The 62,614-nt window shown below is 36.5% G+C and overlaps 2 protein-coding genes across 2 annotated transcripts; both read right to left on the reverse strand.

The window, feature by feature from the left end:
• Positions 1-24,214: 24,214 nt before the first annotated feature.
• LOC114311036 (uncharacterized) lies at positions 24,215-27,248 on the reverse strand. The gene is made up of 3 exons (XM_028257121.2): positions 26,889-27,248; positions 25,342-25,452; positions 24,215-24,770 (listed from the first exon to the last, which is right to left on the reverse strand). The coding sequence occupies exons 1-3, from the start codon at positions 27,003-27,005 to the stop codon at positions 24,534-24,536; spliced, it is 465 nt and encodes a 154-aa protein (XP_028112922.2). The 5' UTR covers positions 27,006-27,248; the 3' UTR covers positions 24,215-24,533.
• An 18,036-nt stretch (positions 27,249-45,284) lies between these two features.
• Positions 45,285-48,437, reverse strand: LOC114311035 (bax inhibitor 1). The gene is made up of 6 exons (XM_028257120.2): positions 48,167-48,437; positions 47,409-47,552; positions 47,235-47,326; positions 46,601-46,787; positions 46,323-46,478; positions 45,285-45,538 (listed from the first exon to the last, which is right to left on the reverse strand). Exons 1-6 carry the CDS (start codon positions 48,281-48,283, stop codon positions 45,488-45,490), a joined length of 747 nt encoding a protein of 248 aa, XP_028112921.1. The 5' UTR covers positions 48,284-48,437; the 3' UTR covers positions 45,285-45,487.
• Between the last annotated feature and the right edge of the window lie 14,177 nt (positions 48,438-62,614).

The following is a 62,614-nucleotide window of genomic DNA, read 5'->3' on the forward strand; positions in this document are numbered from 1 at the left end:
CCCATATACTTCCTATCTTCCTTCTTATTCCTTTCGTTAGATTGAAATTGCACTTGGGAATGGGAGACTACTGACATCGGTGGGCCTACAAAAGGTTTGGCCCACTACTTAGAACCTAATTCACGGGACAAGTACTAAAGCCCAACACGCTTGAGAACCCAGTGTTGAACCAGGAATCAATAGCATCTAAACACTTGTCAAACAGGGAACCAACCACGTAAGTGGATAAAGATTCTGCAGAGTTATTGCACCACACATCAGCCATTAATGAGGCTCCTACAGCATTAAATGCGACAACCCCTTCACGTCGGAACATGCAGCCTCACCGTGAACGATGCAAGCTAGAGTATAGACTTTCGGCCAACACGACAGGTCGGAGTGGACAAGGAAGTGATGGACAAAGGATATAAAGAGGCTTTCGAGACATATTAAATGTTAAGTTCTTCATTCTTCATCTCTCTCTCTATACAGTCAATCTCCTCTTTTCTAACTTGATCGTCGGAGGGTCAGCTGGGGGACTCCCATTCCTCGTTGGACCTTTTTGAACGCAGCACCAGCGAGCTCCGAGATAGGTGAAAGGTGTTGGAAGCGTGGGTCGGCCTGACTCACCCTACCTTGGATCAGCAACATTATCATTATTAATTCTCACAGGCCTATTGAACAATAAGTCTACTTATTAGGACCTACATGTAAGTCTCCCAAAATAATATTATAATCATTAAACTCAATATAGGTGTAGTAAAATACTTTTTTTTATTGAGTTTAATGACTAAAATATTATTTTTTGAGTCAATTTTTACTTAAAGAAATAGGCAGATGGTTTAGACTATAAAAAATAAAAAATTCAAATTGATAAAATTAAACATTAAAATTTATGTTTTTACAAGGGTCAAATACCGAATTTTTTATATAATTTTTCCAACAAATAATTATTATTGTGAGTTCGTGAAATAAAGAATGTGATGAGTTTTGAAAGAATATATTTTTTCATTAGATGGAAGAGAAAATATTCTTTTGAGAGAAACTGCTTTAGGGCATACTAATAGAGCAACCGAATTAAATTTTAGGCCAAGTTTGGCTACTGCCAAAAAAGTGCACTTATTTCATCTTTTTATCTTTTTTGGGTCACATCAATCAACATCTCCTCTCTATTTTTTCTACACATAATACAAAAAAAGTCAAAAAGTGCACTTATTTAGTCTTCCCAAACTAGGCCTTAGTATAATTACATGATTTTGTGATCTATCTAGGCATAAGAATTTTCAAAATGAGTTTCAACAAAGTTTGAAAAAAAAAAAAAAACCTAAAAATTTTACAATGTTTGGGAAGATGGGTTGGGGCTAAAATAGTCATATAAGACAAAATATGTTATTTTAACTCAATAAGATAAAATATCACATTCAACCCATAATCATTACATTTTTCTCTCACAAAAAATCTAAAAAAATAAAAAAAACCTAAAAATCTTTTCAAATAAAATTTTTTAACTCCAAATTAAAATAATTTAAAAATTAAAAAGTCAAAATGTTTACTTATTTTCCAAACGAAGGCAATGTTGAAAACAATTGGGCAACTTGGGGTGGCCCCCAAAGTTGAATTAGACTGAGCTAGTCCTTAAATATGTGCTTTAACTACCAATAACTTCAACTTTTAAATGCTTTTTCAATTGTCATAGGCTTTCAATGACTTTGCTTTTCATGACTCTATGGCTTATTCCTGAAATGACTTTGCTTTCAAACGCTTCCCTACATTTCAGTTACAAAGTTCAAACATTCAAAAAAAAAAAAAAAAAAAAAAAAAAAAACTACCAAAAAAATAATGAAAAAGATAAAAACATAAAAACATAAAAGATTAACGCCATTGATTTATGTAATAAAAAGTAGTGTGCTATACAAAGAATTTAATTTCTTTCAATTTTATTTTCTCTAAATCTTAAAAATGGAAGAGAAAAGCGAAAAGAAAAATATTAACTAATTTATATTTTATTTATATTTCTCTTTTATATTTTTTGGGAATAAATTACACTTTACACCTCTATATTTTGTACCAAATCTCACTTTGACCTCTACACATGAAATCAAAACAGTTAATCACCTACACTTCTGGTCAAATCTCACTTTTGTTTCTACACATGACATTTTGAAAGTCAATCCCCTGTACTTTAGTTCAAATCTCACTTTTGGTTCCTATTCATTTTTAAATCTTTAATAAAATCTAGTCATGTGACAAAAATGTAACTACGAAATGAGAGTAAGAGAGAAAAATCATCAATGTTTCCCACCAATACACTTGATCCTACGTGATAAGCATATAGAGTTATTTAATACAATATATATATATGTTTTTATATTAAAAATTGAGACGAATATGTAAGAAAATAGAGTTTCTGAAATACAAAGAAAAAAATACGACAAAGAAATCAAAGAGGAAGTAATATGAATAGACAGAAGATTATGTTATCATAAAAAACAAAGTTTCGTTATTCTAATTTATACAAAATCATAGTTTACCTTTTTAATCGTTCACAATATCGTTTTGTTTTAACCTAATACAGTCATAATTTTATATAAATTTTGAGACAAACTGTGTATTGGTGAAAAATTTAGATGATTTTCCTCTCTTATCCTTATGTCGTAGTTACATTCTTGTTACATGATTAGATTCCGTTAAAGGTCTAAACAATTGAATAACAGAAAAGGAATATTAACACTTGTGTAGGGATCAAAGTAAGATTTGACCAAAAGTACAGGGGTTGATTGTTATAATTTCATGTGTAGGGACCAAAGTGAGATTTGACCAAAAGTATAGGGGATTGACTGTTATGATTTCATGTATATGGGGTCAAAGTGGAATTTGATGCAAAGTGTAATTTACCCTTTCTTTTGCTTCCACTCATTCTTTATCAAGCACAAGATCCAAACATAACCTTCAGCATAATATAAACTAACATATCACATGTGCTATGTATGAGATAAAATAATATATTATTTAAAAAAATATGATAATTATATTTAATTTTTTATATTATGTAAAATAAAAGTTAAGTAGAAGCTACCCAATTGGAATTTTCTTAATTGTTTAAAATTAAGAAAATAAAAAAAAATAGTATGAGATATTGATCATAAGGCTTTTCATTAAAAATCTCATTTTACTTATATAAATGGGAGTATAAGATTCACTATATGTAAGTGAAATAATTCACTTTTTTCTTCTTTTCTCGATGTGTGATTATAAAATAAAAGTTAAATGAAAGTTAGCCAATGAGGATTTTCTTAATTTTTTAGAAGTTAACAAATGTTTGGGCAGGAAGTTTATTTCGAATCAAACAATCTTAGTTGTTTAATATTTTATTGGGTTAATCTTTAATTTATTTTGAATCAAACAAATTTAACCAATATATTTTGATAAAACTGCTAAAATCGCAGTTAAACCAGCGAATCAGTCAAACCGAAAACAGTTCACCCTATCGGCTAGGTCAAAGGACCAACCAACTTATACAAAAATTAATTAATTAAAACTTTTAAATTTTATTTTAATTTTAAAATTTGAATTGTATTGAACTGAAACATACACAACACTACAATATTAAATGGGAGCATAAGATTTATATAGTGAAACAACTCATTTTTTTCTCCTTTTCTTGATGTGAAATTATAAAATAAAAGTTAACAGTTATTTGGACGGAAAGTTCATTTTTAATCAAACAATCTCAGTCGTTCAAACAAATCTAAATAATATATTTTAATAAAACAACTAAAACCATGATGCATTTGCTTTAAATTAATCGCCAAATATATATTTTTTTCCAGGAAAACTACAAAATTAATACAATTTATCATCAGGATTTTATTAATGTATGTCTGAAAACAAGTTTTAAAATGGATTTAAAAATTAAATATTATTTATCACATATATTTTTATGCAAAATATACAAGTTCTTAAATTTTTTAACTTGTGAACACACACATTATTAAAATAAAACTCTTATAATAATTGTATCAAATTAAAACCAAACAGTGTTTGCACATGTGGATAAGGTCAAAGTGATAAAAGACATCTGTGATCTAACCACCCAATAGACCTAAATGGGGGTGTGACATCACCACCAATAAAGACTGCTGTTATTTATATTTTGGATTTGAGTTCTCACATTTGAGAGAACGTTTAAACTTAGCAGGTTGATTTTGAAATTAGTTTTGGTAATTTAAATTACTTATTTTTTAATATTTATTGAGTAAAATATTTATATAAAAAATTTAAATGATTTGATATTAATAGCTATATATTTGAATTATATTTGTTTAAAAAAAATAAACGATAAATATAATTTTAAGAATAACCATTCATTTTTTATAATAGAAAATTAATTCAAACATATAGTTACTAATATTCGATCATTTTAATTTTTTTGCATAAATATTCTATTCAATGAGTCTTAAAAAGTAACGGTTCAAATTATCTAAATGAGATATGTGCTTTACGAGTCCCTCAAGTTCTCTGATGTTTAATCCTATTTACAAATCTTCCCGAGTAATACAAAAATTATAACTGATTCTATAATTTTTATATAATTAGCCGTGTTATTTTGAAATATAAATTTTATAACACTTAGCCCTCGTACTGTTAGTCATCCGTTGGTCAATTAAATTAAAAATAATATATCATCATTTATTATATTAAAATGTCTACTTTACCCTTTATTATCGTTATATCCAGCTATTACATGCATTCAAACACAAGTCATTGAGAGAATAAGGGCAATCAAAAAAATTAATTAGGTAAAAAGGAAGATAATTATGTCATTTAACATAATACTTAAATACAAAATATGTAAGAATAATATAGTGATTTCATTATTTATTAATACTGATAATGTTCTAATTTTTTTATTAATTAAAAAAAAAAGTGAGTGTAATTTACTATATATAAAATGAATGTGCTCGAATAAAAAAATAATAATAATAATAAATGAATGTGGGATTATAAAGAGAAAACCAAACACAACCAAAAGAGATGGTAGGCTCTAAGTCAGGATTGCAACTGATGAGAGATATGTTTTTGATGGGACCAAAGAATATGCCGATGAAGGATTGGAAAACCCTTAAAAAATAAAAGGACCTAGCTCCTAAAGTCTCTTCACATTAACATCACTGATCTAATTGTAATGTATACTTTGGATATCCTAGAAGGAAGTGAGGATGATACTGCATGGACTACGTAGCAATGGTTGCTGGTGGCATAATGGGCCTATTCGGGACCTATGTTAATAATCCGAACCGTTCACATTTTAGAATATATCAAGTAGAATATGTTTATAAAAAATCAAGTTAATCGGATATTGTTTCCACAATGATATATATGTATATTGCTGGTTTTTTAAACTTTATTACTCTTCATGTATGTGAAGTTCCATACCACCATTGTGATAGGTTGATGTGGGATTTTTCATAAATTAAAGTTTATAAAAAGAGATAGATGAGATTGACAAATGACATGTATTAGGGTAAGTTTAAAGAGGGTGTGTTAGGGAAATTAATAATGGAAAGAAGTCAAGTAATAAAGGGCTCTCTTTTAGGGATTTGGAGGTCATGACAAGGGCTTTTAAAATTACTTTTTTGTTTTAAAAGATATGATTAGTGATATAGGACCAATTTGATCTTTATTTTTGAATGATCTGTTGACAAATTCTATAATATGAATAATTCATATCATTAAAAGTAAGCATGTCACAAATCTCACCGAAGAGCACAGTAGATTGTTGTGTTTTAAGGCATAATAGTGATTCTAATATCGTCTTTTAAATATGAACAAATGTTTGCTATTTTAAACTTTTGTCAATGGTGTTTTAAAAGTACTAGTTAACCAATATAATTGCAAACAATAATCATTCAGAGCACTAATTTTGGTGTTCTAATAGAGCACTAATGGCATGGCAATGAGAAAAAAAAAAAAAATCAAGACCTAAACATCACATCATAGTGGGTGGGACCCACTGCCAGCTCATTAGAGCTAGTTTTAGAGCTCAAGAATTAGAGCTCTAAAGCATTTTTCAATTTTTAAAACAATCATTTAAATGTGTTAAAGAGCAATATGTGGAAAATTTTTGCATTAGAGAAAATGCGTTTTCCAAAACAAAAATTGCTCATTCTAAGGACACCCATAAACAACCCTTAAACTATTGCATTTTGATATTTACCTATTAAATAGAGCAAATTGAAGGATTGGCATCAACAAATTTTATACTCCTATGTTCTAAAAAAAACAAAACAGAAATAGACATGTACAAGTTGCTTGGTGAATTTTTTTGCCTTTGCACAAAGAGAGACCTAATTTGCCTTTACAACTGCTGATTTTCCTTTCTCTTTTACATTCTTTTTACATTTCTCTTCTTCCATGTCTTACTCCTCTTTTCTTTTCTTTTCTTTTATTTATTCATTCTTTCTTCTCTAATAAGGGGCAACGTTGCCTGTCACAAAGGGCTAAGGCTAGATTAAACTTTACAATATGATTATAAAAAAAAAATTAAAAATAGTTTAGTAAAATCTGAGAATATATATGCAGGGAGGTTATTTTTTTGTAATATAACTCAAAAGTAATAATATGGGTATTATCAGACCTAGTCAAAAGCATATTTACAAATTGAAATTAGGATGCATAGCCCCTATGTTCTATTATGACGGTATTTTCTAGATCAAAAGATTGTATCTATATATAAAAATCTAAAGCCAAGAAGCAATTAAATAGTGATCTCATGATGATCAGATCATCCTTTGAAATACTTAAATAATTAGGTAATGTATAGGTTAGTCAAATCAATCCAAAGAACAGGTATGTGGTGTTCCTTAGTTTGATGAATTTTGATGGAGTCTATGCATTGGACTTTGTCTCCAAATGTAATTCAAAAGTGATGCATAATAATTTCATCCATTGGCTCCTTCGCTTTGTCACAAGTGCCATGGGTCCTTATTAGTTGTTGTTCCAATATGAATTATATGCTTATATGAAAATATAATAATAGTTCCTAAGTTATTATTCTTTCTTCTCTTTGCGTTCTTATTTTGAACATGTCTCTCATCTTTATTAGTGTTTCATCATTTTCTCACAATGCCATATACTTTTTCAATAAATATAAAAAAAATTACCACATTTTTTCTAAAATTATAGTAATTACTTTTTACATAATTCATACTTGGATATCTAGTGTCACCATTTTTTTTTTCTTTCTATAATTAATTTGTGAAATGTTACCTCCCCAATAATTTTGTAAATGCTTTGACATGCACATCATTTTTGCAAGGATAAGACAACTTTTATTATTTCTCTATTCAATGTCAAGGAGCTTAGCACTAAAGTTTCAACCACACAACACAAAAAATAAAACGGAAAATAACCAATAAATCCTATTTTTCTTTTAAAATTATTAATGAGTGCTATCAAGTTTCAATATGAACAATTAAATCTTATTTCTGATAATAGGTTTCCAAAAGATTCATTACTTCATAATGGCGTATCTTATCCCAATTTTACCCTTCCTATTTAATATGAACAACACCTTTTATAAATAATTTTAACTTAATTAAAATTTAAAATTTTAATAGTAAAAATTATTAATCTTATACTTATAATTTTGTATATGAAAAATCATTTAATTTGAACAATTAAAAATAATTTAATTATAAAATTTCTAATAAATTAAAATTATTTATGAAATTTTTTGTTCATATTTTAATGAAAAAGATAAAATGAAAATAAACTATACCATTATGAACAATTGAATTTTTTTATGTATAACAATTTATAAAATAAAGAAAAGATTTGTTTGTTATTATTGAAATTTGATATAACTTAATAATAATTTTCAAAACAAAATAGATTTTTTTGGGATAATTTTTCATTGTGATTTATGATTTTTTTTAATACAATATCATAATTTTTGCAATTAATTTTTTTTTTTATTTTACTTGGATTAAAAATATTTTCATATTAAATGAGGGATAAAATTGAGATAACATCTACCATTATGAAGCAATGAACTTTTTAAAAATATGTTACAGTATAAAAAGTATGACTTAATTATTCATATTGAAAGTTTATATTGTTGGAAATGGTGAAAAAATTTTGGGTAAAACCAGAATTTTTTCTCAAGTTTGGTCTATTTTTTAGGTGGACCCCGAGCATCGATTTACTCGGGTCAAAGTGGTAACGCGCTCTATGCCGCGTTGTGATTCACGTGGTATATTTGGTTGCTCAAAACCATTACCGAGTGAATGGGAAATTGAAGCCAAAGTGTGCTCCATGGAAATGGAGTTATGGTGGAAATTCCTTAAAGTTGTAAATTGGCTTGTCCCACATTGATTTGGTGGGAAGTTTTGAAAGGGTTTATAAGGCTTAGGGTGAGATACTTGGGGTGTGCCCCAAGGGGTATCCAAGTGTTTTAGAGAGAGAGGTTATGGGCTAGACCCATTGGACCCAAAAATCACCACACACACGCGCGCGTCGCCGTTCGTCCGGGCGGGCTGGGTTGGGCTTCTAATCTTTTTGGGCAAAAAACATTTGAATTTAATTTTATTTTTTATTAAAATAAAATCCAGAATTCAAATTAAACTGGTTTGGATTTATTGTTCATCCAAACAGGGCCCTTCCCGTTTTCAAACAGAATTAAACTGTTTTGGATTTATTGCTCATCCAAACAGAGCCCTTCCCGTTTTCAAACAGAATTAAACTGTTTTGGATTTATTGCTCATTCAAACAGAGCCCTTCCCATTTCTATCTGTTTGAATAAACAGATTCAAATCTGTTTAAATTTGAATCTAATAGGTTTCATACCTGTTCAATTCAAAACCAAAAGCCACCTTTACATCTATAAATAGACTAGCCTCCCATTTGAATTTTACTAAAATTTTCGTACTCCATCCTCTGCAAATTATATTCTTCATCTTGCTGCATTTTATTTCCGAAAGAAAGAGTGTAAACACTTAGTGTGTTCGTAAGGCAAACAATTTGTAGTGCTGCTATTGTTTGTGGTAAGATCATTTCATCCTGGGAGATAGACATCTAAATTCTGAAAGCACCGTGGAGAGGACGAATCTGTCTTAAGGACACAGTGTTAAACACTGGACTTGATCGGAAAAGTTATTCAAATAAATTAACCAAGTAAGTTGTTTAATTTTATTCTGTTTTTATTATGTTTATTTAATCAGATTTTATTTTTGTTTTTGTAACAAAATAAAATCTGTGGTTTTATTTATTTATTTTTATTTCGAGTTTGATTTTTATAATCAAACAAATTCTCTCCTTTTCTTTATTTCTTTATATTCTTGTTGTTGTTTTGTACACAACAGAATTTAATCTTTTTAAATACAGTGAAGATTGTCCAACAATCTTAAGACAGATTCCTTTTTGGGTATCTTCATTGTATTTAATTTTCTGCGTTTTCAAATTAATATTCTGGTTGGAAAAACAAATAGTGATTTATGCTATTTGACAGATAGTAGTAATATACTGTCTCTTTTCTTTGACAACAACTAGTAGTACGATACTGGTGTCATTAACAATTCAGAATATTATTTGGTATTACAGAAAATTCTTGTGATATTTTATTTTTCTAGTTTTAGTAACAAGGAAAATAAAATTATTTTGTTGTTATAATTTATTTTCTGGTTTTAGTAACTAGAAAATTAATTTGTGTTTTAATTTTTTTCTGATTTTTGTAATCAGAGATTATGGCTACTACAACTGAAATTGCATCTGGCAGTGGTACTCCTATTGTTACACCTACATCGGTCCCTATCCAAAACCATGTTCATGTACCAATCAATCATGGAGAAAAATCGAAAAAATTTAACGGTACCGAGTTTAAGAGATGGCAGCAAAAGATGCTGTTCTATCTTACAACTCTTAATTTGGCCCGGTTTCTCCATGAAGAGGCTCCAGCACTTAAAGAGGGTGAAAGTGATCGGCAAGTTGTTGCCGCTGTAGATGCTTGGAAACATTCAGATTTCTTGTGCAGAAACTACATCCTAAATGGCCTTGACAATATGCTGTATAATGTATACAGTCCTCTGAAAACAACAAAAGAATTGTGGGATTCTTTGGAGAAGAAATACAAGACAGAAGATGCTGGCACGAAGAAATTTGTCGTCGGTAAATTTCTGAACTTTGTTATGGTAGACTCCCAAACGGTAATATCTCAAGTTCAAAGTTTTCAAATAATTTTGCATGATATTCATTCAGAAGGTATGTCTCTTAGCGAGTCATTCCAAGTCGCTGCTTTAGTGGAAAAGTTACCACCGGCTTGGAAAGATTTCAAAAATTATTTAAAACATAAACGCAAAGAGATGACTATGGATGAATTGATTGTAAGATTAAGAATTGAAGAAGATAACCGAAAGGCTGAAAAGAGGAATGGGAAAAATCTCATTGAGTCCAAGGCTAATGTGGTTGAACAAGTTCATAAACCACATAACAAAAAGAGGAAGTTTACTGGAGATGGTCCTAAACAAGGCGATAGTAGCAAGAAGTTCAAAGGAAAATGCTATAACTGTGGCAAAACTGGACATCGAGCTTCTGATTGCCGCCGCCCTAAGAAGGATCATGGAAGTACAAGTAAGAAGACCACCAATCAGGCCAATGTAACAGAATTGGATTACATCTCTGACGGAGTGAATGACATCAACCTCTCTGCTGTGGTGTCTGAGGCTAACTTGGTTGGAAATCCCAAAGAGTGGTGGGTTGACACTGGAGCAACTCGTCACATTTGTGCGGACAAGAAGATGTTCACTACCTACAATGAGGCTGCAAATGGTGAACAACTTTTCATGGGAAATTCCTCTACTTCTACTGTGGCTGGACAATGGAAAGTGATCTTGAAGATGACATCAGGGAAAGAACTGACCCTCAACAACGTACTGCATGTACCTGACATCCGGAAGAATTTAGTTTCTGGGTCTTTGTTAAGTAAAAATGGTTTTAGGCTTGTATTTGAGTCTGATAAATTTGTATTAACAAAGAGTGGTATGTATGTTGGTAAGGGATACATGAGTGATGGTCTCTTTAAGTTGAATGTAATGAAAGTTGTACTGAAAGTTGCTATGAATAAGAATAACACATCTTTTGTTTATATTCTTGAGTCAAATTTATGACATGATAGATTAGGACATGTGAATTTTGATGCTTTGCGTAGATTAATTGGTTTAGATCATATACCAAAGTTTGAAATTAATCCTAATCATAAATGTGAAATTTGTGTAGAAGCGAAACTAACTAAGGCTCCATTTAAATCGGTTGAAAGAAAAACCGAACCTCTAGAATTAATTCATACTGATGTATGTGATTTAAAATTTATTCAAACTAGAGGAGGCAAAAAGTATTTCATAACATTTATCGATGATTGCACAAGATATTGTTATGTTTATTTACTTAGAAGTAAAGATGAAGCCTTAGAAATGTTTAAACTCTACAAAACAGAAGTTGAAAATCAACTTGGTAAAACCATTAAAATGGTTAGAAGTGATAGGGGTGGTGAATATGATACACCATTAAATGAATTTTGTGCACAACATGGCATTATTCACCAAACTACAGCCCCTTATTCTCCACAGCAAAATGGAATTGCTGAAAGGAAGAATAGAACCCTAAAAGAAATGATGAATGCCATGTTACTAAGTTCAGGCTTACCACAGAACTTGTGGGGGGAAGCAATTTTGTCTGCTAATTTTGTTCTTAATAGAATACCCCACAAGAAAACCAATAGCATTCCTTATGAATTGTGGAAAGGTCGATCGCCTTCCTACAAATACTTAAAAGTGTGGGGGTGTTTGGCAAAAGTTGAAGTTGAAGTTCCTGTTCCTAAAAAGACTAAGATTGGACCAAAAACAATAGACTGTGTGTTTATTGGTTATGCTCAGAATAGTAGTGCATATCGGTTTCTGACTTATAAATTAGAAATACCTGATATAAATGTGAACACTATTATAGAGTCAAGGAATGCTGTGTTTTTTGAACATGTCTTTCCTTACAAGAAAGGACAGGAATTAAGTTCACAGAAAAGAACTTATGATTGTACACAAAGTCAAGAGACTAATGACAATCAAACACAAGAGACTAGTAATAGTCTCGACCAACAGGATTTAACTAATGATGAACCTAGGCGAAGTAAGAGAGCAAGAACATCAAAATCCTTTGGTCCAGATTTTCTGACATACTTGTTAGAAAATGAACCTCAAAGCTTTAAGGCAGCATTGACAGGTCCTGAAGCACCTTTGTGGAAAGAGGCTGTTAATAATGAAATTGAATCCATTATGCATAATCATACTTGGGAATTGGTAGATCTTCCACCAGGTTCTAAACCTCTTGGATATAAATGGATATTCAAGAGAAAAATGAAAGCAGATGGTTCAATTGACAAGTATAAAGTAAGACTTGCTGTTAAAGGTTACAGACAAAAGGAAGGTCTGGATTATTTTGGCACATATTCCCCTGTGACAAGAATAACATCCATTCGCATGCTTATTGCTATAGCAGCGTTGTTTAATTTAGAAATACATCAAATGGATGTTAAGACAGCTTTCTTAAACGGTGATCTAAATGAAGAGATCTATATGGAACAACCCGAAGGGTTTGTAGTATCAGGGCAAGAAAAGAAAGTTTGTCGACTTGTAAAATCCCTTTATGGATTAAAACAAGCACCTAAGCAATGGTATGAAAAATTTGATCATGCAATGCTTACTAATGGGTTTAAGATAAACGAATGTGACAAATGCGTCTATGTTAAAAACACTGACCAAGGATATGTCATAGTTTGTCTTTATGTGGATGACATGCTTATCATTGGAAGCAGTCAAAACATGATCAAATCAACTAAGCAAATGCTTAACAAAAGATTTGATATGAAAGATATGGGGGTCGCAGATGTTATATTAGGAATGAAAATTACTAAAACATCTGACGGATATGCATTATCACAATCTCATTATATTGAGAAAATTCTTCATAAATTTATCAAGGATGATTTGAATTTAGCTAGAACACCTGTAGACATCAGTCTTTATTTATCAAAAAATAAAGGTGATGCAGTGTCTCAGTTAAAATACTCCCAAATCATTGGAAGCCTAATGTACCTAATGAATTGTACTCGTTCTGATATAGCTTATGCTATTAGTAAATTGAGTAGGTACACTAGTAATCCCGGAGAAGACCATTGGAAAGCGATCATTCAGGTTCTTAGATATCTAAGATTCACCCGTGATTATGGTTTGAACTTTACTCGATATCCAGCAGTACTTGAAGGTTATTGTGATGCAAATTGGATATCGGATACTAAAGGTTCAAAATCCACTAGTGGATATGTCTTTACTTTAGGAGACGCTGCTGTTTCTTGGAAATCCACCAAACAAACATGCATCGCACGATCCACAATGGAATTCGAGTTCATTACTTTGGACAAAGCAGGAGAAGAAGCAGAATGGCTTCGTCACTTCTTAGAAGACATTCCAATGTGGCCAAAACCTGTGCCAGCTATTTGCATTCATTGTGATAGTCAATCTGCAATAGGCAGGGCACAGAATCACATGTATAATGGTAAGTCACGACATATTCGTCGTCGACATAATACCGTAAGGCAATTGTTGTCAAACGGAATAATCTCAATAGATTATATAAAATCTAAAGAGAATATTGCGGATCTGTTAACAAAAGGTTTGACAAAAGAGCTAGTGTATAGTTCATCGAAGAGGATGGGATTAAAGCCTATTACATAAGAGTCGTCATAATGGTAACCCTACTTATATGACTGGAGATCCCTAGAACTAAGTTCAAAGGGACAACTAAGTTATGTATGGCTCACCAGAAATCACCAAGGGATTAAAAATTCCCTACTCATTCCTATGGTGAGAGTGATATCTGCAACATATATTGTATGCAGGGGTATAAGGATAAGCTTTGCTTTTAATGATTACTTATATCTTGATTAAGGTATAAAATCAAGACGAGTATAAGGAGATACTCACAATAAGAATCACCTATATGAGTGTCGAACTGGGGCCGGTTCTATGAGAATGAAGAGGCTAAATTTTCTAGACACACTTATGAAAACCAGGCGCGTTCAAGGCCAAAATGAACACAACAGTGAGAACCACGATGTGTTAGAAGATATTTTGTGTGAAATCTATTGTCTTGGCTTATACAAACGGCTGAACAATTCAAGGCATCGCGTCCATTGGTTAGCTAGTAAGTCCGATAGGTTATCACTAGGGAAGGTTCAAGGCCGAAAACTACCTATCCTGATGCAAGATATTTTCGACTTATACTCTTTCGTTAAAGTCTGCATATTGTTGCATTTCCGTTGTCATCAAATTCCATTCATGTGGGGGATTGTTGGAAATGGTGGAAAAATTCTGGGTAAAACCAGAATTTTTTCTCAAGGTTGGTCTATTTTTTAGGTGGGCCCCGAGCATTGATTTACTCGGGTCAAAGTGGTAACGCGTTCTATGTCGCGTTGTGATTCACGTGGTATATTTGGTTGCTCAAAACCATTACCGAGTGAATGGGAAATTGAAGCCAAAGTGTGCTCCATGGAAATGGAGTTATGGTGGAAATTCCTTAAAGTTGTAAATTGGCTTGTCCCACATTGATTTGGTGGGAAGTTTTGAAAGGGTTTATAAGGCTTAGGGTGAGATACTTGGGGTGTGCCCCAAGGGTTACCCAAGTGTTTTAGAGGGAGAGGTTATGGGCAAAATGGGCTAGACCCATTGGACCCAAAAATCACCACACACACGCGTGCGCGCCACTGCCGTCCGTCCGGGCGAGCTGGGCTGGGCTTGGGCGCGGGTGCGTGGTTGGGTTGGGCTTCTAATCTTTTTGGGCCAAAAACATTTGAATTTAATTTTATTTTTTATTAAAATAAAATCCAGAATTCAAATTAAACTGGTTTGGATTTATTGTTCATCCAAACAGGGTCCTTTTCAAACAGAATTAAACTGTTTTGGATTTATTGCTCATTCAAACAGAGCCCTTCCCGTTTTCAAACAGAATTAAACTGTTTTGGATTTATTGCTCATCCAAACAGAGCCCTTCCCGTTTCTATCTGTTTGAATAAACAGATTCAAATCTGTTTAAATTTGAATCTAACAGGTTTCATACCTTTTCAATTCAAAACCAAAAGCTACCTTTACATCTATAAATAGACCAGCCTCCCATTTGGATTTTACTAAAATTTTCGTACTCCATCCTCTGCAAATTATATTCTTCATCTTGCTGCATTTTATTTCCGAAAGAAAGAGTGTAAATACTTAGTGTGTTCGTAAGGCAAACAATTTGTAGTGCTGCTATTGTTTGTGGTAAGATCATTTCATCCTGGGAGATAGACGTCCAAATTCTGAAAGCACCGTGGAGAGGACGAATCTGTCTTAAGGACACAGTGTTAAACACTGGACTTGATCAGAAAAGTTATTCAAATAAATTAACCAAGTAAGTTGTTTAATTTTATTCTGTTTTTATTATGTTTATTTAATCAGATTTTATTTTTGTTTTTGTAACAAAATAAAATATGTGGTTTTATTTATTTATTTTTATTTTGAGTTTGATTTTTGTAATTAAACAAATTCTCTCATTTTCTTTATTTCTTTATATTCTTGTTGTTGTTTTGTACACAACAGAATTTAATCTTTTTAAATACAGTGAAAATTAAGATAGGACGCGCTGATTATTTTTTTAAAATAAAATGTATCATACAAATTTAAATTTAATATAGAATGAATCATATCTAAAATAAATTTAAACCATTCATTTTAATTTGAGAAGCTAAAAAAAGGGATATGATGCATTTTTTTTCCCGTTCAAATCCTTACTTTTACCTAGGGGTGGTCGCGGATCAGTTTTAGACGGTTTGGTTTGCGGTTTGGACCCGCCGGCATGTCTGTGGTTTGGAAAAAATTGAACCCGCAACCGCCCGCAGTGCGGGTTGCTGTTTATGTAGATAGGGTTCGCAGATATCCGGACAGTTTGCGGATTGAATTTTTTCTTTTAAAAAGAAAAACTGGGCATGTTTTTTCCCATTACTTTAGAACATCAATAATTAATGAATTAAAACTTATAAAATTAAAAATACAACAATTGTGAGTAAATATTATGTATGTATGTATATATGAATCTTCAATTTCTCTAAGGCAATGAAAAATATAAGAGAAATGAAATTACATAAACATATATACTGATAAATAGGGAGGACTTTCCCTAATGCTACTTCCATATATAATTGTGTTTTTTTGCATTTAGAAGATAAGTAGAATAGTAATAAACAATAACGAAAAGAAAAAAAAAAAAAAAAAAGAAAGAATATTGGGGTATGAACTGTATCATAAAGAAATGTTCATTTGCACCAGCATCAACAATAAAAAAAAAAAAAATAGATCTCTTCTCACCCAAGATTTTGGGCTCAGCTTTGTCAAATTGAATATTCTGCCTAGGAATTAAATTTGTACCAACATCAGCGATTAAAGTAAATCCCAAGTTTTTTTTTAAAAAAAATATTTAGTGCGGGAGAGTGCTTGCGGGGAAAACCTACAACCCGCAATGAAAGAATAATCTAAATCACAACCAACCCTACTCTGCACATAAAATTACTCATTTATATGTGGTTCGAATCAAATTAAACTATTTCTGTGGTTTGAATAACTCTATACATAGCTCTACTTTTACCTAATGGGTATTATTAACTCTTTGTGTTGTGTTGTGTTGTCATCAAACTATTGCTATTGGTTGGAGCTTGAGAGGAAAATTGGTAGATGGGAGGGAGTCATTTTCCTACGTGCAACCTTTTCCCCCATGTGCAAATCTAGTCAGTCCAACCAATTATATGCCCCTAACCCAGCTCATAATCTTCCTTTTTTGCGTCATTATTTAATCTTAATTTATCACCACAAATCCCACCCTGTTTGACCCCCCTCTCTCTCTCTCTCTCTCTCTCTCTCTCTCTCTCTCTCTCTCTCTCTACTATTGGATTTTAATTATGCAATCTCACTCTTGAATGTGTAAATTGTTTTTTTTTTAAAATTTATTGGAGATAAAATATAAAAATCAAGAGAATCATATCAAAGTAGTTATTCAATAAACTATGTAATCATAAATATACAAGAAAACACAACACTCTTAAAAAAAACACATATACTCAAAAAAAAGTTTTTAAATCGATACATACTCAAATCTCGTAATGAGTTGTAGAGACTCTCAACTCATAAATTCTTAAATGCAAATTAAGTCATTTGATTTTAGAATAATATTATATGTACCAATTGATATACTAATTAGTATATTAATTGATTTTGTGTAAAACCCATATGGACATAGACTTGATTATGAAATAGTATTAAATCACTAAATTAGTTTAATGGTTAGAGCATTAGACGGAAAATATTTAAAACCCATCAAAAAAAAAAAATTACATAACTCATAATCACAACCACTTTAGGCATTGATTACTTGTCTGTCTTAAGTTATTTCTTTTATTATTTCGTCTCTTTTTTCCGCTTTTTCCCACCCTATTGTTCTTCTCTAATAACCACAAAAGGACCATTCATACACTAATAGAATTAATTACAATTAATTGGAAGTTGAATTAATTCCCACTTATGTTGGAAATTGAAATGTCATTGTGGAAACTTTTGGAACTCTCTTCACTTTCCTTGTTTTTCCTGTTACCAAACGTATAACAAGGGCATGAAATATTAGCAGAGTCCATGTAAATTTTTAGTAAAAAAATTATTTTTAATTAAAAAAATTTTAGTAAAATTTTTAAAATGTCTGGCATTACTCTTTTAATTGAAACAATAATAACAAAGTGCCATCAAGTATTATTTACTCTCAATCTCGTGAGATAAGGTCAAGGGTAATGCACTAGTAAATTTCAAATCAGAAAATTTTGAATTATTTGTGTTTGGTGCAGCTTGAAAACTTAATTTCACCTCTCTATTTGCATATATTGTTTGGATGGAGTTTTAGAATTGTGATTCCACCACACATTTCAAAACATATTTCTCGTTCTTGTTTGGCTACTCTCTATCTTTCGTGTTCTCCATTCTGAAAAGTAGAGGATTTTTGAATTTTTGGTTTACCTGGTCATCTTCCCTGACGTCCCTCGGATGTCCAGTCGGTCGTTTGGCCGGTTGATCGTAACAGTGTTTTTTATTTTTATTTTTTGGCACTTGTTATTTTTATATTTTAAATAAAAAAATATTTTGATTTTTTATTTTTTTATGAGTTTTGAATAGAATTTTGAATTATGTATTTAGTTATGAATTGTAAATTTTTAATCAAATATCATATGTCATATCACTCAATTTAAACTCTATTCAAAACTATTTTCAAAACTCATAACTAAACAAATTTTTCACACTCAAGTCATAATTTCAAAACTCACAATCTCAAAATACAACTTTATTCTCAAATCATAATTCTAAAGCTCTACCAAACGCAAGTCTTTCCTTTTATTTTATGCACTGACTAGTGTTCCATCTGTGCTATGTACAAGTTGTGTTTACAATTATTTATATATATGTGAATTTTGATTTTTAATTTTTTTTTTGCATACAAAAAAAAAAAAGAGAATATAACAAATGCAACATATTTTCAATCAATTATTTTATATTTGCTTTTATTAAAAATTTAAAAATAATGAACAGGCAATATTTATAACTAAATTAAGGAAAAATTTATTCCTAACGATATGTTTTTACTTCTATATAAATACTTAAAACAATAAACCTGAAAAAGGTAGTCAATATAAATATTATTTATTAAGTAAAAAATGTGGTTAGCAATTATGCTTACATGAATTTACTATGGTTTTAATTTCAAATTAAAAAAAAAATACTATTTTAAGAACATTTTATTTAGTTAGTATCAAATAGAATTTTCTTAGCAAAAAGGAGAGTTATAAAATTTTGTTTTCAAATATCTATTGTTAAACTTTTTATTCTACTTGTTCGTTTGTTTACTTGCTTTGGGAGTTTGATATTTGATCTTTACTCCACATTCATCGTATTGTTTTATTTTTTTTTTCTTGCTTGATTTTCGCATAATACTTCTTTTATAATACATCTCCGAGTGTATTAGCGAAAATATCATATACTTAAAATGTACAAAATTACAATATATAGAAGAAAAAAAAAAGTAAGTAATTGTCCAAAACTAAAACTATTTTAAGAAAAAATAAAAATGAAATTGCTTGAAATAGAAAATGATTTAGTTATTTATTAATTAATTTTTAAAAATAAACTTTTAAAGAAAATAAAGAAAACTGTATAATAATAAAAAAGTACATAACCAAATATAAAATATAATACAAAAAATAAATGAATTGTAGGATTTTCAAGAAGTAAGACTAACAAATAAATTGTATAAAATCTTGTTTAATCATATACTTTTTGTGTATGTTTTTTGTACTTTTAATCATGAGAATGACATTGAAATAGTTTGCAATTCCTGCACTAGGCCCATCTAATAACTTTAGCAAACACATATATAATAAATTTCATAATACAAAACACAAACAATTGTGAGACAAAGTATCTAAAAAAAATGAAAACAACGTTCAATGATGATGCAGAAAGACACCTAACGTTTTGGAGATATAACCGAATAAATCTCTATAGAAGAGGAAGACAACCTTTATTTTTTATCACAGTAATTACATAACTCAATATATAATTTTAATGACTCTCACTCTTTTACACGTCCAATTCTCTGTCAATATTAGAATGAATGGATGAACCAAAAAAAGGAAACATTTAAGAAGACAAAAAGATGTAGTTTGAAACCTTTCAATTGCTAAATTCTATTAATTAATAGTTATTAGGCTTCAATGGTTGGACTTTTAATATTTTTTATCCATTAAAGAAGAGTTCTTTAGTTTCATCTATATTCACTTGATAATTTGATAATGGACAAGGGACAAGCCTTTATGCAAATGCTTGGTACATTTTTTTAGCATTATTAATGAAATGCACAATGTAATTTTATTTTTAATCTTTAATTTTTTTATTTTTTTTACATTTGCAACCTGTTATGTTTTAATAAGAATTTATTTTTGTTTAAGATATTTTTTTTAATATACAAATTATTTTTTACAGTGTAATTTTTTTTTCTTTTTTTTACAATTGTAACATGTTATTTTTTAATAAGAATTTATATTTTTCTTAGACATTTTTTTAATATAGAATTTTTTTTTTTTAGATTTTAATGAAATGCACAGTGTATTTTTTTCTCTTTTTTTTCATAATTGCAACCTGTTATTTTTTTAATAAAAATTTATATTTATTTTAGATATTTTTTTAATATACAATTTTTTTTTTTATTTTAATAAAATGCACAGCGTAATTTTTTTTTTCTCTCTCTTTTTTTTATTATTTATTTTTATTTTTTTTTACAATTGCAACATGTTATTTTTTAATAAGAATTTATATTTGTTTTAGATATTTTTTTTAATATACAAATTATTTTTTACAGTGTAGTTTTTTTCTCTTTTTTTTTTCGCAATTGCAACCTGTAATTTTTTAATAAGAATTTATATTTGTTTTAAATATTTTTTAATATAAAAATTATTTTTTTTAGATTTTAATGAAATGCACAGTTATTTTTTTTTTTTTTGCAATTGTAACATGTTATTTTTTAATAAGAATTTATATTTGTTTTAGATTTTTTGTAATATACAATTTTTTTTTTAGATTTTAATGAAATGCACAGTATAATTTTTTTTCTCTTTTTTTCGCAATTACAACTTGTTATTTTTTTAATAAGAATTTATATTTGTTTTAGATATTTGTTTAATATACAAATTATTTTTTACAATGTAATTTTTTTTTTCCGCAATTGCCACCTATTATTTTTTTAATAAGAATTTATATTTGTTTTAAATATTTTTTTTAATATACAAATTATTTTTTTAGATTTTTTTTTTAAAAAATAATTTAACAATCACATCACTAATTATAGTGTATAGGAGGAGTTTAAAATGGTGCGGTAATAGGTATGAGAGAAGTCAAAAAGGCTTGTGGGTTGGGAGAAGTCAATAAATGCTGAGATTTTTTTTTTAAATCAAAAAATTAGAAAATTAAGATTGGAATATTGGAAATTCCACAAGACTTGTGGGTTAGAAATTCCATTTTTCTTATATATATATATATATATATATATATTATATAGATAAGTCTCATTTGAGTAGTAATAATGTAGTAATAATGTTTTTGTATGTAGTGTTAGCGCGTGTTGTTCTAAATGTTATGGATAAATTATTTGGTGATGTGAAAATTACATTTGTGCTCAAAAAACTTACTATAGTCTTTTTCTGTTTTCCTTCAATCCTAATCAAAACGGAAGAGAAGAAAATGAAAATATTATGGATTCCCGATGTTAATGGTTGTAGATTGCTTTGTTTGTTGTTTATTTGATTTTGACAACGTTAAACGCTTTCTTTATGTTGCCAATTTTGTTTTTTGGTTCCCCCTAAACCCTAGAAATACAAATTCCAATTCTGTCAACACAACGATTAGGATCGAGAACCACATCTTTCTGTCATTGGATTGATGTTACCGACGTATAACCAGTGTATATATACTCCTCATTATGTCGTCGACAAGATTGTTTTAGGCCTCGTTTGGGAACAAGTTAATTTAGTAACTTTTTGACTATTTAGCTAAAATATGAGCTAAAAAAAACTAGTATGTTTGGGATGATTTTTTTGACTTTTTAGGAAAAGATGTGCAAAAAGTAGAGAGAAAAGAGAACCTTTGACTTTTTTGTATGGGTTGTTGACTTTTGACTTTTTTAGTAATTTTTGGCTAAACGAGCTGGTTCCCAAACGAGACCTTAGTGGGCAATGACGTCAGGTATATATTTCAATGTTATCGTTTTACTTCTTTGATGACATCATTGTCTATTTTTATATATAGCGTTAGGTCGGTAATGTTATAGGTTCGCATCATATTGTTGTTGTATGTGAATGGTAATGTAAGTTTGAAGTACATTGGAAATTTGGTGTAGTCATTGTTCTATTGTGGGTTCTTGTGTATTTTTTTTAAATGTTACATTCCAACGTGACAGGTTTGATATAATACTAAAAAATTTCTTAATCTACTTTTTTCAAATATGACACTCCAATGTGACGGACAAATGAATCATTACACATCTAAAAAAAATAAATGAATCATAAGAAAAAATTTGAGATTATATAAATCACAAATCCAAAATATGAGATTTATTGATCAATTTCCTAAAAAAATATTATTGATGGACCTAAAAATATTGAAAATAGATACCCCATTAAACCCTAACAAAGGAGTATCATGAATTTTTATTTTAATAAGGAATGAGATTATTATTAAGATTATCATATGATTGGACCGAAAAAAGAACTTATAGGGGGGACACCATCCTCTTCCCTGAATGGTCAAGGTCTAGGAGGCAATAATGGCCACAATTTCAGGGATTGTGAAATCATGGTCCTTTTTAATTGAAAACTCTGTTGACAAATTTTACCACAAGGCACAAATATATAATCAAAGAATTCTACAATTTGAATTGCACATACATGTGTTGACATTTTTACCATCAGGCACATAATCAAAGAATTCTACAAGTTGATTTGCACATGAATTTCAAAACGTAGACCTTTCAAATTACGAGGTTCATAACTCAACCCATCCAAAAGAACATTTATTAATTTATTTATATTTTTTATTTATTTTTACTTGCATATAATTATAAGAGTTTCAATATATTGGGGAGCTTAACAAGAGGAATCTAAACGGGCCTATTCATTGAGAGTAATTATAGGAGTTTTTATCTATTGGAAAGGAGAGATAATGGACTTAGAAACTCTGATCTGAGAGAATTAGAAAAGGAAGATCCGTAAGCAACTAGATTCTAACCCTACCGAAGATCGTTAATAAAAATGAATCTCACCTTTGAGCATACTAAAAATGTAAGCTAATTTGAGGAAAATAACAATAATGTCACGCACTAAAATATTAGTGTCACACAATTCTTTCCACATGGGTGTTCTCCTTAGAAGGTACAACAATTTGAAGTGCCCATAACAAAACATTTGCACCCAATGTGAGTATTTTATAATTTATTATGTAATTCATTCTATGTCCCTAGCAAAACTGTTTAACCAAGGCAAGATGACATTGTTCTAAATCACTGTTGTCCATTACATTCAGAAAGAGAACAAATTTGTTCACACTAATGCTGTGTTTGGTTGGGGGATTTTGGGAGGGATTTGGAAAGGGAAAGAGAAAAGGTGTATGAAACTAAGTGAAATGTAAGTATATTTTATTCATATTTCACCTAACTTTTCCCTTTCCCTTTCCAATTCCCTCCTCAAATCCTCCAACCAAACACAGCGTAAGTGAACAATACACATTTCCCTGTTGGTTGCTCAATGAGGTGGTCCCATCTCCAACACCAAAACCAACCACTAAGCATCAATAAGTATCAATCAAGTGTAATGTTTACACACTCATAGTGTGAACAAATTTACACTCTATTTAGAACAGTCATTAGTAATGAAGATTTTGGCCCAATTAAACTCTAACTATGTTCACCCACATTGGCACATTAGATCAACAATGATACCAAAAAAACTAATAATCACCATGCAATTACTTCAAAATTATTGCTTAAATACCTAAACGAATTTGCAGGTTTCATTTTATTGCGTTGTCTAACTAGGATCTCTCTCTTCTTAGTTGTGTATCAACAACCTTGACAAGAGTCAACCTAGATTTTCCCTAGAAGAATTTGCCATACTATAAATTTTTTTTCCAAGGGTTGGATACCTTCATTCGTCAGTCTTTTTGAAAGGAAAAAGGTTTATGAATTTTCTAAAACTTGCTTTTCGGAAACCTCTAAAGCAAATTCTTTATCACAAGAAGTAAACTCTTAAGAGGAATAATAACTTCAATTTCCCGACATCTGCTTCCCTTCTCCTTCTATTTTTATTTTATTTTATTGGGAGAATGTGGAAAACCAACTCTACAAATTCATTTTTAGTTTATATAAATAAATTAAAATTAAAAAAATAAAAACAAAATATAAATGTAAAAGCAGCACTGAATAACTTTTAGGGGTCTTCAATTAATAATTAACAAAAAAAAAAAACATGCAGGGAAATTAAGCATTTCATGACACAATTCACATTTAGTTCATCTATCAAAATGTAGTCTTAAAAAGTGGAGCTAACAATCCACATTAAAATTATGTTGCATAATGTAAAATATCTCCATTGTATCAAAGAAATGATTATGTTGATTTATGACAAGCTATATGTGGCCCCTAATTCAAATTGGGGAACACTTATCAAAACAAAATTCAAATTAGGGAAGGTGGGCTCCCTGTCCTTGGCATTGCCAAACTCGTATCAAACTTAACAAGCATCTCAAAAGAAAGCCCAAAAAATAAACGAAAAGGGAAACGAGAAGAAGAGAGGGATGAACTATTAATATAAATTCTAAATATGTTGTTGTCAATGTTATGTGGAATCATCTTACTTCAACAGGTGTAGCGGAAGAGGATGTTTTTTCTTTGACATGTTGGTTTATCTCTTCTACATTTTTCACATTTGCAATTCTATCTGCTTCGGCTTTCTCAAGCAAAGCCTGTGTTTGCATTACTTTCATCATCTCCCTCATTGATTTCTCCTCTCCTTCAAGCTGCATTTTCATTATGATCTCAGCTTCCTTATCGATGGGCTTAAAATACTCATCAATAGCCGCCTCCTGGACACAAAGCATACAGTTAATCAGACACTCAAAACCAAGACAAGCAACTGCAGAGAAAGAAACGAAAAAAAAAAAAAAAAAATCAATAAATCAAAACAACTGGAGATCCAATTGGAAGCACACCCATGCAGATCAAATAATGATCAGTTTTAAAGCTGTGGAAACGGGTTTGCATAGATAAATCCAAGCATTAACTAAAGAATTTAATTCCTTGTCAAGAGGTCTAGAGATCAAATTCTACAATAACATTCCGAATCCTTCAAACAGGTCCAAAGCCTGAGGGATGGACTGCCACCAATTAGCTGATAGTCTTCCCAATATTATGACATGTTTTGACGCAAATGATGACACCCAGCAACTTCCTATTTCTCACCCTGAGGCCAAGGCGCATTCTAGCCACATTGAAACTTCCCCCAACAACTTAATCCACATTTAAAATAAGATATCATTAAAAATATCACACAACTAAAGATATCATGATCAGGCATCTTAAAGTGCATAGTCATATGGTTCGTACTCAATATTAAGGGCCTTCAATTAATATAGAGAGAAGGAAAGCAAGACTCACTGTTTCTTCTAACTTGCTATTTAAAGCTTGCATCTCCTTAACCATACAGCGAACCTCTGATAAAATAATCTGTTCCGGGATCCTTTTCAAGGCTGCCTTCTTTTCTTCTGCCTAGAGAGAGCGAGAACACATTAAGATAAAAGTCCAAAGTGAAAACATCAAAACCTATGGGGTTTCAAGTGAGTTGGAAACACAAATCAAGAGGAGAAGAAGAAAATAACAAGAACAGACATACAAAAAATGAGCCTTTCAAGTCTCAAATAATTGTTAACATCAAATGCATGTCTAAAAACTCGTATTACACTTAATAGAATATCATGTTGCAGAAGAGGCAAATGACATTTAACAATAAAACCTACCAATTGACAGCTCTTAAAATTGTAGGTACGTACATCCAAGTTCCAACTCTCCACAAAGTAGGTGGAGCCCATCACCACATCAACTCCATGAGCTTGCTTCTGACAACTCCAACGGTCATGGATCCACATGTTATCTCGTGAGGTGACCACGTGGACCAATAGTGCATCTCCGTATGCTCCTCTTAGGGGGTAGGCTAGTGCACACAGTGCCCTAATCTCAAGCCTAGGCAAAGGGACCACAAGCAAGGCATCTGATTCAGCTTGAACATTGATCAACTAGGCTGATCATATATTCGCTCGAGCGTGTCCCTCTATATCTCCCCAAGTGTTAAGCATGTCCACTCTCTAGTTGAGCCTGCTCTCCCTCTATAGCCTATGCTTGAGCTTAGGACAAGCAACTGTCCAACCGAGCACACGTCTTCTATAAAAATACTCCGCCAAAGGGCACCCTGACACTGCCATGCCATCCTACGTCTGTAGTAGGGGGGCCTAGGAACCCCCTCAAGATTGGTACCTTGGTCATGGGAGTGTCCCATAACCCCTCCCTTGGAATTACCAAAGGATTTGAGATAGGAAACCTAGAGTTGAAAAAACTGTTTCTCTCAATTTCCCTCCCATTTATCTCATATTAAGTCATCCAAACAGGTGATTAGGGAAAAGAAACTTCATTTTCTTCTTCATTTTTATTTTTTTTAAAATTTTTTTCTCTCCAAATCACTCAGTTGAAAAGCCCCAAAACATTTATATGTGCATTGCATACATAAATACATATACATATATAGGACTAAATTAGCTCAGTTGGTAGAGTAGCTGCTCCTTTACTATTACATCCAGGGTTCAAGTGATCATCAAGCATCTAACTTGAATTTCTTTCATCTACATTATTACATTCCTCTTCATCTCCACCAGCATTATTAACCCTCATAACCAAACTGTTCTTCCAGCACTATAAAATGAACCCAATAAATCCCCAACATTGACACACAGTCGAGAATTAATACACCAAACTGGCTCTAAAGAAATTCAACTGAAATTCTTTAATTAAACGCAAAAAAAGGGATCAAACTTGTAAAAAAGCAAAACAAAGTTTAATTGGATCGTAACAGTAAAACCCAATTCAAGATGGCCACAAAGATATGCATTATATAGATGGATATATACATGAATAGAGAGAAAAGAATAGGAGACCTGTTGGAGACGCTTTTGAAAGTGCAATCTGTAAGATCGGATGCGATGTTCCTCGTACCCAGATAAAACCCTAACGTACAACATTGCTTTCCTCCCAAATTCCAATACCTTGTCCATATTTACAATAAATCCACCCAAATCGAACAAGTTCGTTAAATTGCTACAATTAGAAATGAACACAACAACAACAACAACTCATTTGAAGAAAGTTTGTCTTCAACACATCAACAATGCAACGATTCTTCAACTGTATTCTTGAAGCTCAGTCACCTGTAACAAAATAACAAAATGGCATTTATCCATCTTTCGGGTCGCATGGACTCGCAATTATGGGTCGGGTAGTATGACTTTTGAAAAATTATTCAATGTGTCCATAGCATTACTTATTTATACTAGGGGTGAGCAGCGGATATACCGATCCGTCAAAACTGACCGAACCGAACCGATCCGCCGCATTTTGGACGGATGCGTGATGACGAGCGGACGGCTGCGGATTGATTTTCTCAAATCTGCCAATTTGGCGGACGAATGGCGGATTTGAGATTTTTTGGCCGCAACCGAACTGCCAAACCGCCAAATCGCGAGCACCCCTAGTAATTTATAAGATTTTGTATTTTCAATTTGTTTAAATATTATGTTTGTGTTTTCAATTAAAAAATAGTTTAAATATTCTGTTGAAAAAAAGTTTTCAACTTGAATATATTTTTTGAATTGAAAAAAATAAACGTATTATTCATTTATATTTTTTAATTTTTAAATCTAACTCTAAAAATAATAAATAGAAAATATGATATATGCTGGTTGGTTTTTGTTTTAAAAAACATAGTAGATGTAACAATACAGAGACATTCAATCTCTACTACTACTCTGTTCATGGTTTTGGTGGTTTGAATTGTTATTATATTTTAAGAATCACAGATTGTAATACTTTATGGGGATGAATCATGCTGTGATTGTAATATGTGGATGAGGCATGCAGTGGTCGTGGTATTCTAAAGTTTCAAACTTTTGTTCTTTAGATAAGGCATACAGTGATTGTAATATTTTTTTTAAGTCATTGACTGTAATACTTTCTTTTTCTTTTTTTTCTTTTTTTTTTGTTTGAGGAAGTGCACAAGTTGAATTATGTTGAAAATTTATAAAATTTTAAACCGCCAAACCGATTCGCATCCATCCGCCAAACCGCCAATCCGCTCAATCCACATCCGCCGGATTGCACAGACGGATGGGGGTTGATTTTCTTCAATTCGCCAATCTGGCGGACAGATGGCGGATTGAAGGTTCCGTGGCCGCAACCGACCCGCGCCCACCCCTAATTTATACTCCCTCACTAATTATTATCTATTATACTTTTTCGTATTTTTCAATTATTTGAAATAAAATCATAAATTCTATTTTTTCTATCAGTCACAATACTTCAAAACACTATGGGATCATACTTGACTTTTGAAATGAAACAAAAACAAAAATGTTTTGGAGTTTCAATTTATAAGTTCTAGTAGCTCTAATGTGTATGTATGACCCATTTGATGTGATATTTTGACCTTGTTTTTTTTGTTTTTGTTTTTTTGACTTTTCACCTCAATTAGAGGTCTAATTTTAAAAAGATGTATCATTGTTGAAACAAAATAACAAGCATTTTTCATACAATAGTTGAGGATTTTTTTTTCTTCCATTATTTTTATGTAAAATATACAATTTATTTAAATTTATTGTTATTTTTATATTAATTTTTCTTTTCAAATTTTGTTAACTGTCACTTTTGAGACACATGTTAAAAAGTTCAAAATGATTATTGAGAGGAAGATTTTATGAGCTGGAAATGGGCCATGGTAAGGGCCGGGCAAGTTGAAGGCCTAGCGCGTTTGGGCCAAGATAGCTTTGGGCTTGTCCGGAGATGGGGCTGCTGGGCTAAAGCCCAAGACCGAGCTACTTGAACTTGCGTTGCTCGGCAGGAAGGCTCGCGCCTTTAGCTTGGCAGGAAGGTTCGCACCTTTAGCTCAGCAGGAAGGCCTTTGTTTCACTCACGTGACCTATTTCGAGCTTGGCTCTGCCAGAATGCAACTGAGCTCGGTCGGTATGGAGCTTGACTAGTGAGCATTCGGGCATGCGGCGCAGCACGGTTGTGTGAGGCCGAGGTGATTCCACTGGTCTGCCGGGTTCCGCCAAGATATCCTGACAGTTTGGTTAGGTGGTGATTGTTGGATTTGTGTTGACAGATGGGATAGTAGCACCACGTGTCGAGAGACTAATGGGAGTAGATTTGGGGCGCAGAAGGTATATAAGTGTGTCTGCAACCCCATGCTGAGACAGATGATCATTTTGGTGAGAAACACTTGAACATTCAACTCTCTCCTCTCTCTCTCTATCCCTGAGTGTGTGCTAACTTGACCGTCGGAGAGGTTTTCCAGCCACACACCGCTGGGTAGCTCACCGCCGTTGTGTTCGCAGGTCGATCGGATAGATAAGGAGCTTGGTAGAAAGGAGTACGGGCACGCCAGAATATTTGCTCCTTGTACAATTGGCGCCGTCTGTGGGAACTTGATAGACAAAACCTTGTCTTCCCAGCTTATCTGATCGCCGTCCATGGCGAACAACGACAAGATTCCGTTGTCCGCCATCGACGGAGTTACCCCGGAGTTAGCCAGACAGAGAGAAGGACACCCCGCCATTCCTCCGATGGCAGACCTGGAGACTTCTCCAGGAGGACATTCGAGAGATGCGCGAGATAAGCGCGGAAGAAACTTTGGTCATTCTCGAAGTTCAGACGATTACCGACGGTAGAGAGAATCGCACGCTAGATGTCTGGAACACAAGCTAAGGGACCAAGACGCCGTCATCTGGAGAATGGCGGCAGAAATTGAGGATCTTAAGTGGCATGTCAAAGGGAAGGGTGTAGCAGGAGTGGGAGACCATAGTGAGCGCACCCAACCCCGCCGTTCAGGCAGTCAGAGCCAGCGGCAGACTCCGTCCCTCTCAATCACCAGAAGTTACAACATCGGAGATTCCGATGCGCCCGTAGAGAAGTCTAGCGCGCAAGATAGCACTTACCAACCCTCACGTCTGGCGACGACGTCAAAGTACTCCTACTCCGCTCGTTCAGAGGATTTACGGGTAGTCTTGAAGGAGCGGGCTTGTCGACGGGAGACTCAGAGGGTGCCGGCGTTCCAGCGGTTATCCTATGGGGGTCGCGCCAGTGAAGAGGTCGTAATGCCTCCACCCCGCCTTGCTGTGCCTCCTTCTCCAGACACGGATTTGGCGAGGCTGAACGCCACTCCTTTCTCCCTGGAGATAGAAACAACACCGCTTCTCGCGGGCTTCTACCAGCCAAAGTTCATGCTCTACGACGGAAAGACCAATCCATACATGCATGTAAGCTACTTCCGACAGGTCATGGCCGGACATAGGCGGAATGACACTCTTATGTGCCTTATCTTCCCGTTAAGTTTGGGCGAGCTGGGCTTGAAATGGTTTGAGAGGCTGCCGGAGGGGAGCATTGAAAGGTGGCAGCAGTTGGGGGAAGCCTTTGTGATGCGTTTCAAAACCAACACTAGAACGCCAAAGGAAGTTGACCACCTTCTTAGTGTCAAGATAGAGCCGAGTGACACACTCAAGGCATACAACTCCAGATACTGGGAAACCTTCAATGAGATCTTGGATTGCCCGGTCAACGTGGCAATCACACAATATAAGCGTGGTCTCCCGGTCGGACATAGACTGCGGGACTCGCTTACTATGCACCAGCCGACATCCATGGGCCAACTCATGTAGCGCATCAACGAGCACATCCGAGTAGAAGATGATGCGGCAGCATTTACCGTGAAGGCAACTCCGGTAGCAACAGAAAAGAGGTCAGCTGGCAAGGTGCACGAGGTCGGACAGGAGACCAACCGTTCAAATGATCGCGCCGAGGAGTCTGACCTCGGTTCAAATCGTCGAAACCAGGGTAGGGGTCGGTGGAATGACTGAGATGAATACCCCCGCGACGACGTAGCTGATGCATACAGAAGGTTGAAAGCTCGGACGAGCATCACCACGGTCTTTAAGATTTCAATCTATCGCATACTTAGTGAAATCTGTGACAAGGATTACGTCCGGTTTCCTGCTAAATTAGGTGATGCGCAAAAAGGCTTCAATCCGTGGTACCGCTGCACATTCCACCGGGAGCGCGGACACCGAACAGAGGACTGTTTGCCTCTGAAGCAACACTTGGAGGAGCTAGTCGCAGCCGGACATTTGGACCTTTACATTGATGGGGATGTGAAGGCCGCACATCAAGCCCCGGTTGACCCGCGTGGACCGGATGACCTGGAGGCGCCCCCACAAGGAGTTGTTAATGTCATCCACGGCATAGTGGAGCCGAAGCGTGTATGCGAGCTCCGAGGTATGATCAAGAAGGCAGAACACATGAGGGAAGTTTTGTCGGTCCAGCCCGCGATCAAGAGGGAGAAGACCGAAAAGAAAGACGTGATCAGTTTCTCTACAAGGGGCTTAGAGCGCATTCAGACGCTGCACAACGATGCCTTAGTGGTCACACTCCGCGTCAAGGAATTCGATGTCAAGCGCATCTTGATCGACCAGGGAAGCTCGGTCGAGATCATGTATTACGACGCGTTCAAACAGCTCAAACTCCGAGATACAGACTTGGCTCCGGCTACTTCGCCACTGGTTGGTTTCAACTCGCAACCGGAGTGGCCTTTGGGAAAAATTATTCTGCCGATCAAAGCGGGATCCGTAGTCAAACAAGTGGAGTTCTGAGTATTGCAAGTGCCGTCTACATATAATCTGATCCTTGGAAGGGGATGGCTTCATGCTATGCGAGCTGTAGCGTCGACCTACCATCAGGTGATGAGATTCCCCTCGGCTATGGGGGCAATTGAGGAAGTTTGGGGCGATCAGGTCATGTCGAAGCAATGCTTCGTGGCAGTGAACGGGAGCCGAGCTGCCAAAGGCTTCATCCAAATGATTGAAGGACCGGAAGACCGGGGAGTCCTTGACGACGTGGGCACCAAGGCTGAGGACAAAGCCATTGAAGAGTTGGTGGAAGTGCGGATTGACAAGGAGAGCCCGAACAAGTTCTTCTTGCTCGAATCAAGCCTTACCGCCCAAGAAAGGACCGAAATGGTGGAATTTTTTATGGCAAATATTGAAGTCTTCGCATGGTCACCTTACGACATGCCCGGCATCGATCCGAGTTTTATTTTCCATCACCTTAATGTTTTCCTCGGGGCAAAGCCGGTCATTCAGAGAACGAGGAGATCGGCGCTACACCATGCCGAGGTAGTTGCAGAAGAGGTGAAGAACTTGCTTGAGGCACGAGCTATTCAGGAAGTGCACTACTCTCGGTGGATTTCAAGCATGGTCGTTGTACCTAAGAAGAATAGGAAGTGGCGAGTTTGCGTCGACTACAAGACTATTAACCGAGCTTGCCCTAAAGACAACTTTCTCCTACCCCGAATAGACCAGTTGGTGGATCTCACGGGCGAACATAACAGGCTCAGTTTCTTAGATACCTACCGCAGCTATCATCAGATTGCCATGCATGGCCTTGACCGTGAGATCACCTCTTTCACTACTCCAAGGGGACTCTTCTGCTACCGAGTCATGCCTTTTGGTTTGAAGAACGCCGGGGCAACTTTCCAAAGGATGGTGACCAAGATGTTCACTCCTCTGCTAGGCCGGACAATGGAGGCTTATATTGATGATATGGTGGTCAAAAGTCGGCATCAAGCAGACCACTTGTCTGACTTGGCCGAGATGTTCGCCATTCTCAAACGACACAAGCTACGCCTGAATGCGTCTAAGTGTGCTTTTGGCGTGGGATCCGAAAAATTCTTAGGCTTCCTAGTCATAAACCGAGGCATCGAGGCAGACCCCACACAAATCAGAGCTGTATAAGAATTAAAGTAGCCAAGCTCGGCTAAGGATGTGCAGCATCTGGCTGGAATGGCTGCCGTGCTTAACCGATTCATAAGCCGGTTATCAGATCGCTACCGCCCTTTCTTTTAAGCTTTGAAATCAAAGTTCTCATGGGATGAAGAATGTGACCGGGCTTTGACCGAGCTCATAGAGTATCTGTCTTCAGCACCACTGTTGGTAACACCGAAGCCCGGCGAAGAACTTTACCTTTATCTGGCTGTTTCTCAACATGCAGTTAGTGCGGTGCTTGTCCGGTTGGAAGGAATCAAGCACCTCCCTATCTTCTACGTAAGCAAAACCTTGCTACCAGCAGAGTCGAGATACTTGCCGCTGGAAAAACTTGCGTTGGCGTTGATAATGGCCTCCAGGAAGTTGGCGCACTATTTCCATGCTCATACAATCATTGTTTTGACCAAGTTCCCCCTAAAAGCATTGTTCGAGCGGGCGGACTTCTCCGGTCGAATTCTTAAGTGGGCGGTCGAATTGGGACAGTTTGACGTCAAGTTCCAGCCACGCACTGCCATAAAGCCCCAGACGTTGGCCGATTTTGTTACTGAATTCTCACCCAAGATTCATCTCGTTTGCCCAGTGGATCTTGCGGCGGCAGTCGAGGAGGTGAGTGCAGATTTAATCGAAGTAACACAACAAGGCAATTTTGGTGACGTGGAACTTGCGCGTCCCGCCGAAGAACCTTGAGCTAGTACGACGCTACAGCCTGGCGATGCAACGACGGAGTTGGGTATTGCCAACCAACCTGCTCTGTCCGGTGCCGTATCGCCAGGAGGGGAGGAAGTGGAACCGATCAGCATTAAACCTGACACCGCACAGCCGAGCGACCATGCGCCCATCCACCTGCAGCCTCCCAGGACCCCTCAGAATGTTGGAAGCTCTTTGTGGGCGAAATGTGGAAACTTTTTGTAGATGGGGCTTCTAACCGCCACGGTGCCGGGCTGGGCATAGTTTTGATTTTGCCAGACGGATTGACCATTGAACACTCTATCACCCTTGGATTCCCTGCATCAAACAATGAGGCTGAGTACGAGGCGTTTTTGGCCAGGCTCAAGAACACGCTTCGGATGCACGCATCCGAGCTAATGGTTTATAGTGATTCCCAACTTGTGGTTAACCAAGTTTCTGGAGTTTACGAAGCTAAAGACGACAGAATGGCGAAGTACCCAGCTCTAGTAAGAGACCACATCAAGCGATTCCAGGCAATAAGGGTCCATTAAATTAGCCGTGAAGAAAACGGCCGAGCAGATGAATTAGTCGGCCTTGCTTCCATGGTCGATAGTACATCTGCCATGATTGAATTCCTTCCGAGGCCCAGCATTGAGGAAACTGAGTAGACAGAAGTACTCTGCACCGAGCTAGGTCCTTCCTGGATGGACCCAATTATCCTCTTCCTCAAAGATTGGACCCTTCCCATCGACAAAAAGGAAGCACATAAAGTCCGGGTGAAGTCAGAGCGGTTTTGGCTTTCTCCATCTGGCGCTTTATACAAGAAGTCTTTCACTGGTCCCTATCTCAAGTGTGTACACCCAAGCAGTGTGGAAGCTTTCCTGTACGAAATTCACGAAGGCATATGCGGTAGTCACATAGGGGGCAGATCTTTAGCTTACCGGGCTATCTCGCAAGGATATTGGTGGCCGTGCATGCAAGTAGATACGCAGAAATATGTTCGCAAATGTGAGAAGTGCCAGAAGTTTGCCCACCAAATCCACCAGCCGGCCAGGGAACTTCTTCCCCTCACCAGCCCTTGACCCTTTGCGATGTGGGGGCTAGATATAGTGGGGCCACTCCCAACGGCACCAGGCAACTGGAAGTTCTGCATCGCGGCTACAGACTACTTCACCAAATGGGTTGAAGCTGAGCCTTTGGTAACAATCAAGGAGAAAGGCATCAAACGGTTTGTCTGGCAGAATGTGGTAACGCGATTTGGCGTCCCCAAAATTCTGATCTCTGATAACGGCACCCAATTTAATGGCCGCCTATTCAGAGGATTTTGTGAAGACTTGAAGATTGAATTCTGCAACTCTACCCCGGCTTACCCGCAGTCTAACGGTCAAGCCGAAGCATCAAACAAGACCATTCTTGATGGGTTGAAGAAAAGGCTTGAGAAGGCCAAGGGAAAATGGACCGAGGAACTCCCAAGCATTCTTTGGGCATACCGAACGGCCCCGCGGTGATCCACCGGGGAAACTCTTTTTGCCTTGGCATATGACATGGAGGCGGTCATCCCTTTGGAAGTCGGTATGCCCACCCTCCGCAGTGAAAGTTTTGAGCCCGAGCTGAACGCCGAAGCCATTGCCCTGGAATTGGACCTAGTGGAAGAACGCCGGGAAAAGGCTCTCATCCATGTGGCCGCCTACCAACAAGAGCTTTCAAGAAAATACAACAAAACGGTGCACCCCAGACTGTTCAAAGTAGGCGACTGGGTTTTGAGGAAGGTCATGGGCAACACCCTGGTGCCAGGTGAAGGCAAACTAGGGGCAAACTAGGAAGAACCCTACAAGATAACCGGTCTAGTGGGCAAGGGGGCATACCACTTGGAGGACTTGGAGGGAAGAGGAATACCCCGACTATGGAATGCGGCCAACCTCAAACTGTACTATTTTTAGCTTTTGTGTTCTTTTTGTGCGAAGGAATTGTAGACACCCCATTTTTGACCGTCCTCAAGACTTGGACGTCACCGTTTGAACACTCGGTGATCATCCACGTTTGTGTTCGTCTTGAGTTCCCGGAGGTCTTGGCCACGCGCCCTGCCTCAGGATCTCTCGATTCGACTATTTTGTGCTTGGTTTTGCACCAAACACTTGTGTTTTGCCTTTTAGGGGCAGGGAATGGCTTGTTGGCCATCCCCACACTCCATCGGCCATGGCTTGAGACCACCGGCTGTGTTTTGTTTCCATCGGCCAATTGTTTGGCCGACCGACACTCTAGATGGTCGACCGGCCATCTATTTTGGTCAAATTGCATTTTTGGCTGGTCGACCACTGTGCATCTGCTTTTGGCAGATATTTTGTGCCAGCTGTGATAGCTGGCACCCACTTTGCTCCCCTCCATACATGTATATGGAGGGATCTCCCTCTTGACTAGCTTACTTAAGAAGCTTTGCAAGTGTGAGCTCTATAAGAGGGAGCCTCTTCTCCCTCCATTAGGGTTGACAAAAAAACTCCAGAGCTTTGAGTTTTAGGGTTAGGGTTTACATATACTCTATCTCTATATCTCTTCCTCCTTTTGGTGTATTAGTGTGTGTTTGTTCTTACTATTGCACACAAACACCTACCATTACACCTTTCCTTAGTAGCTGAGGTCCTTGGAGGTTGCTCTTGAAGTTCTTGGCTAGTTTTGAGCTAAAGGAGGCAGCTGGAGCATTGTTTGTGAAGAGGGTCAACAAGGGTAAGAACTTACTCCTTTTTATCCCATTTTTGCATAGCTTTTTAACCTATCTTGCAACTATTTTTAAGCTTCGTGTATAACATATAAAAGTTCTTTTTTTACTTGCTTAAAATAGTTGTTTAAGAGTGTTTTGGCATTTGGGATTGTTTGACGCCTCTTAGGGCTTGTTAGGCCCCATTTTGTGCCATTTTGGGTGAGCTCCGAGACCACTTTGTTTGGGCCTCCTCACCACTGAAATCTCGAGGGATTTCAGTGATGAGGATGGTGCCTTGAGGTCCTAAGAAGGAGAGGGCCACCCCCTCTCCTTGTTGTCCTTGAAAAGGTCTATTTTTGCCTCATGTGTGAGCACCTAGTTTAGGTTCATGTTAACCATGCCTTAACTGTTATTTGGTAGTATTTTGCCATGTATTACCTCTGTTTCATGTTGGTTTGGACACACCTTGCATGCCTTGCATACATGTCTTGTAATGCCACATTTTTGCCTTGACATGCTTTAGGTTTAGACCCTTGTTCTAGCATGATTTAGGCTTAGCTCTGTGAAGCTTTTGTGCTTGTTTTAGCATGTTGAAGTTCTATTTTTGGTTGCTTTGGTCGACCATGACATGCTTAGTATAGCCTCTTTGCATTTTTGGCTTGTGAGCCTCAAGTGCATGGACCATGAGTATGCATTACTTGCATTATTTTAGTGGTTTGGAACCATTTACCATGTTATTTCAGTCCTTATAACATGCCTATATGCTTGCGTTTGATGCTCCTTCAATGTGTTAAAAGGTTGTTGCCTTATGCTCCATGAATGTGCCTCTTTGTATGCTTGCATATTTAGACCACCTAGATGCCATCTAGGTACATCCTTAGCTTTGTTCAGGTCTACATTGGACCTATTTTAAGTCCCCTTAGCCTTGTGAGGCTTGGTTGGCTTGGCCTTGGTTTAAGCCTCCTTGGCTTGCCTTGAGTACTTGGACCATTTGTTGCATGCTTAGCTTGTCTTATTGACTTGGTTTGGCACCTTTCATGACTTGATTTTCAGAGCTTATAATGCGTGCCATTTGTCCATGTTTGCATCCTCTTAAGTGTGCTTGAGAATTGCTCTTTAATGCTTAAGTGTTGGTCCTTGTGTGCATGCATGTTTACATGTCATTTTGCCTTCATTCTCGAGCATATTGGCAACTGTTTTGGGCTTAGTATAGAGTTGCCCGAATCAGTTTAAGTCCATTGTTTGCATGTTGTTGCATGCTCACCTTGTGTGTTGTTGCATGATTGAATGAAATCACATACTTGCTTGCATGTTTGAACACCCACATTGTGTCTTACATACTTATTGGTTGCATTGCTTCATGTCTTGCATGCTTGTTTGCCTAGGTTGTGTGTTTAACATACATTACTTGCTTGCATGCCCGTATTGCATACTTAGGCTCACATGCTTAGGATTGCATTGCATTGGCATGCATGCCTTGCCTCTTGAATTGCTTGTGATAGAGGTTGAGCTCCATTTGTTTGTTTATGTGCATTGCATGACATTTGAAATCAAAGTGCACACTTGGTCTCTTGGGCCATCATGCATTGAAATACGCGAATGATGGTCTGGGAATCGAGTACCATGTCCCTTTGAGTCATAAACATGATAGGGGATGTGTTGGTGCACACATTTGCTTGAATTGCATTGCCATGCCATGTTTTGCCCTCTGCTGCTGTCAAAACAGGTTTCTGCAGGGAGTTTTGGCCGGTCGGCTACATAAAGTGCCGATCGACCATTAATGGATGGTCGATAGCTCAACCAATGGCCGATGACCATCCTTCCATGACCGGTGACCATTTGCCTCAGCCAGTGGCATTCCCCAACATCCAAACATTGTACCTTGGGACTTGTGCAGTCCTCAGAGGAGCAAAGCAGGGAAAACAGAGGCAGCTTGTACATGGCAGTGGACTTCCGAGCGGAACCAAGCACACGTGCATTGGATCCTCTTCCCGAGACTGCTTTTACCACTTTCTTAGATTAGTTAATGTGCTTAACTAGTTTAATTGGTCTGTAACATTTAATTAACTTGTAGGTTAGTTAATTGTATTATTCTTTGGCCAAGTTTGGGATACTTAAAAAAAGTCAAAAAGTCAAAAAGTTACTCAAAAAGTTAAAAAGTTAACACTATTCACCAAAAGTCAACAATTACGGCTACACAACTCTCAATCCTAATTTTCCTCTACAAATCAATTTTTAAAATTTTTTATTACACATTTTTCCATAAAAAGTCAAAAAGTTAACCCAAACATCCATCTTTTTTCCCTCAACTTTTTAGTTCAAAAAGACAAAAAGTGCACTTATTTAGGACACCCCAAACAACCCCTAGTTGTCCCTCCGAGTAAGGGCGAATTTGTAATAAGTGTGGGTGCGTGTGTGCATGTCTTCCAACCTCCGCTTCTTTCTCTCTTTTACTTACTTGCTTTGATGGTTAGTATTAGGGCACGTTTAAATTAGCATACTTTATGCTACGCATGCGTGCATCATTCATCAGTATTGCATGCACCGGGCTCGGTACATCATGCTAACTACATAAGTATTTCAAATCTAACTTGAATACGTGCTTTAAATGATCGCATTTCACATGCCATCCTAGGATTAGCCAAGCCTATCCTGATTGCATTCTGTATGCGTGGCATTAGGCACTTAACATGAACTAGAATCATGCATGTGATTACTAACTAATTTATTATTTTGGCACGGAGTACGATGTGAGTATTTATGCTTTAGCATCTCGCATGAGTGTGAATGTTAACATGACAGCATGCTTACCATGTGGCTAGATGCTTATGTGATATAAATTGCCTGAATGCCTGTGGGTAAAGGTTAGATTGCTTGAGTTGGAACAACTCGTTGAAATCCGTGTTTTAGCCTACTTACGAGTAGCAAATTTCAAATCGTTTTTCAAAACAAACGGATATGCAATGCTTTGTTCCAAATTAGGCGATCTAGTCTATGCTTGTTTTGCTGTGCGCATCACATAATAATTCTATCTAATTAATCGGAATAAGAACACGTAACGTTTTCAAAATTGGATATCATGGTTAGTAGAGGCTGATCTTTGATCGGGCGAGCGGGGGTGCTCATGAAGTGACCTTTCCCAATCGTACCCAAGTTCCTGAGCCGAGGCAACTTTGGTGATGACGGACACGTGGCCTTAGGCAACGAGTCATGGTTTTCTAAATTCTCCTAAAATAAATATTTAGGTGGCGACTCTGTATCTGGCAAAGCAGTCCATGTTTGGCATTTCTTTCTAAAAATCTGTTTTCCAAAACGATTTGCCGGATTTGGACTTTTTGGTTCAGATTAAGAACCGTGACAATTTGAGAGTCCGAACTGTAGTGAGCCCAAAACAAACAGAATGTGACTTATCCTCCCGGGGCGTTCGGGGACGTCTACAGGAATTTTTTGCTTCACACTTCAGAATGTAATATTCTTTTTGTCAATATAATAGAAGTGTCTCATCTTTGCTTTAACATTCAGATTATTGTTTTTCACTTTGAGATTCTAACCGAGATGTTTTACTCCGGTTAATTGAGTTGATGATTTACTCAACTTTGAGATTCCAATCGAGATGTTTTTACTTCGGTTAATTGATTTGATGATTTACTCAACTTTGAGATTTCAACCGAGATGTTTTATTCCGGTTAATTGAGTTGATGATTTGCTCAACTTTGAGGTTTTCAACCTAGATGTTTTATTCCGGTTGACTGAGTTGATGATTTACTCAAACTTTTGTGAATGTCAACCGAGATGTTTTATTCCGGTTGACTAAGTTGATGATTTGCTCAACTTTAAGGTTTTCAACCGAGATGTTTTACTCCGGTTGACTAAGTTGATTTATTCAACTTTTGTAAAACTTCAACCGAGATGCTTTACCCCGGTTGACTGAGTTGAGGATTTACTCAACTTTATGATTCAAACCGAGATGTCTTTTCCGGTTAAATAAGTTAAACAAGATGGTTTGTTTTGTCGAAGTATTTTGTCCGGCTGAAGTTATTTAGCTTGAAGACCGTGCAAACACTTGATGAAAATTGAACTTTTTCATTGATGTGCAAAATAATTATAAGAGGAGGGGCAAATAGCCCGGTTACATGTTCAAACAAAAAGAAAGAAGACAAAGAAAACTAAGCTAGGGGGGAAAGGTCTGTGAATTCATCCTCGGTCGCGACCTCCAGGTCGACCGTGGTTGTGGTCTCCTGGGCGCTGGTCTTCTCCTGGCCGACTCGATTTGGGCAGTTGTCACCTTCCGCATTCTCCTCGGCATCTTCAGCTTCTTCTTTCTCGGCCTTAGCTTGCAATGCGCTGAAGACGTCGTTGGCATAGCGCACAAGATAGGTCGGTAGGAAGGCAGCTGGAGGAGAGGCAAACACGTCGGTATCAGGTCCTTGGCCGAGCTGTTCACAAGCAGCCTTCCAGCTCACCTTGAAGAAGATGTCTTGGTTGGCATGGACCTGCTTAGTGTAGTTCTCCTCGGCCTCCTTGAAGCCGGCATTGTTTGCATCCTCCAACTCCTTCTTTCTTGATTGCTTCAACCTCTCCAGCTCGATCTTGAGCGCATCCTTCTCTTTCTTGGCAACACCAAGCTGGCCGAACAACTTTGAATTGTCAGAATTCGCCATTTGCAGTGATGCTTTGGACCGGCCGAGCTCGGCTTGAAGGTGTTCCACCTGGTTGGCAGAGTCGGTGGCCTTCTGCCGGAGTCGGTGAATGCGCTCCATGACTAAGTGTTGTTTCTGGATAGCTTGTAAGAAGAAGGTTTGATTAGAAAGAAAACTGAGCAAACACTTGGAAATTTTTTTGGCAAAATGTGCAAAGTTCTTACCCTGGTCATAGACTTGACCGATGATTTCACCAGCCGGGTGTCCGACACATGGTTGCTGCCGACCACGTCGCTCGGTAGCAGCAAGGCTTTGGTGAGGTCAAAGGCGAGCAGATGCTCCTTGTCGCCTTTGACAGAAGCAGTTGCTGGGATCTCTTTACCCCGGTGCTTGAGTTGGGGCCTCCATGGCGGAGTTGGGTCAGCTATCACGGTAGGTTGCTCAGTGTTGAGCTCCGCAACTAGCTCGGCAGAAGGGTCTGCACGTGGCCCTTTGCCAGCTCGGCGGTTTTCTTTCCTGGCTTGCCTGGTGGCGGGAGACACCAGTGCAACCATGGTCCCGCTGGATTGCCCGGCAGCAAGAGAGCGAGTTGGGATGCTCGGTATCTCGGTGGAGGTGGCAGTGATGAGGTTCTTGATGTAGCTTTTTTTGGCCATCTCTTCTGCCTCGGTCAACTGGATGAATGACATGTCCGGTAATGTGGGATCGGGAGGTGGAGATGGAGCAAGAAGAAAGTCTGTGACTTTACTCCGGCGTGGAGCTGAATATCTGTATGTCGGTGTGTAACCGAGGAGCTCGTGGCAATCCCGGTTGCGGTAGCAGAACACGGTTCTGATTGCTGCTTCGTTGGGATAATGATAGTGGGCTTGTAGGGCTTCGATTGCTGCAAAGGAAAGCAGAAAAAATGTTAAGTACAGAATAGTGAAGAAAGATAAATTGACCGAGCAGGTAGCACGGCTTACATGTTGAACCGATGTTCTTGCTAATGAACCAGCCCGGTACGTCGGCTGTTTCATAGTTGCCAGACACTTAGAAAAAGTCATCATCGTGCAAGTCCTTGTCCGGGGTGCCGGTCACTATCTTCTCTTTGACCAGTTTAATTTTTAAATAGTAGGAGAGGCCGTTGCCTGTGTGCCCTAGGGTGTATTGGCGGAGTATCTCGGCTATCCCTAAATTGGTCCTTAGCCGGTTGTTCAGCTCGTGGATCCCGTTGATTATTCTGTAAGTGTTGGTTGAGACTTAGGTAGGTGCTAGCCCGGTGCATCATAAGAATTCGGTCATGAGTGGATTAACCGGGAAGCGGAGGCCTCCTTCTATGATGGATAGCACGGTGAAGGGGCATTGGTTTAATCTGCCCCATGGATTTGTGTCAATGGCACAGAGCTCTAGGTGAACGTCGGCCGGGATATTGTACTCTTCCCAGAACGCGGCTAGGGCAACCGGAGTGTCGACAAGGAAGCGGTAGCGCCCCATGTGTAGTCGGCAGGTTTAGCTCGGCTGAGGTGGTTTGGCACAGACTGGTGTTTGATGGCTGTTCCGTCTTTGAGAGCCTCGGTATTGGTCTGTGGTCCCCTTGGACTCTGCAGGAAAAGGAGGGTAATTGTAAGTGGAAGCGCAGTCGCGCAAAATGAGCTTGACTTTAGCTCGGTCAGGAAGAGTGCCAGACCACCTCCGTCGCGAAGGCAAACCAAGGAGCTCGGTCGCTCATGCGGACCAGATGTTAGCCCAGTCGAGCGGCCAAGTCCTCTGCCTACCTCGGTTTCTACTAAGGTTTTGGCAAACTTGTAATTTGCTCGGTCTTAATGTTTTTTTAGGATCAAAAGAAGACCTGGAGCCCCGTCCGCCCCAGATCTTCAAGTGTTCATCAGTGACGCTGAAGAACAGCAAGGGGAACAAGGGGCAGGGGAGGGTTTTGGGGAGCTATACCCTAAAATCTATGGTTTTAGTGCTCTAAAACAAGAAATATCAAATGAAACAGCCACAAAAAGATTCGAAGAGCTTACCAGTAGAGGCGAATGCAGATCCTTCAGGCACGAACGCAGAAGGAGGGCAAGAGTGGGAGCTGCTGAGGGCACTGGAGCTTTGGATTGACAAGACTGAAGGTGAGTCAGTAAGAACGAAAAGTGAAGGAGAAGTGACGTATAAATAGAAGTGAGAGACTGCCAAAAATTTTGAATGTGAAGGGACGTGATGGTTTGCTGCTCGAGGCCAATAAACGAGCAACGCGTGTCCTAATTAATGGCGGCGTCAGAGTTGAAGAGACAGGAAGGTGAGATGAGACGTTGACCGGGCAAATCGAGGAACTGAGCACTGGAATTAGTGTGGTTGACGTCTTGCAAACAACAGGCTGAGGAAGGGTCTACCTCGGTCGGATCATGTAATCCCGGTCACGTTTTTGCGGACGGAATTAAGGGGCAATTGAGAGGGAGATTTTATGAGCTGGAAATGGACCATGGTAAGGGCCGGGCAAGTTAAAGGCCTAGCACGTTTGGACCAGGATAGCTTTGGGCTTGCCCGGAGATGGGGCTGCTCGGCTAAAGCCCAAGACCGAGCTACTTGAACTTGCGTTGCTCGGCAGGAAGGCTCACGCCTTTAGCTCGGCAGGAAGGCCTTCGTTTCACCCGCGTGACCTATTTCGAGCTCGGCTCTGCCGGAATACAACTGAGCTCAGTCGGTATGGAGCTTGGCTAGTGAGCATTCGGGCATGCGGTGCAGTACGGCCGTGTGAGGCCGAGGTGATTCCGCCGGTCTGCCGGGCTTCACCAAGATATCCTGACAGTTTGGTTAGGTGGTGATTGCTGGATTTGTGCTGACAGATGGGATAGCAGCACCACGTGTCAAGAGACTAATGGGAGTAGATTTGGGGCGCAGAAGGTATATAAGCGTGTCTGCGCCCCCATGCTGAGACAGATGATCATTTTGGTGAGAAACACTTGAACACTCAACTCTCTCCTCTCTCTCTCTATCTCTGAGTGTGTGCTAACTTGACCATCGGAGGGGTTTTCCGGCCACACACCGTCGGGTAGCTCACCGTCGTTGTGTTCGCAGGTCGATCGGACAGACAAGGAGCTTGGTAAAAAGAAGTACGGGCACGCCGAAATATTTGCTTCCTATACAATTATATAAGAATACCTCTAATAATAGGTATATAAAATTTTAAATTATATATATATATATATCCTAAGAACATATGTCAGTAAGACTATTTTTTTAAAGTACAAAGTTAATTGTTCAAGTGATAATGTAAATAGGAATTACATCCATACATTTTTGTAAAATGAAAATATATTCAACTGCAAATTTATAAGATTACCATATTACTATTTAAAAAAATTCTATGGTTCTTATTCTTTTTTAATTTGTCTGTGTTCTTCGTTGTGAGTCATTATTTTGTAGTGGTTGGTTATGTGATATTTTTTTTGTTCCGATCTAAATTGATTTTAGTGTCATTCAACATCTTGTAATGTTTAGATATTATGAACATAAGAAGGTTCTGTGCTATTAGGATAAAAAAAAGTAATTTTCATTATGCTGACTTCTGTGGTGTTTTTGTGATGAACTAATTTGATCTTATTATTACTCAAATTGATAAAAGTTATTAACCTCTATTAACTCAAATTTTAAGCAGTGGATTCAATTCTATCTGTGTACAAAGTAGAAATTCCCTTTCCATAATCTACTAGTAGATGAATCAATCTTAAATTTTCCTTTAAGAGTAGGCCTTGATGGTAAATTAGTTATTCAAGCACAAAAAGTAAGGCAATTTGAGAAGAAATGGCAAAACACAAGCCTTAAGAGTAATTTAATTGTAATTCAACTGTAATTCAATTGTGTCGCAAGGGTAAAATAAGAATGAAAATACAAGCCTTCTATATCACGTATCAAAGCAATTCTTATATATATAAATATATAAAATAAATAAATTTAAAACACAGCCAAAAATCATGTCTGCATTTTACCAATGAGTAATGTTACAAATTTGAAAAATTATATTAAATATTCTATTAAATATCTCGTTTGAGACTTACATAAAACTCACATTAGTTCCCGCCTCTATAATTTAAATCCCACGCCTATACGATACATTTGATAAAAAATTTAATAAAACTTCTAAAATTTCTAACATTTTTCTTAACAATTGTCAAATCTCCTATCAGCACAGGATCATGTTGCCCCATTAGTGGACAAATGTTTTTCTTTCACCATCATCGGCAAAATATTTGACGGAAAAAACACACAAACACCGGTGTCTAAAAGATACTTTTGTGCCTGTTATTTTCATCATTATAGAGTGGGTGCAAAACATCACATTGTAAATCTAATCCAAAACATCCAAGATAGATTAACCCAAAGCAAGCAGCCCACATCATTCACATTGGTGTTTCTAATGTAAATAAAAATACGTCTGTTTTGAGTGTTCAAAGCTTCTACGGTAAATTTTCCATCAACCAAACTCCAAAAATGTGTAGAGAATCTCATATTTATATTAGATTAAAATGAATTCAGCATGGCCAATAATACATAAACATCCTTCTTATGATCCAAGCAAAAGACAACAAATTGCACCGTTTTCAGTTCTGGAAACGAAACAAAAGCCAAGTCTATACACAACTGAAAGATCCATTCGATCCACGGTTAGACAAAATTGCCCAGCTGCTTGATCAAGTTCAATTTCTTCTCTTCTTCTTTTTCTCTTCCTTCTCAGAAGAGTTCTTCAGCTGCACAACCAAAACACGAGTCAGTAGTGCAATTATTTTGGGCCATTTTGGGAAGTGGGTTATAATCCGCTTCCCAAATTGGGGCTGTTTGTTTCAACTTTTCAGAGTCAACTTACAACTTTTAGCTTTGAAAAAGTTATTTTGAACTGTTTGGTTAAACTTATTTCAAACAGCTTTTGCTTCTAACAGCTTATTTTAACTCAAAAAAGTTAATTCTGAGAAGCTACTCACCCCTTACTTCTGATTATCAGCTTCTGCTGTGGACATGTTAATTTATGGTTATACTCTTAAATTTTTTTATTTTTTATTTTTTTAAAAATAGAAAGAGACTCAAATGGACTATACATTATTATTATTATTTTTTATGAGAAATGTAGACAAACAAAAAATAAAAATTAATTGAAAAAGCTATTTCACAGCTTATTTAACAAACACTACTCAGCAACTTAAATCTATAAGCCAACAGCTACATCAAACAGATTAACAACTTCTGATTAAAGTCATAATCTATAATCTGTTAAGCTATAATCTATAAGCTGTTTTAACAGCTACACCAAACGGGGCCATTATAACCCATTTCCTCTCTCACAAAAAAACTGCTTATAAGCTGGCTGCTTATAAACAACTTTTTAGTAAAAAACTGATTATAACCATCTTCCCAAAATAGCCCTTTATAAAGTAACTTGTCAACAACAATAATGACTGCCACATGAATTAATGAATTGTAAAGTCAAAAAAGTTTTTTTGTCATCTAAATGAAATGGAATTAAGCACACAAACTCACCATGATTATGAGAATCCGAACAAAAACAGCAGCAAAATCAGTGAAAAGGGTTAGGGCATGCTTTACATAGTCTAGATCCCCAAAGTGTGCCCTCTCAATTATATCCTGGGTATCTACTACAATGTAGCCAACAAACACCAAAAGCCCAAAGTACAACTGCGGATAAAAATCAATTAATCAATTAAGCAAAAAAGCATACAATATCAGAACCCTATCAATTGATTTCTAACTACGATAACGAAGGCAATATAGCTAGAGTGTGACAACTAGTAACATACCTCAAACTTGAAGAGAGCAGCAGAACCTCCAAAGATAGAGGATGCAAAGTGCAACCAGAAAAGGATGGAGAGACCAGATGAAAGAAGACCTCCCAGGTAAAGGTATTCCCTACGCCTAGCCAACATGGCTGCCATTGAAAAACAACCAAAAGCCACAGCACAACCCACAAAAGCACTGACCAGAATGCTGCAGTGGGGGAGAGAATTTTAAGCATCAACAAAGTGATTCCAACAATGACATCAGGGTAATAATTTTTCCATAGACCATTCAACACAAGTAGGCAATTCTATGAAGACACAGAGCATAAGTAAACCATGAACAAGACAATAAAGACTAACTTTGAGCGTAAATTCTGCTATAAGATGATTGGATGCACTCTAGTATAAGAGAAGTACATCATTCATTGCTCCACCAGAATCAGGAAAGGAAAATTTTAGGTCTACAAAGGGAAGAAATTGCTTCCCATTGACTCATAGGCTATTAAAGACGGTATATGCCAAATGTAAATGTAATAAATTACTAAGAAAAACTAACCCACCACACAAAACAAAAGCAAGAAAAAAAAACAATCAACTTAAAATACAAACAATTATGAAATCCATTAAAACAATAGTAGATAGAATGAAAACTTGCCTTGGATCAATTTCAATAGCCAAGTCAATCAGAGGACCAATTGAAGCGCCTTCAAAGAGTGCAGCTGCCATTAAGAGGGCAACCCTCTTTTGCTGCTTAGCAAAATATATAAAAAATTCAACATTGTGTACAAAAGACGAGAGAAGTGACAAAATGCAAAAGACGGATTACTACCTCTTCATATGGAGGGGTGGAGAGTAACCAAACAATGCTTCCCATGCAACCAAGGGTTGTAAGGAGTCCACCAATGTTCCAGAGGATATGCAGATAAGCTCCAGTGGCCGAAGCAATCAGAGCGCAACATAGTGCGAGATAAACCTGTAAACCAAAATTTAAATAAAATAAAATAAAATAAAGCTACAGAAATTGGAAGAATAAAGAATATCACTTCTATATGTAAATCAGGACATCACAGATCAAAGAAAAACCACACAGTGACAACAAGCAGACTTTGACAACATGAGATAAAACCCTGTTTTAATTTTTGAATTTCGCATTAAGAAAAATGAAACTTCTGAAAACATATCGTTTTCATTTTGCGGAAAAACAGATATCAAAAATTCAAAAAAAAAAAAAAAAAAAATCTTTTGGTGTTTCCTGACAAGTAGATTGTTTTCAGATATTAATCTGATTAAGAACAATAAAAGAGGCGTCATTTTTCAAACTTTTAGGTCTTCAATTAAGGTAGAAGCTCATGATTTGTGAAAGGCCAGACAAATTGTACAAAAAACAAAAAAATTCAATTACAGAATCAAATTTCCGCAAAATCATCGATCAGAAACCCTAATACTTGTCGATTCCTGTTTGGTTGCTCGAAAAAAAGCACGAACAAAAAAGAAACAACAATTCACAATATCAAAACTCCCAAAATCATCAATAGTCCTTTTCTCTTATATCTTCCTTCATTTTCTCAGAAAAGAGAGAATTGAAACCTGTTTGAGATGAGTCTGGACGACGGGAGAGATCTGACGGAGGTTCTTGAGAGAATCGTAACTCCAGCTGTTGCGAGACGACGACTGAGATTCGAAGAACGACGAGAACGCATCCATTTTTCTTGAGAGAGATCGATCGATTGATTCGATTACAAGTTTGTATCTATGTAGGTATGTAACTGTCTATATCGCCTTTTAGAGATAAATATATATGCGTCTATATATATATGGAATGGAGGCGGGTCAGGTTAGAAATTACTAGATCAACAATGATTCATCCCACTAAAAACATCACTACTAATAGCACTAATGTATTAAAAAAATAAAAAAAATAAAAAAAAATTACAACTCCAAGACCAAAACATCACATCATTCATGGCGGGACCCACTGCCACCTAATTAGTGGGAGCACTAATTAGTGCTCCCAAGCATTTTTCTTACTAGATAGCAAGCGAAGTATCTCGATTTTCTTCATTTATCATACCTCAATTTACGAAACTATCCTTAACTTCGTTTTTTTTTCTTTTTGGTTATAGGGAAATCCTCCCATCCTCCCGCAGGTTCAACGTAGCGCCCCATGAGGAGATTATCATGGTGTCTTATTGTTCGTTCTGAGTAAGAGACTATAACCTGGAAGCTTGTCCCGACCTCCCAAGGCAAGCTTTGATTAAGTCAAGACTCACACAGCGGGGAGCATTAAACCTACACCAAGTAGCTGATTAGGCATCCTTGAGGTCCAACCTCCTAACCAACAAGCTTCGATTAAGTCAGGACTCGCACAGCGGGGAGCATTAAACCTACACCAAGTAGCTGATTAGGCATCCTTGAGGTCCAGCCTCCTAACCAACAGTGCTTCGCCCAGGAGATTGGCCCAAGGGGAGAATTGAACTTGTGACCTTGGGGCTTAAACCCCAAGGCCTTACCACAATGCCACAACCCCTTGGGTTTCCTTAACTTCTTCACTCTCAAGAAAGTACCCGAATTTGTTTTCACCCGCATAATAAAATATAACCCAAATTCATTTTCATTTATCATACCTCAATTTACGAAACTATCCTTAACTTCTTCACTCTCAAGAAAGTACCCAAATTTGTTTTCACCCGCATAATAAAATATAACCCAAATTCATTATAATAATGTTTATAAACTATGCTCGCCAGATCGGATGGGATTGGGTGATATCTCCATCGCTATTTATCTAAAATTTGATTAATTGAAAAAAAATCAATTTGGATCCGTTTATTGATTTGGCAAATGTAGATTGAACATGATATCCAAGTTGGTGGATAGATGCAATCGGATTCATACGGGTGTAGGATGGTTGATTCTTCATCCAAATTATATCTACAGATTTTAAAACATTTCTTCTGCATTCGTCTGTTGAGAGATCTGTTCAAAATCAGTTGGATTAAATCGGGTTAGGTGAAACACATAGACCAAATACAGAATAAGATATAAATGTTTCACAAAAGGTGAATCACATATATAAGTCTCACTCACTTCATGTGAACCCTACCCTTTATAAGACATTTATGTCCCATTTTATGTTTAGCACCTATGTACATATTTCTATTCAATTCATTAACGTGACAAACTCTTCTAGGACTGGCAAATTTTTTTATTTTTTTATTTTTCTCTTGTTTTGTTGGCTTAAAACCTTGTGAAATTTTCTCAAATCAGGATTTTTCATTTTTCTAGAAACACTATCAAACATAAATTTCTCAAATTTTCAACAAATTTGGTTGGCTTACAATTTTTATTATTTTTTTTATTTTCTTTTGATATTATTACCTCAAATAATATGAGTGATTTTTCAAGGGTACTCAGTTGATAAATTCAATTTTAGATTTTCTTTATCTAAAGATTTACACTATAAATTACTTGGTCCATATCGACAACTTATTACAAAATGACCAAACTATCCTTATTTATTTATAATCCATGCGTTTTCCTCCATAATCAAACCCTTCTCTCCCTACCCATGCCTTTTCCTTTCTCTCTTTTTCTTTACGTTTTCTCTAAAACAACAATGGCCACCGTTTCTTTGGACGAAGAAACATCAAAGAAAGTCATTCGTCTGTGTAGACACCTCATTTTTTTACAGCCATTACGACTTGGAAGCCATCGCATGCACACCCGATGATGAGTTTATTTGCTCTTTAAGTGCTCGAAGTTCTCAGCGGAATGCCACAGCTTTGAGCCTTTCAAACCTTGCACCTGTTGCCTTATTCTTGGACCACACCCTAACTTTTCAAGCTGGCAACCCTTGGTGGCCTGCCGGCCACTCTTCTTGGCTGCCGGCCTGCTGCTGACCTTCATTCTTGGTTGCCGGCCACCAGTGATGGCCGGCTGGCCACTGGTGTCAAAAAGAAGCTTTTTGCAAATATATGTGTCAACTGTTTCCACACTACTCCAACTGTTTATATATAGATATTTTTGACCTGAGGCTCATGTTTTCTATATATAGATGACCTATCTCTCATATTTCAAGGGTTAGAAAATATCCTCTCTCTCTCTATAATTTTCTCTCTCTACAATTCTCTCTCTCTCTCTCTTGCAACTTAGCCTTTGTTCTTGTGTTTCCCACCTCTTTGTCAACTTTTTTTAAGCTTTTAAACATTGATTTCCATAGTTATTTCAGTGGCTAAAATCATGTTTTGAAGTCCAAAATTGGAAGGGTTAGCTTCCCCTTCTTATGTCTTGTTCACTAGTTTGCATAGTTCCATGTTATAGCTTACTATTTTAGCTATTTTTGTCTTAATTCCAACACTTCTTTTGCATGTTTTAAGACTGTTTTGGGACTATTTTAAGTTTTTATTGCATTTATGCTTTGTTTTCATACTTATAGTGTAATTGTCCTCATAAATTTGGTATTTTAGGCATTAGACACTACCTTATTTGACTTGATAGTGTTTATTTATGGCTTTCCATACTTGTGATCACTCTTAATCACCTCTGCAACCTCCCTCATTTCTTGGCTTTTCATTTGCTTTGAAAGTGGTTTCAAACTACTTGTTTGTTTAAGCATGAGATTGAGATGTCATGCTTAATGGTTTAATCCTTTTGGGGGTTCATTACCAATGGTATGATGTCTCTTTCATGCCTAAAGTAACACTTGGTTTGAGCCCTCTTTCCATTAGAGGACTTAAACTCACCTTTGGACTTAATTGATTAAAGAATGGATGGTAACCTAAAATGGAGTAACAAAATTGAGGCTAAAAACAAGGTGCAAGATAAGAATTTTGTTGTGTTCAATCGGACATTAATTCAACGCATGGAAGCTTGGACCATTTCATACTTAGTAGTGATGAAATGATTCAAGTTTCCTTGGATTGTGTGGCACCTCAGCTAGCATCGCAACACCTTTTCTCCCTCTTCTTCGGAGCCCTTATTCCTGGAATATGCTGCAATTTGTTCATGAAGTAAATGGATTGATCACTAACATGCATGCCTTCGTCCTCATCTAAGATTATTTGTAGCACTTGGGTTTTCGCCAGAGCGAAGCTCGAAAGAAACACATCCTTATCACCATTATTGATCTCCAACAAAGGTGTAGTTACCTCTGGCGGTGGATGAATGGATAAATTCCTAAAAACGGTGGCAACTCCTCCCTTATGAGGGTATTTCAGCATTTGGTGCAGGGTGGAGGACACAGCCTTCATGTAATGGAACCAGGGCCTCCCTAGAAGTAGGTTGAAGGTAGTTGGCATATCAAGCACGTGGAACTCAATCTCATGCTTGGAAAGGCCTACTTGGACCTGTACTTTCACTGTCCCCATAACCTCTCTGCTCGTATTGTCGTACGCCCAGATCACTTAGGTTGTGGGGACAAAATTTATAGGTTTTAGGCCTATCACATAGGTGGTACGAGAAGGGCAACCGTTCATAGTAGAGCCGATGTCCACTAAAACCACTGGAACTCACTTTCCTCTACACTCGACAGATATGTACAATGGCTTGTTGTGAGCCGATCCTTCCGGCGGCAACTCTTTATCGAAGAAAGTGAGCATAGGCTTGGTGTTGCCTAGGAAGATCAGGCCAATAAGCTGCTCTTGTGTAGTATCAATGGATAATTTAGCTTTATCTATCGCCAACAATACTGCCTATCGGTGTACTAGCGAATGCATAAGGAGGCCCTAGATGGAAATATCAACTTGGATCTTTTTGAGTTGTTTCAGAACCAGCTCATTCTCCAGTTTTTTCTCATTTTCCTTCTCAACCTTTCGGTCCTTTCTTGATGGTTCAGCCTGATCCAAGTTTGGAGGTTTGAAATACCATCCACTCCTGGTGAGATGGTCTATTTCCTCTGAATACCACGTACGGTTCGGGATGTGATTTTCTCAATCTTCGTCTGTGTGAGCAAGATGTAGATTGTTATCTTCCCACCACTCTCCAGCTGTAGACAAATAATTGTCTGACTCAATTGGATCACTTTTACAGTACAAGTTTCTCCCTCAAGGTGACAAGATGTTCCAACTTTCCGGCTCTCTTCGATCCTCTCCCGTTCAAACTGCCCCAGTACAGCTTTCTATTAAGTGTCTGTAATTTTAACAACACCCAATTCTTGGATTTGTTTTTCCGTGCTACTACTCTCTGGGATTTTTCCTTTCTCCTCAGTTTTCTCGCCTACCATAGCTACTCTGACTTCTTTTTTCTTCGATTTAACTCCAGTTTCCTTTTCTTTGTCAGATTCATCACTCAGCCATCGACGATTGTCAGTTGACCCGCTTAGATCAAACTAACCAATCTGTACATTGCCTTGGTCCTGTTCTTAAAAGAATCGAAGGTTGTCCAGATCTTCCTCAAGGTCCGCATGGTCATCTAGCCCTTGGCTTGGGCCATGTTCCCTAACCACATTAATGTCAACTGAGGTTGGTAGTAGTACCTTAGGCTTGGGATGTGTAGCAGAAACAATGTAACGGCTCGGGTCATACTCCCCCTTTATGAATGAACAACACTACTTTGGTAGATGGAAGGAGGTGATATAGACGCTGGGGTCATAGGAGGTGGGTAGTGTATGGATAAGGTGGATATTTCTAGGTGGAGGGACTTGGTTATGGACATGGAATGGGTTGGTGGTCACATTTGGTTTTTGGGGTGGGGCTATGACTTTGTTATCAATGAAATTTTGAATCTCATGATGTAGGCGGAAGCACCGATCCGTCTCATGGCCGTGCTGTTGATAGAAAGCACAGTATTTGGTAGTATCGTGCTTAGGTGAAAGAGGGTCTGGAAATGGTCGAGATTCTAGGGGTTTCAGATGCCCCTTTTTTTTATTAACACCTACATGGCTCGAGATAGTTATGTAGAGTTGGTTGAAAGTCCCGCCTAGAGGTCGGGTAGGGTTAGAAGTTTGTGGGCTCATATTGGCAAAGAGGTCAGTAGTTTTGGTTGTAGTGACAACACTCACTTCTGAAGGCCTTGCAGCTGTGCTACCCCGGTAGCATTGGAACTGCGAACAAAAGGCCTTTTGGTCGATTTTTTGTGATTAGTGGTGATACCTTATTTCATGGCATCTTCAATTTGAACTCCCATTTCATGAAGCTCTTTGAAAGTAAATAAGGGGAGAGCAATCATTTTTTACAGTAGCTTGCCATGAAGATTCCGGACAACCATCCTGATTTGGTCTTTCTCTGAGAGTCGGGTGGTCATCATTGACACCTTGGTCCTCCACCTAGTCACAAATTCTGAGAAATCCTCGTTTAGCTCTTGACGTGTTGCTTCAAGATCACGAGTTGTGACCTCGATTTGTGTGTTGTAGGAGTATTGAGCAATGAAAGATTTGACCAATTCCTTCCAGTTTTGCTTCACAGAGTCCTCCAACTTAGCATACCAGATGACAACTATTCCTGACATGGTTTGGCCGAAGAGTGACAATTTCTACAATTTGGTTAAACCTATTGGTCATAGGATATTCAAAAACAGACGTAGATATACCATTGGGTCCTTAGCACCATCGAAGCGGTCAATGTGCGACATTTTGAACCGCTTTGGCAAAGTAACTGCAGATTCAGTGTACCCATCCTCTATATCCGGAATGGAGTTAACCCCCTGTGCCTTCTTGAAGAGTTTTTCTAGTTCGTTTACTTTGAGCATGGTTGGGTCAACCTCAAATTCAAACGGTGCCTCAGTCTGGTAAATTAAAGCTCTAGATGTCTGTGCTAGAATTAGATATGCTTGGACGGGAAAAGCTGGAACACCCTCGGCTTGTGGATCTTGAGTTGTAGCAGCATTGGCAGTGGTGCCGGGTATAGAGATAGCCACATTGGGTGTATGCGAAGCAGAAGCCGTAGCTGGCTGTTGTTGTTATTGTTATAACCTAGTCGTGACCTCGGCATAACGGACCATGTCGTGCTAGAGTGAGTCGACTGCCTGCTGTAGTTGGATTAGTAATTCCTCCACATTTGATAGGGGATATTGTGCCATTCTAGGAATATGTGACTGTGCTTGAGGTGAACTGTGTGTAGGTGTGTTGAGAGGTGAATGTTGAAATAACTGAACTGGTGAACCCGACTTGATCTTTCTTCGCTTTGCAACTGGTGACAGTGAGGCAAACAGTAGTTGTCCCCGAACAAAAACTTTTTAAAGCTATGGTTTTAGACTACCTAGAAAAAAAAAATAAAGAAAAAGCAAAATAAAATCAGAAATCGGACAGCACCTTAGCTACAATTTTATCAAGACAGATGTGATCATAGCTGTAGGACTATACTCCCCATTGAATTCTTCCTGATAAACTGATATTAATTGTACCACTGACATGAAGCATTCCTGTATAGTTTCACTATAAAACATATACCAGGTAAAGAGAGCCAAAACACCCTTACTAGGGGGTAAGGTTACCCTGTCCTAAATTTGGCATGATCTAGGGTTTCATTACTTCAAGCAAGTAGTTTCACAAAATCCTGCATACGGGTGAGCATCCTGTCCTATATTGGAACAATCACTATGGCTTTACTATATGTAGTAGGCCGATTGGTCAAAGGGGTACCTCAGCAAGACTACCTAATGTACCTCTCACACCTAACACCGAGAAGTGAAAGGAGGATCAAGTGGTACATCGGTAATCTAGATCTAATGGATGTGTTTCCAACATGGCAGAGCCGACGATTGGCAAGCTTTTTAGGCAAACCTCTAGCAAGCCGTCCAGGAATAGTAAATGGAAAACACAATGACTTAGAGCACCAATGCAAATGAAATGCAACGAACATATATTTGAAAATAAAGGTCACATCATGAAGTCCAAATCAAGTTCTCTATCTTTCCCTAGCAAAGTCTCCAGAAACTGTAGCCGATTTTTCGGGCTCCTCGGAGGGGTTTAGTCTCCTCGGATATGATAGCCCTATAGTTCGGACTCCGTGGTTTTGAATCTAGTTTCACAAGTGCAATGTGAAATAGAAAAAAACAAATGAGAGTCCAAATCTGACAAATCTTTGGAAAATCTATTTACAATCAGAAATGTCAAAAATGGACTGCATTGCCAGATTTTAGAGTCGCCACCTAAATATTTTTGAGAAATTTAGGAAACCTGTGACTCATGCCAAAGGCCACTTGTCTGTCATGACCAAAGTGTCTCGGTTTGGGAATTTAGATATGAGAGGGGAAGGTCATGAATTGAGCATTCCACTCACTCGATCAAAGATTAGCCTCTACTAATCATGATGTGATTTTTATGTACATTATATGCTCATGTTTTGATTATTATGCTAGCTTTTCACTCACTTTGGAATGCTTTGATTTTATGATTGTTTGAAAAGAGTTTTGAATATGTGCTACTTTGAAAAACAAGCTCACATGTACATTAATCAAAATCATCCAAACTTAAGCGAAATAGCCTCCATCCATAGGCATTCAAAGAGGTATATCAAGTAAGAACTTAGCCTCATGCTAATTTGCTTGATATGACAACATAAACACGCATGCAATATGCTAAAGCAAAAATGCTTACCTAGTACTCAACCAAGGCAAGCCAAAGAGAAAAAAATAATTAGAAAAATGTATGTTCTAATATGCAAGTGACTAATGCAACACATACAAAATGCAATTACTAGGTTCGGTTTATTTTAACATGTCATACAGATCAACTCAAAACATGTGGCAACGCATGTATTCAAGTAAGTAGGATATGACCACAAGATTAGAGTGATGAATTGAATCCAATGCATGCAAAAATGGATATAACACATGGCAATGATATGAAAATAGAAAACATGATGCTATCACGATAAGTATATAAATAAAAGGGAGAAAGAAATGGGGGTCAGAAGACATACACAAATATTACAAGTTTTACAAATTGGCCCTCGCACAAGATGGTCCAAATGAATGTTTTAATTACTTAATTATTACAACACCAAATAAATTAACTAAATTAGCTAACTATTACAAACTCAAATGAAATCGACTAATTAATTACACACATTAATAATAAAGTACCAAGTTAAGGGACTTGAATGAGAAACGAGGAGCCATAAACGAATAATCGAGAACATTCTCCCAGAAACCTCTTTGTTTGCTGCCAGAATATGTTCTGTTTGCAGTTAGAAAATTATTCTATTTTGGCTTTGGATTTTGCTCTGTTCTGTTGTGAAAATGACATTACCTGCATAAATAAGGGTGGTTGGCCGGCCTTGAAAAGTGGTCAGCCATTCAGAAAGGTGGCCGGCCGGCCACTATTTTTGGGTACTGCCCTGTTGCCACAAAATTGAAACAGAGCAAAAACAGAGTGTTTTCAGGAAATATTTATCTTCTATGCCTTGCCCTATCATGAAGATGATCAAAGGAGGAGTAAATTCGATTCGTAAATCATCAATTATAACAAATTTATTGCGTGATGATCTATGAACCGATAGGAGAAAAGCTCAATAAATTGAAATGAAAGACCAACAACACCTCCTCCTTATCATGGAGTTACTTCAAGAAAATGGATAGACATTGCTTCTTAAACCATTGAACATCACTGAAGGGTATGCAACGAGTCAAGACTCAATAGGTTCAACATAACGTCGGATTGAACCTAACCCAATTTTATTACCCTTTTTACCTCTTTTTACTCCAATTTATTAACCTCTTTTACATTACCTTTCCATTTTCTTATCTGTTATTCATTTTTTGTCTAAAAGAGTAGATTACATCCACTAAGTCCTAAGCAATAAAGAATAGCAAACATTGACTTAACCTGAGAAATGAGCTTTTTCAAGCCTTTTTCTACGGGGGAAATTACAAAGGAAGAGTCAAACTCATTTACAAGTGATAATGAATTCTAAGTCAAACCCAAAATGAGCGATAATGACTAGTCAAACTCAAAAAGAGCGATAATGACTAATCAAACCCAAAATGAGTGATAATGGCTCTAAATCCAAACTTGATAATAAGCTATAATGAAACTTTCCTTGGTGATTTCCAAGGGTCTAAACTAGAAAGTTAGTCCCTTAGAAGTAATGCACCGGTGATAAAGGTATCAAACGAGAGGTTGTGCTTAGCATAAGAGAGATGTAATGCCTTGGTAATGAACCTCCGAAGAGATTAAACTATTAAGCATGAGAGGTCTCTTTCTTATGCATTGAACAATAATCTTTTGTTTGATTCAATTCTTTATCAAAATAAACAAAGAAATGAGGGAGGTTGTAGAGATAATTATGCAAAGGTGATTACAATGGTATGAATATGTATGAAAGCTATAAAAAAAAGTTGAAGAAAAGACTATCAACTTAAATGGATTGAAACCTATATCCATGAGGACTTGTAACAACACATCTATAATATTCAAAGCATAATTTAACACACAAAATAACACTGAAACAGCATAAAATAGTGTTAAAAATAAGATTTTTGAGGTGGAAAAATAGGCTAACGCCAAGAGGTTTCAAATAACTAACATACCTAAGGAAGGGTGGCTAACCCTTCCTAATTTTTGTGACTTAAAATCACATTTTTGAGCTAAAATAAACTCTGAAAAATAGTGTGGAAAAGTCAAGAAAAGAGATAGGAAATATGGTATAAAAGCTCAAAGTATATCTCTTTCAAAGAGAGGATGCCCTTCTAGTTCACAAACCACAAGTTCAGCACTCTCAAGAGCTGAAATTGGTGTTCAAGAATCTCAGCAAGAGGTCTCAAGTTTTGGCTTAGGAGGTGTATGTATGTTGTATGTGTATTGCAAGAGGGAGAGGTTGTGTGTTGGATAGGTTTTGGCACTTGGAGAATTTTTCTAACCCCAAACCATGAGGGGTGGTCAAGTATTTATAGAAAAACATGCCCTCATGTCGGAAATATCTGTATAGAGACGGCTGGTGCAAAGCATGCACATGGGGGGATAGTTGGCTGCAAAATATCTGTTTATCGAGAAACATGGCCGACCGGCCATCAAAAGGGACGGCCGACCAATTAAAATTGGTCTGCCAGTCACTTGTTGGCTAGCAAGACTCTGAGTGGTTAGGCTAGAAGTAATTAGATTTTGGTCTAAAGAAGGTGCAAGGTTTACGTTCTGAAGCTCAAAACTGAAGCCTTTTTGTTGAAGAAATCGAACAAATGTACAGCGTAACATTATCATCATCGAGTGTTCAACATGAGGTGCCCAAGTCTTAAGTGTGGTAAAAAATGAGGTGTCAACAACATGCAGAACTATGTCTTTCGCAGAAAGAGTATGTAATGACCCAGGAATTTGTTTTTAAGTAGTCCGTGCATAATTTAATTGAGCAAATTTTTGAATTTGGAGTGCTATGTAAAATTCTGTGTAAAAATAGTTCGGTTTTGTATTTTTTTTAAATAGATCCCGTTCTCGGAAAATTTTGAAATTTCTATCTGTTCTTCCCATATGAGTTTAACATGTTGGATAAAAAATTTAGAATTAAATGATGAGTATTTATTTTATGAAAATTCGCAAACTAATTGGTGTTCAGTTTAATTTATAACAGAATTTGTTATTTAATTTTTAATGTTTAGACCATGACTTGAGATAAATTTGTTGGGTCTATTTTGGTATATAATTGAGTCATGTTTGGCTTATGTGTGGGAATTTAATTCAAGACCCATAACTTAGATTCAATTTAATTTGAATTTGTTTGTGACGCATATTTAACTGTTTGGGTTTTTTTATTTTTTTTTATTTTGTGATTGGTAGTGACCATATTGGGAGTTGTGATTATTTATTATATATGATTACAATATATATATATATTTGAAAGTTGAATTTATGGTATGTATCATACAATGAAAAATTATATATTTTGTAGTGAATACAAATGTGTATATATTTTGTAGTGAGCAAAATATTATATTTTGTGGTGTACAAAAATATTATATTTTTATGGTGAGAAAAATTATATCATTTTATATTTATATTATAAAATTTTAAGATATTATTACAAAATTTTAAATAATACAATTATCAAAGTTGATGACAACCCACGTGGGCTGCCCTTCCGTACACCCCTTTAATTGACTTGCTCGCTACTCTTTTCTTTTTCTCTTCCTTTATTTTCTTGAGCAGAGAGCTTCTTTTGCTCTCTTTCTCTCTTCTCTCTCTCTCTCTCTTTGGTCCTATTGTTGGCTCAACATTTGAGCTTCAAATGGGAGTCCTTAGAGTGAGATTTTACAAAAAACTTTGTAAATGAAAGTCTGAGAGCTCGTCGTGATTTTCGCAATGGTAGTCTCGGATTCATGATCGGGCAAGATTTGCCTTCCAGATCGGCTCTTCTTCATTATTTGAGATAGGGTTTTCTTTATATTATTGCTTTAAAATCTATGATAGAGTTAGTTTGGAAAAATATATCATGATTGGAGTTGAATCATGTGTATATTGTTTATGATTATGATTGATTATTTTATTTGTCAAAAACCATGTTAAAATGTTAATCCATGTTTGATTTTGAAATTTATTTGAGAAAATCAGTTTATGTTCATTAACACAAGTAAGAACTATCAAGTTGGAATTAGAGAGTGATTTTGGGATTTAAAAACTCTAGAGGGTGTTATGTTCATGACATTTGATGAATATTAATATATAAATTGTCATCTTTGTTTTTGTTTTGTTTTATTGTTTTGCTTTGTTTTGTTTTTTTTATGGAAAGGAAAATATAAGATTTGAGCTTTTGAACTTGAAATTTTAAAAGGTGTACTCTGGGGTATATTTTTAGATTTTTGATGTAAATATCATGTTGATTAGTTAATTTTAGAAAAGTCGTGAAATTGTTATTTGTAGAGACTTGGGGAAAATTGGCTAGGCATGAAATGTGGGTGTATTTGAGAGATGAGACATGTGAATTTATATTTGGCGTTATTAATTTGGAAGATGGTGAATATAATGAACTTACAAATTTGATGAATTGGTTAATATTTTAAATTCTTCGTAATTAAAGGGAGGTTATTGGGTTTGATTCCTAACTTTTAATATATGAGACTAAAAGTGATGAAGTGACCATGTATGAGATTTGGAGAAATAAGTGAGATTAAGTTGATGAGGTATGGTATTTGGTCCCTAGTTTTATTAGTTGAGTTATGTTATTTTAATATTACCTCAAATTCATATATGAGATATTTGAATGGTTTTGACAGTCTTTGAGAAGAAAAGAAAAGAATGTGATTTCAGCTTGTTTGGAGCAAATAGATGAGTTGGATTAAAACAAGAATGAGTTATCAAAACTTTTATTTTATTTATTATTTTCCTTGGTTTAATTTGATGGGTTGATGTTGACAATTGAAAAGTGAACATTCGTGTTATATGTTATAATTATAGTCAAGAGAAGATTTTGATATAATTGATTAAGTGTTGGAATATTCACTTGTGTTTATTGAGAATTATGATTTAACTTGAAGATCCTGAGATTGTACTTGCATGAGAAAAATGGAAATTTGATTCTATTTAATATTGGGATGGTGATGAGTTTTGGAAATATTGTAATTACATTTCATTGATAAAGTATGTGAGTTAGAAATTGATGAAATCTTGAGCTCGCTTTTGTGTTATATGTTATTGAACCTATTGTTTAGAAGTTTGGCTTTAAAAAGTGAAATATGGATTGTTTCCAAGTGTTGGGAATCATGGGGGATTCCAAGTTATGGTTGCATGTTGGATTGTATATTCATGTTATTATCTTTTAATTAATGCATTAGAGATAACTGTTTTGGCTATCGGTGGAGGATAATATTGATTGTTGCAGAAATTGCATGAGAATTAAGTAAATTGAAACTAATCTCTTGTTGGATGTCATTGAATATGACTATGTTTTAAATGCATTATATATGTATGATTGTTTGGAGGAGAAATGGGATGCACTCCATTGTTTGGGAGGAGATAGAGAATGAACTCCATTGAAATTAAGTTGGCCTGTGTGTCCAGAGTGAAAGTCCCGAAACCGCGCATATACATGGGTGTCTATCCCGCGGATGAAATTTTCATTAAATGACAAATAGATGTGTTTGTGTGATAGCTATATTGGTTAGAGATCCACTGAGTTATATTCTTTGTTTGGTTGATTGAATGAAATGGACATGACTAATGAATTGAGATAAAATGAATTGCGATATAAATTGAGCATGGCATCGCATTGGTTTTGAAAAGAATATCTTGTTGATATTGAAGTATGTTAATTTATTTAACAAGTGTGGTTAATTAATTAAACTTGAATTTAAGGAATTAGGTAATAAAGTCATAAGGTTATGTCATGGTATGATTTTATATATATCTATTTAGTATCACTGTATGGTTGGACCCGCATATGTTTTAATGTTATAATATGAGATTGTTTGGTGAGCTAGTGGTTTGCTTACCTCCTACCTGTACATGTGTACAAGGAATGTTTTCGGACTTGAGAATCAAACAGCCGGTTTTACCTTGACATGGTTATAAAGTGGCGATGAGCTGTAGTGCTTTTTAATTGTTTCTTTGGCTGAGTTCTATGCTTTGTAAAAGGTAACGCCCTCTTATTTATTGTTAGCCTTAGGGCATTTCTTTTATTTGTTTGTAAATGACACTATTGTATAACGAGGGGGAACATGTATATTTATTTATTCATCACTTCATCAAAGGATGAATTATAATTTGTAAATAGATTTAATTAATGAATATTGGTAATGTTATCCGAGTAATAAAATACGGGGCGTGACAGAGTATAAGTGATTGGGTGGTACAATATAGGTGAGGAATGATCTACTGGGTAATGATTTACATGGGAATAACAATGCAATGGGATGATAATGATCCTAAACATGTTTAGGCAAAAAAGATAAATGCAACAAGATAAAGTATGATGCAATGGTTAAGGGGCGCGGGTCGAACTACGTCTTACCTAGAAAAGACATGGACACAAAACAAACTACGTCTAATATAGGAAAGGTGCCGACACCCTCAAACCTCAATTCTTGCAAAATAGGCGCATACACATTAACACAAAACCATGCTTTAACGTAGGAAAAAAGGTATGCGCACATGCCAAACTATGCTTAACATGGAAA

This window comes from Camellia sinensis, chromosome 13 (genome assembly GCF_055761805.1).
Source record: "Camellia sinensis isolate YWXY chromosome 13, ASM5576180v1, whole genome shotgun sequence".
In the NCBI taxonomy this organism is placed as follows: Eukaryota; Viridiplantae; Streptophyta; class Magnoliopsida; order Ericales; family Theaceae; genus Camellia; species Camellia sinensis.

Coding starts and splice junctions, on each gene's coding strand:
- LOC114311036 (XM_028257121.2), bottom strand. CDS start 27,005: ATGGACAAGGTATTGGAATTTGGGAGGAAAGCAATGTTGTACGTTAGG. Junction 25,453..26,888: donor TTCAAAAGCGTCTCCAACAG/GTCTCCTATTCT, acceptor CGCTCTCTCTAG/GCAGAAGAAAAGAAGGCAGC. Junction 24,771..25,341: donor ATAGCAAGTTAGAAGAAACA/GTGAGTCTTGCT, acceptor CTTTGTGTCCAG/GAGGCGGCTATTGATGAGTA.
- LOC114311035 (XM_028257120.2), bottom strand. CDS start 48,283: ATGGATGCGTTCTCGTCGTTCTTCGAATCTCAGTCGTCGTCTCGCAAC. Junction 46,788..47,234: donor GCTATTGAAATTGATCCAAG/GCAAGTTTTCAT, acceptor CCCCCACTGCAG/CATTCTGGTCAGTGCTTTTG. Junction 46,479..46,600: donor CTGCTCTCTTCAAGTTTGAG/GTATGTTACTAG, acceptor TTTTATCCGCAG/TTGTACTTTGGGCTTTTGGT.